The 62,740-nt window shown below is 44.9% G+C and overlaps 2 protein-coding genes across 2 annotated transcripts in view; one reads left to right on the top strand and one right to left on the bottom strand.

Annotated features, from left to right (window-relative positions):
- Nucleotides 1–17,541: 17,541 nt before the first annotated feature.
- fgf1b (fibroblast growth factor 1b) lies at nt 17,542–22,597 on the bottom strand (the record flags this gene model as incomplete). The annotated part of the gene is made up of 3 exons (XM_083646976.1): nt 17,542–17,781; nt 18,402–18,505; nt 22,423–22,597. 3 exons carry the CDS (start codon nt 22,595–22,597, stop codon nt 17,596–17,598), a joined length of 465 nt encoding a protein of 154 aa, XP_083503102.1. The 3' UTR covers nt 17,542–17,595.
- Nucleotides 22,598–58,998: 36,401 nt separating this feature from the next.
- The window catches only part of LOC310785637 (rho GTPase-activating protein 26-like), a gene marked incomplete at its 5' end in the record, with an annotated part of 276,223 nt that continues 272,481 nt past the window's right edge, over nt 58,999–62,740 (top strand). Inside the window, one exon of the mRNA XM_083646781.1 lies at nt 58,999–59,152. Coding sequence (XP_083502907.1) covers nt 58,999–59,152 — 154 coding nt within the window. The remainder of the gene's footprint in view (nt 59,153–62,740) is intronic.

The following is a 62,740-nucleotide window of genomic DNA, read 5'->3' as shown; positions in this document are numbered from 1 at the left end:
TCTATCTGCTCTACCTACAGTCTGTTTCTCTGTCCCATCATCTCTCTTTCTATCTGCTCTACCTACAGTCTGTTTCTCTGTCCCATCATCTCTCTTTCTATCTGCTCTACTTACAGTCTGTTTCTCTGTCCCATCATCTCTCTTTCTATCTGCTCTACCTACAGTCTGTTTCTCTGTCCCATCATCTCTCTTTATATCTGCTCTACCTACAGTCTGTTTCTCTGTCCCATCGTCTCTCTTTCTATCTGCTCTACCTACAGTCTGTTTCTCTGTCCCATCATCTCTCTTTCTATCTGCTCTACCTACAGTCTGTTTCTCTGTCCCATCATCTCTCTTTCTATCTGCTCTACCTACAGTCTGTTTCTCTGTCCCATCATCTCTCTTTCTATCTGCTCTACCTACAGTCTGTTTCTCTGTCCCATCATCTCTCTTTCTATCTGCTCTACTTACAGTCTGTTTCTCTGTCCCATCATCTCTCTTTCTATCTGCTCTACCTACAGTCTGTTTCTCTGTCCCATCATCTCTCTTTCTATCTGCTCTACCTACAGTCTGTTTCTCTGTCCCATCATCTCTCTTTCTATCTGCTCTACTTACAGTCTGTTTCTCTGTCCCATCATCTCTCTTTCTATCTGCTCTACTTACAGTCTGTTTCTCTGTCCCATCATCTCTCTTTCTATCTGCTCTACTTACAGTCTGTTTCTCTGTCCCATCATCTCTCTTTCTATCTGCTCTACTTACAGTCTGTTTCTCTGTCCCATCATCTCTCTTTCTATCTGCTCTACCTACAGTCTGTTTCTCTGTCCCATCATCTCTCTTTCTATCTGCTCTACTTACAGTCTGTTTCTCTGTCCCATCATCTCTCTTTCTATCTGCTCTACCTACAGTCTGTTTCTCTGTCCCATCATCTCTCTTTCTATCTGCTCTACTTACAGTCTGTTTCTCTGTCCCATCATCTCTCTTTCTATCTGCTCTACCTACAGTCTGTTTCTCTGTCCCATCATCTCTCTTTCTATCTGCTCTACCTACAGTCTGTTTCTCTGTCCCATCATCTCTCTTTCTATCTGCTCTACCTACAGTCTGTATGTCTCGCTGTCCCATCATCTCTCTTTCTATCTGCTCTACCTACAGTCTGTTTCTCTGTCCCGTCATCTCTCTTTCTATCTGCTCTACCTACAGTCTGTTTCTCTGTCCCGTCATCTCTCTTTCTATCTGCTCTACCTACAGTCTGTTTCTCTGTCCCATCATCTCTCTTTCTATCTGCTCTACCTACAGTCTGTTTCTCTGTCCCATCATCTCTCTTTCTATCTGCTCTACCTACAGTCTGTTTCTCTGTCCCATCATCTCTCTTTCTATCTGCTCTACTTACAGTCTGTTTCTCTGTCCCATCATCTCTCTTTCTATCTGCTCTACTTACAGTCTGTTTCTCTGTCCCATCATCTCTCTTTCTATCTGCTCTACTTACAGTCTGTTTCTCTGTCCCATCATCTCTCTTTCTATCTGCTCTACTTACAGTCTGTTTCTCTGTCCCATCATCTCTCTTTCTATCTGCTCTACCTACAGTCTGTTTCTCTGTCCCATCATCTCTCTTTCTATCTGCTCTACCTACAGTCTGTTTCTCTGTCCCATCATCTCTCTTTCTATCTGCTCTACTTACAGTCTGTTTCTCTGTCCCATCATCTCTCTTTCTATCTGCTCTACCTACAGTCTGTTTCTCTGTCCCATCATCTCTCTTTCTATCTGCTCTACTTACAGTCTGTTTCTCTGTCCCATCATCTCTCTTTCTATCTGCTCTACCTACAGTCTGTTTCTCTGTCCCATCATCTCTCTTTCTATCTGCTCTACTTACAGTCTGTTTCTCTGTCCCAACATCTCTCTTTCTATCTGCTCTACCTACAGTCTGTTTCTCTGTCCCATCATCTCTCTTTCTATCTGCTCTACTTACAGTCTGTTTCTCTGTCCCAACATCTCTCTTTCTATCTGCTCTACCTACAGTCTGTTTCTCTGTCCCAACATCTCTCTTTCTATCTGCTCTACCTACAGTCTGTTTCTCTGTCCCATCATCTCTCTTTCTATCTGCTCTACCTACAGTCTGTTTCTCTGTCCCATCATCTCTCTTTCTATCTGCTCTACCTACAGTCTGTTTCTCTGTCCCATCATCTCTCTTTCTATCTGCTCTACCTACAGTCTGTTTCTCTGTCCCATCATCTCTCTTTCTATCTGCTCTACCTACAGTCTGTTTCTCTGTCCCAACATCTCTCTTTCTATCTGCTCTACCTACAGTCTGTTTCTCTGTCCCATCATCTCTCTTTCTATCTGCTCTACCTACAGTCTGTTTCTCTGTCCCATCATCTCTCTTTCTATCTGCTCTACTTACAGTCTGTTTCTCTGTCCCAACATCTCTCTTTCTATCTGCTCTACCTACAGTCTGTTTCTCTGTCCCATCATCTCTCTTTCTATCTGCTCTACTTACAGTCTGTTTCTCTGTCCCATCATCTCTCTTTCTATCTGCTCTACCTACAGTCTGTTTCTCTGTCCCATCATCTCTCTTTCTATCTGCTCTACCTACAGTCTGTTTCTCTGTCCCAACATCTCTCTTTCTATCTGCTCTACCTACAGTCTGTTTCTCTGTCCCATCATCTCTCTTTCTATCTGCTCTACCTACAGTCTGTTTCTCTGTCCCGTCATCTCTCTTTCTATCTGCTCTACCTCTGTTTCTCTGTCCCATCATCTCTCTTTCTATCTGCTCTACCTACAGTCTGTTTCTCTGTCCCGTCATCTCTCTTTCTATCTGCTCAACCTACAGTCTGTTTCTCTGTCCCATCATCTCTCTTTCTATCTGCTCTACCTACAGTCTGTATGTCTCGCTGTCCCATCATCTCTCTTTCTATCTGCTCTACTTACAGTCTGTTTCTCTGTCCCATCATCTCTCTTTCTATCTGCTCTACTTACAGTCTGTTTCTCTGTCCCATCATCTCTCTTTCTATCTGCTCTATCTACAGTCTGTTTCTCTGTCCCATCATCTCTCTTTCTATCTGCTCTACCTACAGTCTGTTTCTCTGTCCCATCATCTCTCTTTATATCTGCTCTACCTACAGTCTGTTTCTCTGTCCCATCATCTCTCTTTCTATCTGCTCTATCTACAGTCTGTTTCTCTGTCCCATCATCTCTCTTTCTATCTGCTCTACTTACAGTCTGTTTCTCTGTCCCATCATCTCTCTTTCTATCTGCTCTACTTACAGTCTGTTTCTCTGTCCCATCATCTCTCTTTCTATCTGCTCTACTTACAGTCTGTTTCTCTGTCCCATCATCTCTCTTTCTATCTGCTCTACTTACAGTCTGTTTCTCTGTCCCATCATCTCTCTTTCTATCTGCTCTACTTACAGTCTGTTTCTCTGTCCCATCATCTCTCTTTCTATCTGCTCTACCTACAGTCTGTTTCTCTGTCCCATCATCTCTCTTTCTATCTGCTCTACTTACAGTCTGTTTCTCTGTCCCATCATCTCTCTTTCTATCTGCTCTACCTACAGTCTGTTTCTCTGTCCCATCATCTCTCTTTCTATCTGCTCTACTTACAGTCTGTTTCTCTGTCCCATCATCTCTCTTTCTATCTGCTCTACCTACAGTCTGTTTCTCTGTCCCATCATCTCTCTTTCTATCTGCTCTACTTACAGTCTGTTTCTCTGTCCCATCATCTCTCTTTCTATCTGCTCTACCTACAGTCTGTTTCTCTGTCCCATCATCTCTCTTTCTATCTGCTCTACCTACAGTCTGTTTCTCTGTCCCATCATCTCTCTTTCTATCTGCTCTACCTACAGTCTGTTTCTCTGTCCCATCATCTCTCTTTCTATCTGCTCTACCTACAGTCTGTATGTCTCGCTGTCCCATCATCTCTCTTTCTATCTGCTCTACCTACAGTCTGTTTCTCTGTCCCGTCATCTCTCTTTCTATCTGCTCTACCTACAGTCTGTTTCTCTGTCCCATCATCTCTCTTTCTATCTGCTCTACCTACAGTCTGTTTCTCTGTCCCGTCATCTCTCTTTCTATCTGCTCTACCTCTGTTTCTCTGTCCCATCATCTCTCTTTCTATCTGCTCTACCTCTGTTTCTCTGTCCCATCATCTCTCTTTCTATCTGCTCTATCTCTGTTTCTCTGTCCCATCATCTCTCTTTCTATCTGCTCTACCTCTGTTTCTCTGTCCCATCATCTCTCTTTCTATCTGCTCTACCTCTGTTTCTCTGTCCCATCATCTCTCTTTCTATCTGCTCTACCTACAGTCTGTTTCTCTGTCCCATCATCTCTCTTTCTATCTGCCCTACCTACAGTCTGTATGTCTCGCTGTCCCATCATCTCTCTTTCTATCTGCTCTACCTACAGTCTGTTTCTCTGTCCCATCATCTCTCTTTCTATCTGCTCTACTTACAGTCTGTTTCTCTGTCCCATCATCTCTCTTTCTATCTGCTCTATCTACAGTCTGTTTCTCTGTCCCATCATCTCTCTTTCTATCTGCTCTACTTACAGTCTGTTTCTCTGTCCCATCATCTCTCTTTCTATCTGCTCTACTTACAGTCTGTTTCTCTGTCCCATCATCTCTCTTTCTATCTGCTCTACCTACAGCCTGTTTCTCTGTCCCATCATCTCTCTTTCTATCTGCTCTACCTACAGTCTGTTTCTCTGTCCCATCATCTCTCTTTATATCTGCTCTACCTACAGTCTGTTTTTTCTGTCCCATCATCTCTCTTTCTATCTGCTCTACTTACAGTCTGTTTCTCTGTCCCATCATCTCTCTTTCTATCTGCTCTACCTACAGTCTGTTTCTCTGTCCCATCATCTCTCTTTCTATCTGCTCTACTTACAGTCTGTTTCTCTGTCCCATCATCTCTCTTTCTATCTGCTCTACCTACAGTCTGTTTCTCTGTCCCATCATCTCTCTTTCTATCTGCTCTACTTACAGTCTGTTTCTCTGTCCCATCATCTCTCTTTCTATCTGCTCTACCTACAGCCTGTTTCTCTGTCCCATCATCTCTCTTTCTATCTGCTCTACCTACAGTCATGGCCGTAACTAGCTATGAGGACGGGGAGGTCCGGACCTCCCCTAATATATATATATATATTTTTTTATTTTTATAAAACAATCTGCATGGAAAAGCATGAAAAACACGAGATCGCTTTTATTTTGAAACGAAAGGCAGGTCAGGCAGGAAGTCATCTGACGCCGCGTCCATGGTAACTTGATTCCGAGAGAGCAGCAGCATGGTGGTGAGTGATGACTGTCTGTCTGCCTGGCGAGATAATTGAAGGTGAGCGAGCTGCGAGACAGTGAGCGAGGGAACGACAGACAGTGAGTGACACTGACAGATTTTTAAGCAACAACCAAGAAAGTAAGTGTCTAGTCTGTCTCTTAAGTAATGTTACCTGTGTGACACGTTGGGATGCTACTGGCTAATCATGCATGATGCCAATTGCCAAGCTCCCGAAGTCAGGTATGCAGGTGGCTATATGCATGGTTTCAGTTTCATGACCCAATAAGTAACAAAAAGAGGTGGTGTAAAGTTAAAAACAACATAATATATTTTATTTTATTTTTCAATCGTTCCTATCAGGAATAAATAAATGTCCCTCTGTATGTTTTTTTTATTATCGATGATGACTTTGTGTGTTGTGTACGGCTTGGGTTGTGTACCTGTGTTTGTAGGTGTCATTTTGATATGAATTTGGCTAAAACAGTTTGTGTTTGTTAGTTACAATTATGTTGACAGGAGAGCTGAGCAGGTGGTGACATGAAAGAGAATATACTGAATAATGACATCACAACAGTATAATCCTAATGTTGATTTAAAATGATATATTACTCTAAATATGGCAAAAAAAGGGGGGGGGGAAACTCAAAATTTTTTCCACTTGCTGGACCTCCCCTATTTCGGGACCCTGGTTACGGCCCTGCCTACAGTCTGTTTCTCTGTCCCATCATCTCTCTTTCTATCTGCTCTACCTACAGTCTGTTTCTCTGTCCCATCATCTCTCTTTCTATCTGCTCTACCTACAGTCTGTTTCTCTGTCCCATCATCTCTCTTTCTATCTGCTCTACCTACAGTCTGTTTCTCTGTCCCATCATCTCTCTTTCTATCTGCTCTACCTACAGTCTGTTTCTCTGTCCCATCATCTCTCTTTCTATCTGCTCTACTTACAGTCTGTTTCTCTGTCCCATCATCTCTCTTTCTATCTGCTCTACCTACAGTCTGTTTCTCTGTCCCATCATCTCTCTTTCTATCTGCTCTACCTACAGTCTGTTTCTCTGTCCCATCATCTCTCTTTCTATCTGCTCTACCTACAGTCTGTTTCTCTGTCCCATCATCTCTCTTTCTATCTGCTCTACCTACAGTCTGTATGTCTCGCTGTCCCATCATCTCTCTTTCTATCTGCTCTACCTACAGTCTGTTTCTCTGTCCCGTCATCTCTCTTTCTATCTGCTCTACCTACAGTCTGTTTCTCTGTCCCATCATCTCTCTTTCTATCTGCTCTACCTACAGTCTGTATGTCTCGCTGTCCCATCATCTCTTTCCGTTTCTCATCCTGTTCTGGTGGCCTCATCATGAAAACAGAGATGCTTTGTCAACATTACTGTATGCATGCTATTCCCTTCACTTTTCTCTTCCACACAAGCAAACACACACACACACACACACACACACGCACACACACACACACACACACACACAAACACAAACACACACGCCCGTGCGCACACACACGCACACACACACACACACACACACACAGGAGCGGAAACAGGGGATGCATATCAGTCAGCTGATCCAACTGGAAATGCTGACACTGGCCTCCCCATCTGCTACTGCTCTCTGAGAAGAGGGAGGGGGAGAGAGAGAGAGAGAGAGTCAGACAGACAGACAGACAGAGAGGAGGGAGAGAGAGACTACGGGACAGACAGAGAAAGAGAGAGGGAGGGGATAGAGAGAGAGAGAGAGAGAGAGAGAGAGAGAGAGAGAGAGAGAGAGAGAGAGAGAGAGAGAGAGAAACTAGGGGGACATACAGAGAGAGGGGGAAGCGAGAGAGACAGACAGAGAGAGGGGGAGAGAGAGACTAGGGGGACAGAGAAAGAGAGAGGGGAGAGAGAGAGAGAGAGAGAGACTAAGGGGACAGAGAAAGAGAGAGGGGAGAGAGAGAGAGAGAGAGAGAAAGAGAGAGAGACTAGGGGGACAGAGAAAGAGAGAGGGGAGAGAGAGAGAGAGAAAGAGAGACTAGGGGGACAGAGAAAGAGAGAGGGAGCATTTTGACAACCAAGAGAATTGCCTGGATGCTTGTGGTTGGCCATGCAGCAGTGTTTTCCTAATAGATGATTTGTGCTGGATAGACACATTCTGCAGGGGCTCCAAACATGCAGCGTTCCCTGAGAGGGAGAGGGAAATGGCATTTGTCTTTTGTGTTGCTACAGAGTTTAGCAAGGGGAAAGTGATCACAGACAGAAGACAGATGTCCATGAGGTTGTTTGAAAGTGATCCCAGACAGAAGACTTGTCTCTGGGTTGAGGTGATTGTCCATGAGGTTGTTTGAAAGGGAACTAATGATACAATGAAGCTAGAGTACCTTACAGGAGCAGGCAATCAGCCAAACTGCAAACTTTTTATTTATTTGCCACTGCCAGTCCAATAGGACAAACCACTGCCGGCCCTATAGGACAAAGAACCACTGCCGGCCCTATAGGAAACTTAATGAAAAGACTAGTTGTATTTTGTTGTCAATACCTGACAGTTTCGACTGCTCTGATGAAGATTGCAGGAAGCAGCAGTCAAAACTGTCAGGTATTGACAACAAAATACAACTAGTCTTTTCATATGAACAATATTTAGTTAACTTTAGTTAGACGAAATGAACTTGTTTGGACAGCCCTATAGGACAAAAAAAGAATCGTTGAAGTTACTTGGATTGTAATATAATTATGTTTTTCAAATTGTAATCCCTTACACTACTACTTACTGGGAAAGTAATAAAATAACTAAGTTACTGGCCAGCACTGGATGTAACCCATAGCAACAGATCCACAGCCAACTCCACTGCTAAAAACACATGCAACTGACAGCAGTTTGTGGTATTGGTTTCTACTAGTTAACCACTTAATTCATGATTTATTTTACTATAGGATTGGGCAAAGCTTGAACATCTAATAATGATAAACAAAGACACAACTAGAGCAGTGGTCTGAAACCTTTGTTACTCAGAGTAAAACTTCTGCAGAACTAAAGGCAATGCTGCCATCTTGTGGTCATACTGTGGTCATTTAAGAGTGCAATTTATTCACACACCAACACACAAGTGCACACGCATGCACAAACACACGAATCACAAATGGTGCTGAAATATTCTGTGGTTTGAATGGGTCGAATGGAATTGGGTATGTGTCCAGTTAAACTCTTGTTTACAACATTTTATATGATGTTTATATATTTATCTTTTCATATGGCTGCTTTCAAATCCCTAATAAACACAATAAAACAAGCCAATGGTAAACATGTTGTCTCCCACAGTGATGTTCCTTGGGTCAGTCAGTAAAGAAAAAGTGGAATAAACTGTTTTGGACAAAATTCAAAGTGGTGGGAAAAACTTGTGGGTGGAAATGGGAGTGGCCTATATGGAAAAATGTGACTTGGCCCAAAGAATCCAGCAATTGAGGAATTGTGTTCCTGATCTACTGAGTTATTAATGGTCTTTTAAAATGGAGAATTACAGATTGCAGAATGGTCATCGGACAAACGGTGTAGGAGGAGATGATAAAAATGTGACAGGCCACAGGCTATAGCAACATTTCAAATGCCAAGAAACTCTTGGCATTTTAAATGTTGCTATAGCACCCCCCTATAGGCAAAATTACACAAATTTTGTTATAGCTCAGAATACATACCTACATCTTATGACAATTTTTGTGAAATAGGCCCCACTCATGAAACTTTGGAAATTGATATGAAAACAGTGTGGACTACCCAAAAACTGCTAGTTTAGTGCAAGACAATCCACACATGCTGTGTGTCGTGATTTGGTGCAGATTGGACATCATTTTTTGTAGTAGCAAACAAAAATGTTTTGGACAAAATAAAAAATGAAGGAAAATCTTGTGGGCGTAAATGGCTGGGGCCTATATGGATCTATGCAGAATGAACCGAGGAATCGAGGGGAAATGGAATTTTGATTGTTGCACATACAGTTCAGAGGTTATAGGCCAAAATGTAAAGTTGCTAGAGTGCCACCATGTGGTCAACATGTCTGGCCTTGCCTTATGGCTCATTTCCACCACATATAACAGCACAGTAGCCTACAGCTCTACTCGACCTGGTCTTACTCGTCCCTACTTGATATAGATTCTGTTTCCATAGCAAGTTTACTCGCCTCCGCCCACACCAGGGGCCTGTACTACGTAGCTAGATTAATGCCTTATCCGAGTAAGTTTGAGTTTGAACCTGGTTTAGCCATACTACAAAGCAAGTTAACTTCTAATCACCATGGCAACTCACGCTGCAAAGCTAACCTGGTCCCGACCAGGTTAGCTTCAGAGGATAAGATCAAAATCCATGACAGACCCATATAATCGGCTCTCTGGAGTCACTCACCATTCATATAAGATCGCCATATGAAAAATAGATTGCAGTCAACTGAGAATAGAACAAGGAAAACATTCGTGGCTCTGTAGGCTACATAATTAAATTAAGCCTACTTACCACTTTATGTCTTAACAGCTCAACGATGCGTGGAGAAATATGATCACTATTAATCACCGCGGCGCATATCATGAACGGAGTCTCAAATGGAGTGAGGGTGATATTCTCCTACATGCCAGAAAAGCCTATAATTTAGATATGGGATAAATATGGGATAGCCCCAATACTAAATATGCAGGCTACTCTTGCATGTTTCAGCTGGAACTGTGTCCTGTAGGCTGTATGCCAATATATGAGCAAAAATAGGCTAGTTTTTATCAATGAAAACTATGCCCGCATCGTCTCAATTCAGTTCAGCAGTTTTCTCTTTTATATTAGGCTATTAGGCTTTATACTAGGCTATTTTATATATGAATTATTCGATCAGTGCAACCACACACATAATGAGTGATAGAGATCATTATTCATTGAGCATGCGTTTCTAAATCTATGGTCTAAATAGGCTTACAGATTGTGGAAATGTATAGACTGAGATTACACATTTACATTTGTTGCTGCTGTAGGAGACAGAAATCGCTGATCAAAGTAAATCAAATGACTGATGTGAATACAAGCTGCTGCTTTAGACAGCCCTTCAGCAGACTATATCCAACGCAGGTTTTCATTCTGACATTAAATCGCGGATACATTAAAGGTCCCAATTTGTGCAGCTGTAACCTCTTAAAAACGTGTGTCTCTGGTCCATAAAACATGATTCTGGATTAATTTGTCGAAAATATAGCAACCCCGTTTGTTGTGACGGAGTTGTCACTTCCTCATCTCGTTGCGTCCCAAGAATGGTCTGTTTCTATAATATATTCAGAACTAACAGTTCCCATTGGCCGCTGAGGGAGAGCCCGCCCCAGGCTCCCAGTGGCCAATCAGATTAGCGTCTGTGGACCAGCACGCTAGGTTGTGTCCACAACTAACGCTATTGCTAACTTAACGTTGCTACGCTAAAGAGGACATCTCAAAATGCCTAGACTTACCGAATGCACCTCCGCAGTTGCTGGATCACGTACAGTTGGCGTCGCTCTAGCTAGAAGTGTTAATTTTGTGGCTATAGACAAAATGGTGCAGGTAGCTTGTGTGAGAGAGACCCGCGCAGTATGCGTGAGGAAGCTTGTGACGTCCCGATACCCCGTCTGGGAAACAGAGCGTTTGGGGGTGTGGCTTGAAGGAGACTGCAGGGGGAAGCTGGATAGGGACAAATCCAACTGTGGCAGTTCTGAGGTTGTGACCACTCATTACAGGGAGGGCTGACAGCAGTATATATGCATTTACAAGTAAAAACAGCTTTTGCATGGAATGGGACCTTTAAATATCCGCTAAAACTCTGATCACACTGCTCTTTCATTGAACGAGGAAATGGGTGTGGAAATGGGTGTGGGCGTGGATCAACTCAGCTGTTCATAATGTGATTGGCTAGCGCACCTCTTTCGCGTGGACGCGCGCCTGTGCACGAGCGAAAAACGTGCGCGTGCACAGGCAGATCCCAGATAAATCCAGCTTCAGTTATCGAGTAGAAAACCAGCGTCGTAGTATCGTTAAACTAGATAGCTTTGATCGTGTTCAGTCAAACCAGATCAAAGTGACAGATCGCGGGTCTGTTAAGATAGCTTCGTAGTATAGGGTACTGGTCATCATAGCGACCGCATATCTGCCCTCCGCCCATAGCCGAAGTAGGCTATAACGTATAACGTTAAAATTAAATCCATACACAGAACTTTTAAACTGTTTATGAAATACTGGTGCCTCTAAATGACCTACAGTGTACATGGGCACATGTGGCAATCGGCCAGGAGAATGGATATCACTTTGTTGTTACTCAAACTCACATGCATGCACTGCGCAGGGGACGGGAGTTGTGCTACAGGGAGAAAGGAAGCCTCTACCCCGGCGGCCTCTCACCAGGCAAGACTGCGGCTTTACTAAACCCCCGCCTGCGGCCTAGCGGAGCCAACTACAAAGGGGTTCCCGAGGAGCAGACTTTTTCTCTCTCAAAACAATTGAAAACCACCGCATGTTAAAGCTGAGCAAGGAGATCGATTGTATTTCACCAGAGCCGACGGCAGCAACACAAAAGACTGATGGAAATAACATTAACAGAACAGAAGAGAAGGTAAGCCCCACTAAACTGGTATCCAGCATTGACAGTAGATACAGTCAATACGATTCTGCCTGACCAATCAGTCGTCTGCAGTGTTTCACGTCACGGTATGGTACCGGGTTCACAGCGCTGCACCTCAACAAAGCAGGGACCAAAACTAGCACGACTCAACCCCGACTCAACCCGGGCTGTCCACGTTTTTGATTGGTGGAATGAGACAAAAAAGCGAGACGAGCTGGGCGGGGCCGCGCTGATACCAGCGGTGGAAATCAGAATCAGAATCAGAATTAGAAAGACTTTAATGATCCCCGGGGGGAAATTGGGACAAGTTACAGTTGCTCGCACTCAGGCATGAATATCCACATAACACAACATAACCCAGTATCACACAGTATCTCCCTAAATGTAAAAACAGTCAATACAGTAAAATGCAATAAGATGCAATAAAATAAAATAGAATAAAATAGAATAAAATAGAATAAAATAGAATAAAATAGAATAAAATAGAATAAAATAGAATAAAATAGAATAAAATAAAATAGGGTCAATGGGATAGTAAAAGTAAGAATTGTAGAATAGCATTCAGTAAGTAGTTACAGTTACAATCTATGTACAGTACGTGTCAAATTGCAGTTATTGCACACTGGAATTAAATTAAATCAAATTGCACATTACGTGTGACATAACTAAGGCACAGCTATCCTATCGGCTGACTCAGTCTCAGAGAGACTGATTGTCTCCGAGGTGTTCTTCTTAGTGAGGCGTTAAAGAGTCCAATGGCCACAGGCAGGAATGATTTCCTGAGCCTCTCTGTGGTGCATCTGGGTGGGATCAGCCTCTCACTGAACGTGCTCCTGTGTTTGACCAGCACGCCGTGGAGTGGGTGAGGGGGTCGAGGGATGGTTTGACGATGGGCCGGAGCTGCTCCAGGAAGAGTTTCTCCAGGGTCTTCATGATGTGGGACGTCAAAGCTACCGGCCTGTAGTCGTTGGAGCCACTGGGTCGTGGCTTTTTAGGCACAGGGACGATGCAGGACGTTTTCCACATCACGGGGAGCACTCTGGGGCTGACGCCATCAGGGCCTGCTGCTATTCTTGTGTGTAGCCTCAGTAGCTGATTCCTCACCTGGGCCGCTGTGATGGTCATCGTGGGTGGGGGTGGGGGGGGGGGGTGGCATCGTCAATCAGAAAGCCACTTGGGGGGGAGAGGGGGGGGGGGGGTAGCCTCGTCACTGGGTGTCGGGGTGTTGCCTGGGGGATGGGGGGGTGGGGGTGAGACATCCTGTGAGCCATCGAGAGGGGGGAGGGGGAGCCGTGTGGTGGAGGCTGTTTGCAAGCTGCTATCAGGTGAGTCGGGGGGGGGAGGGGCCACCGGGCCAACTGCATCAAATCTATTGAAGAACAGATTAAATTCATTGGCCTGATCGACCCCCCCCCCCAGGAAATGGGCCATTAGTGCTGCCCATGGGCTATCTCATCAGGGCCATTCTGTGTGGAATTTGTATGTTCTCCCCATCCCCATGTTCCCCTGGGGTTTCCTCCAGATAAGAACCCCCCACTCAAAAACGTGCAAAACAAAGTTGATCTGGACTGGGACTTTACATTGGGACATTTGGGACATTACAGTGTGAAGGATGAATGGACAGACAGACCAAGACCAGTGCATAGTCTCCCCCCTTGGTCTCCGACCGGTGGAAGACAGAAACAACAACAATAACAACAACAACAAATTATAGTTAATTGTTGTTTCTTTATTCTACACAATTATTTGCAGAACATTGAATACTGTCCAGAAAACACATGTTCCTTTTATATATATATATACAGTATATATATATATATATGTATGTATATATATATATATATATATATACCGTAAATCCTCTAATAGTGGCCTCTATTCCATTAAAGGCCTCTACTCTAATATAGGACGGGGGCACGGCCTGCACGGACAAATAAAGGCCCCTCTCCCAATACAGACCGGGTCAAAAAAAACAAAAAACGAAGGAGCTAAAACTACGGTGAATACGGTACTGTAAATTTCCCATAACACAACGCATCTACCGTGTGACGTAACCGGACGTAACGCAGACAAACCAGAGAAATAAAAACAAACATGGCACCGACCAGACGAACCAGATGAAAGTTTGACGTTAAATTTAAAGAGAGCGTTGTGCAATATGCAGCAGAAAATTCGGGACAGCAAGCTGCAAGGCACTTTGACATCGACCCGAAGAGAATCCGATACTGGAAAAAGCAGAAGAATGAACTGCGTTTAGCTGCTGACAAGAAAAGAGCGCGGCTAGCTGGTGGTGGGCGGAAGAAAGTTAGCTTAGAGCTAGAAGCTACACTTTCAGAGTGGATCTACTCAATGCGGGACAAACACAACCGAGTCTCGAGGAAAATTATACAAAACAAAGCGAAGGAGATATACTCTTCAGTGGGTGATGGAGACAAGGAGTTTGTTGCTAGCAAGGGCTGGCTCGACAAATTTCTGAAACGTAACAAGCTCTCACTTCGGCGTTGCACCACCATGGCACAGAAGGACCCAGATCTCCTCACTGAGAAACTCGTTTCGTTTGTGGATTTCTTTGGCAAGGCTGTCAGCTCTAAAGGGATTTTGGAGGACATCATTGCAATGGACGAGACTGCGGTTTGGTTTGATATGGTGTCCCCCACTACTATCGATAAACAGGGTGCAAAGAGTGTGGCTCTCAAAACCACAGGACACGAGAAAAGCCATCTTACCGTTGTCCTCGCTGCCAAGGCTGACGGTCGGTACCAAACTCAAGCCATACATCGTCTTCAAGGGGGCGATACGTGAAGTGAAGGCAATGCATCAACAGGTCCCCCGTGCTGTGATTGCCACTTCTGTGAATGGTTGGATGAATGACACCCTCACCACACACTGGCTACTGAATGTTGTGGGGAAATTCAATTTCACCCCGAGGGTCCTGGTGTGGGATTCATACCTCTGTCACATCAGTGTTGCCACCAAGGCTGAACTGAGAGGTGGCTACAACATCACAACAGCGGTGATCCCGGGAGGCTGCACTAAGTACATCCAAGCCCCTGATGTGATGTGGAATCAGCCCTTCAAGCAGAGCCTGCATGATGCCTACGACCAGTGGATGACCGGGGATGCAGATACAGTAAGCAGTACACAGCTGGAGGTGGAAACCTAAAAGCGCTTGGCCGGCGCCTGCTTGTGGACTGGGTGATCGCCGCCTGGGACAAGCTGGACAAGGATCTGATCAAAAAGTCCTTCCAAGTTTGTGGACAGTCTGTGAAAACTGACGGGAGTGAAGACAACCTCATCCACTGCTTCAAGCAGTGACAGCCCTGCACCGCTGGACGGGAGGCTCTCGCCCAGCTGCGTCAGCGGGACCAGGAGAACAGACAGGCAGCCGAGGATGAGGAAGATGAAGAGGAACTGGTCAACAATGAACTTGTTGTTCTGGATGATGTTGATGATGATGAGGACGCTGAGGATACCGACATACTAGATGAGGAGGAGGAGGATACTGAGTGAGTGAGTGAGTGACCACCTGTAATTGCACTGTCTGTTAATTTTTTTAAGGTAAGCTGCAATATCTTTGTATTACCGTATATTTATTTTGGTAGGCTATTTTTCGTTTGGACTTTGTGTGCACTTTGACCGCTATAAACTGGCTGGCTACCGTATTACGGTAATGTTTATTCCTACCTCAGGGTATTTTATTTATGTTTTGATATGGTACCGTATGTTATCATATTTGCAGCTGAATCTGATTGTTATTAACCTTGGCAGTGCCTTACACTGTTACACTGTTTACATAGAGTAGTTACCTTAGCTCAGAGTTGCGTTATGTTTTCTGTGTGTGAATATGAATGGGTGAATGTGCTGTGAATGTGATGATGTTATCTATAGTATTGTTATGGTCGTTATATGCTGTACACTGACTGTTTACATGGAGGAGGCCTCTCTGATTTGCTTTGTTGCCACAGGGCGTATTTTCACTGTGAGGTCATTGTGAAGCTGAATCTGTTCTTATTGACTGCTGAAAACTGGCCAGTCTACCAGTTGTTTTGTTTTTACGTGACATTGGGCACATTTACCAAGTACGGTATATTATACTTTGTTAATACCTGTGGTATTCCAATCTACTGATAGGATTGTTATTACAATAACTTACCACAACTGTGAAGTTACCGTCATTTATTTGCGTTGTTTCGTTTTATGCAATATTTTGCAATAAAAGTCATGAGTACGTCCATGAGAGTTTAATTTTAAGAAATAAAGGCCTCTACTCTAATATAGGCCTCGCTCCAACAAAGGCCCGGGGCTCTCTGCGGCTCAGTAAATAAAGGCCCCGGTCACTATTAGAGGATTTACGGTATATATATATATATATATATATATATATATATATATATATATATATATATATATATATATATACATATATATTTGCTGCCTTCCATGGACTCTTATTTATGATGTCATATACATGTATATACACTTTATACAATATGTATTACTTTGTCAAAAGGTGACCACTTAACCTTTTTCTTCCTTATATACTGTATCAATGTTGTATGTATAAATCTCCATAATCATACAATAACATTGTGGCAATCAATAAAAGTTAAAAATATATTATCCATAAAACTTTATCAATAAATATTCGCATTAACAAATCTAAACTACATTAATAATTGTACAGTAATATTTCTTTCAGCATAAAATTGAATAAGTTTGGAAAGAGTCTGTAAGGTTGTGCTGCCATTTTGCAAAGGAAGAGAAAGATAAATGTCACTGAATGTATTATGTGACATTAACCCTAACCCTATCTGCCTTGGAGAGCAGCTGAGCTGGGCACATGCATGTATACCTGCAATATAGTACTGTATATAGTATATTTATAAAACGGCCCTCTCAAATCAAGCAATCTGATATCACAGCTGGGGGAGCAAATAACGAATCACTCCGCCTCTGAGCAAACAAAGGGTAGCTAGCTAGCTAGCCTGGCAAACAGAGTGACTCTAGTAGCTAGCGAACCGCTAGCTAGCTAACGGCAATAATGTTTTATAAAGCCTAACTGTCTGTGTGTTCCCTGGCTTTACGATACCAGTCTCATGGAATATCAGTTTCGGGACCGCAATAAAAAGGAGCTGACTTGGAAGTGAGCGAGGAAGTAGGACTAAAGTGGTAAGTTCTGAAAATATGTTTTATTCCAGCATCGGTTGTACTGTACTACAAACCAAGTTAACGCTACACCAACGTTAGCTAACGTTAACATTAGCTAAATAGAGCTCTAACTGATTTAAAAAAAGGATAAGGCAGTGGCTCTCAAAGTGGGGCCCAGGGACCCCCAGGGGTCCTTGAGGGGTTTCCAGTGGCTCCCCAGCAAAAAGGGTAATACTTTAGATTCACTATACTTCCATCTATAACTAACACAATGACAGAATGTATGACTATTTTGGTCATGGGTTTCATACACCTTCTGTAATAAAAAATCTGATCAGATGGGGGACCCTGGGACATATTCTTATCAAATGGGGGTCCGTGGTCTACTTTGTGTCAGTTTAGGGGTCCTTGATGTGAAAAAGTTTGAAAACCACTGGGTTAAGTTGTTTATATGCTATGACTTTGGGTTGCAGCCAACAGCGACATATCAAATCTTTTAGATTGGCCTTTCTCATATCAAGCATCAACTTTAAAGAGAATACTTAGGTGTCCAACATAACATTGCACTATTAATATACATGTAAAGCACTTGCTTCCGGGTGGCCTGTTGCTCTACATGTTGCCTATAGGCCTTGGTAGGAAATAGACGGCCTTCTGACCCTGGTGGGTCTTTGGTCCTGCTTTGGGTTGGCCGCTCCTCGTCAGTCCGACGTACCAGCTGTACTTCTGAGAGCGATAGGAGTTGTAGTGGTTTTCCTCATACTTCTCCAGGAAGTAACACTCATCATTCAGTGCTTGCTGAGAAAAGAAAAGAAAAAAGAAAAGATGTAATGTAAATAGGAATAAGAATCTATGATAAATCTGTAATTCTTTAACGCTTACATTGCTCATCTCTTGATGGATTTCCCAGATGACAGACTATTACTCATCATTCTCATGATTTATAGGTTATTAGTAAAAACTTTAGCTAAAAAAGAAAAGAAAAACCTTTGCTCATCGGATACCTAGTAATTTTCCACTGATGCATAGCTTTGTGGAAAATAACATCGGGACCTTGGTAAAATAACCTGTAATAGGAATGAATAAGTTACTGAGTATTATGTGTTTTCGGAATGCAGCTTTGATTACAAAAATGATTTCAATAGAAGCAGCCTCATTTCACCATGATACTGCATATTAAAAAAAAAATTAATTTAAATTAACTCATAGTGCAAAGTGATGGATCATTCCAGCCTTAATAATGTTAGTATTTGTTTGCAGGCAAATGGGTTAAAATGGCCAATAACTTCAAAGTTTTACTTTCATGACATCATGAAATCATCATACAGACATAGGTGTCTTTTTCTCCTCTTCCCCCCACACCCTAAATGGGCAGATATCCCAACCCTTCAAACACGCATAGCAATGTGAAAACTCACTGATCCGTAGAGGCGTCCATCTTCATCCATGGCCAGGTACCTGCCTGTCTGCTCTCCCCTGATGACCACCACTCCTGCACTCACAGCTTTCAGCCGCAGCACGTCTACACACACACAGACAGACAGACAGACACACACACACACACACACACACACACACACACACACACACACACACACACACACACACACACACACACACACACAGAGCTGTTCAACATGTTGTTTTCAATCAGCTACCAGGGAGGGAGTGGAATGTCCACTCACCTAAACATCAGTGTAACCATCGTTTTTACTTGTGGAATAGAATTAAGGCACCTTTTCAGTGTCAACAAGTCAATACAAGCTTTATCATCTAAACATATTATATTATAGATGGATGGTGGAGTTATTATAGGATTACACATAGCTGGGTTAACAGCCTTGCTCAAGCAGACTTTAACAGTTTGTTGAAGTAATTATTGAATTCCCCCACAGATTTCAGCCAGCAGCTTTCACACGTCCCTCGACCGCTTTCCCGCCAGGCCAGATAACTTCTCACTAACTTAAAGTCCCTGGAAACCAAAATCCACAAAAACCTTCTAACTATTAAATTTAGGGTCTTATGTGAGTAATTGTGTGCCTCAGAAAAGAGAGAGAATTACTTTCAAACCTAACCCCAAAAATCGACACTTTTCTACAAGGTCTGGATTTCCATTTCCTCATTGAAGAGAGCGGAGCACGCAGTGCTAAAATGCATGATCTTATCACGTCATAAGATTTAATCGAATCACACACACGCATGCACGCAGGCGCGTACACACACACACACACACACACTCCATCTCTCTTTCCTTCTCGGAGAGAGGGTCTCCTCCGAGCAGGTCTCCGAGAGAGAGAGAGAGAGAGAGGAAAAGACCTGCTGCAGACGGGACACGCCCACACAGTCCACGGGAGAAAATACACTCTAAAATCTAATTGATTCTCATTACTTTTGCCATGACTGTCAAACCTAAATTTATATACGGTACTTTGCGACGTTCATCATCGTTCAAATTTGGCCGGTGGCTTATTAACATAGGTTCATGTGATGTGATGAACTCAAAATGCTAAATAATAAAAAAATATTTCTGGTTTCCAGGGACTTTAAGCATACTTCTTATCGTTTGTCGTTTATAGGGATGCACACTATAGACCGATTTTAGTCATTTTTTAATAATCGGTTCAATGGGCAAAGTAAAGGTTAAAATATCAGTGATCAATGGATCAATATCAGTTATCAGTTATGAATGGCCAACATGTTAAAATGGGACGTCCATGTTGATTATCTGTGTGCCAAACTGGCACAACATTTGCACTTCCTACGTAGGCTCAGACTTTTTGGAGTGTGCACCAAAATCATGTCAACATTTTACAATGCTATGCTGGAAAGCCTGATCAGATATGGTATGGCGGCATGGTTGGGGTCTCTTACAGTCAAGCTCAAATCTAGAATTTTAAAAATGGTGAACACAGCCATGAAAGTGATCAGCAAGAAAGAATCACTGACGCTCCAGTCCATCTTTGAGAAAAAGGTCATCAGCCTGGCACATAGAGCTCTGACTGACCCTTCTCACATTTTATTTTCAGAATATGTGTTGTTACCTTCTGGCAGAAGATTCAGAGCCAGCAGATACAGGAGCAACCGCTATAAGCTCTCCTTCCTCCCTACCTCGATTGCACTTCTGAACAAACAGCCTGCTCTTCCCCCAGGTTGTAGCAACCCATAGTATGTAGGTGGAGGCACTCTAAGTAGGAACGGCAATCATAGCCTCATGTTTTACCTTCTTATCTTATTTCTTTTACTTTTCATTTAATCTTATTTTAATGTTTTATTCTTCTACTCTTTTACTCTTTCATCCAATATCTCGCTGCTGGTTTTTATTGTTGATTTTATATTCTCTTTTACCTACGGGTATGTATGATTTGTATGATGAACAAATTGTGCAATAGGGCTTGTGCAATTTCATGTCTCAGTTGGCATCTCCCCACTGTGTCTTAGTGCAATGCTGTGTCTGTTCTGTTTGTGTTTACTTGTGTTTTTGTAATCCCGGATGTGGCTATGTGCACTTTTTGCCCAAGACAAATTTCCCTTCTGGGACAATAAAGTTTATCTCATCTCATCTCATTATCAGTATTGGACAAAATTGTCATATTGAGAGGAAACAATGCTGTAAATGTATGATTTATTGCTTTTTCCAAATGTTTTGTAAATAAAGAAAGACATTACTTTTTCAAATTCACTGTGTTTACATGTTTTTCATTATGTACAAAATGTGATTATCATATAAACTTGCTTTTAGACAGATCATATCAACATTGTTAAATATTGGTTATCAGCAATATAAGAGTAATGTTAATATGGTTATCGGTATTGGTCAAAATGTTCATATATCGGTGCATCCCTAATCATTTATTTTAAAGCAGCTACGAGCAAGATTTTCGATTGTTATTAAACAGTATAATTATAATATTGATGCATCACATCTTACCTATAATAGTAGCTGAGACCAAAGCCGTGTGAATCGGAGATTGCTCTCTTGATGATTATAGAGTCTGTGTCTGTCTACTAACCTTGCGTCACCAGGCTCTCTTTCTCTATCTGTCTACCGGCGGGCCGGATAAACCCGGAAGTGAAACGAAATGGTTTACGGCAGCTGCCTGCCTTCAACCGTTTCGCTCTGCCTAGCAACAGACCATAAACACGGAGAACGTCATGCAGGGGCTTGCTACTCTCGCGAACATCTCTCGTTATATTCTAACAGTTTGGGGCAGTTTACACGAGTACGGTTTCCTATGGTGACAGGGAATTGTATCGTTAGTGCCTCCCTTTTAGACGGCGACGGCGAATTCGCGCTTAGGAAACGACACATTTTGAAACCACCCTACAGAGTGAAATTCTTGGTGACGCTCCCCGCTGATCGCTCCATGTAATCGCTTTGAGACGGCTCATTTCAGAAACTCTGACGTGCCTGCACACCCGGAAAAGTCACACGGCAGACGTGCTGTGTATTTCTGATACCGTTTTGACTAATCCTGGCTTCCTCTGACGTTAATAGATCAATAAAATGTTTTCCAGTTATTCCTAGGCTGCAAACTTGTTTTAACATGCAAATCGGAGTTGTTTCTGACGAGAATAAAGTAAAGTTAACGCTACGTTATGTCAGACTGTTCTCATCCCCCATGCCAAAGCCCCCGCCTCGGCCATGAGAGGCTCAGAGCACTGCTGCTGCTCCTGCGCGCGCCCCCGCAGCCCGGAGCGTGGGGCTCGTGCATGAGCCCCTCGTGCGACGAGCAACGCCCCGTTGACCATCACACTGCCACCTAGCGACCTGGCATGTACATTACGGCGTTTTAAAAATTCGACAGCGCTCATGTAAACAGGGAGAAGGTGTGAAGGAAAAGGTGTGAAGGAAACGCTATTGTGTCGTTTATTCCAGAAACTGTCCTTGTGTAAAGGGCCCCTTTGTTTGGAAGTAATTTTGTTATTTTGTGGTTATGGCCGAAGTTGCTGCCGCAAACCGTTTCATTTCACTTCCTGATCTGCCCCAGCCGCAGACAGACTAATCGTCAAGACAACACTGGCCGATTCACTCGGGGTTCAAGCGAGACTACTCTGCGTTGGTCTCGTCTACTATTAGAGGTAAGATGTGATGCATTGATATTAAATTTAGACTGTTTAATAACAATCGAAAATCTTGCTCGTAGCTGCTTTAACAACAACAGTGTTAATGATCAGTAAAGGTAAAAAGTTCAATTAATGTAGGAAAAGTCAAAATAATAACAGATAATGTAAGTTATCTGTTAAGGATAAATTACAGCATTTGCTTAGTTGCAAATGTTGCATAATAGGCTATTCATTGTATAATTACTATCTCTCCTGTCTTGCATTTTTATATGAACTCAGATAATAAACACATAATGAATGTATTCAAATTCTGAAATGCAACATTACCCTCCTCAAAGAAAAACACCCAATAAAAAAGTAGCCTTGTTTCCTCACCATAGGGGTCATTGTCCTGCCTGCCTCCGCTCACCGTCCCGTCCGGGGCGATCGTCAGGTGATGCCCAGCGTTCTGGCAGTAGAGCCTGGTGAGGGAGGGGCGCTCCTGGCGGGACAGGTCCAGCGACGCCCCCGGGCCCAGGGGTGACAGCAGGGTCACCTCTCTCTCAGACATCCTGCACACAGGGGGAGGCTGTGCCGAGCAATGCCCCTGTGGCTGCAACAACAACATGGAGAGATCCATTCACTGCTAATGTCACCTGGTGTGTGTGTGAGAAACCAGAGAAAACAGGAAGGGGAGGGTAGCACCGCCTTTGTGATTTGATTACGGGAATAGCTCCCTCCCTCCCTCTGTCTCTCTCTGTCTGTCTCTCTCTCTCTCAGCCTTTTAAGGCACTCTGTCTGGCACATGAATGGACCCTTTTCACGGGGGCCATTTTGTGTCGAAAAGGCAGAATAAACAGGTGCAAGCAAAACACTAATGAGGGTTTCCAAATTCCAATCGTGGAAGTTTGAAACCCTCATTAGTGTTTTGCTTGCACCTGTGTTTACCCTGCCTTTTCGACACAAAATGGCCCCCGTGACAATTGGGTCTATTGATGCAACCTGCCAGCCGGGGGGGATCAGATCTGGTTGGAGGCCAAACCAGCACATGACCGAACTTGCTCCCTCACTGAGCATGAGATTATTTTCTCGTCAAATGTCTTCCAGATGGGACTGATGTCATTTTCACCTGATATCAAAGCAGGCCAGACAACCACATAAACAGCATGTGGGATGCGCAGACGGACAGAGCAAATTAGTTGTAAGAGCAGCCTAAGGGCCTGTGTCCACCTAGCGTCTTTTCATCAGCTCCGGCGTCTATTTTCAATTGTTTCCAATGGGGGGAGAGCATATGCGAGCGCACACGGACATGTAGAGAAAGTGCGCAGCGCCTATTTTCGGCGTTTTTGTGCACCCGACTCCCAGCGCTTCAAGCTGAAAATATTTTAACTTTTCAGAAAGACGCTGGTGTCGGCTGCTCCTTTTCTGGTAACTAATCATATGGAAAAACTATCGCAACAGAGACAGAACGGCTCAATTGTGGGAGCAGATCGGCTAGACACTTAATATTTCTGGTGAGTGTTGTGCTTACTGCTTTTAATAGCGTAGCCTACCTGTGTTATTAGCTTGCTAGCTGTCAGCTATCAAGCTGAACTAACGTTACTTGCAGACTGCTTCCCAGCGTTTAACGTCGGTAAAAGACGCTAGGTGGACACAGGCCCTAAAGCGTAACATGAAACGATTGAACACATCACCTGTAATGTTACAATCCACATCATTATCGATTATAGACTGAAGCGGAAAATTGGCAATAGACCCTTTTCACAGCAGCCATTTTTAGGTATTGAAACAGGGCCAACACAGGTGTAACCAATAACATGAATGATGGTTCCATTCCATTTAGGTGTTTCAGTGCCAGGACCCTCATTAATGTTATTGGTCAGACCTGTGTTTGTTTTGACACTCAAAACGGCTCCGGTGAAAAGGGTCTATTGTGTCCCCTTAAAAGACATGAAAACATTTAAAAACAAGAGCAATCCACCTTACAATATTTAAGTTACAGCTGCTAGCCTTACATGCCCTAGCGGGGTATAAGCAGTGGGCATTTCAGCCTGCCTATTTTTGACGCCTATGCGGAAATTGCCTTCTTTCAAATGGCCAGTGGGGGTCGCAGCTTGTGTAGCACTCCCGGGAACATCACCATTCAACTCTATGGGAAACGAGCCAACTTCTCTCTCGGTCTACGTCTTAAATAAACACTTTCCAAATTAGTGTATGGTCTGAAAAAACAATTTCAAGTCTTTTTCATGCTCTAACGCGTTCCGTTTTCCAAATGCTAGCCCCATTTTGAGGAAAATTGACGACAAACATGGGATAATAAGAACAGTAATACTTCTGACCGGTAGAGGCAGCAATGTGCCGCAAGGCATCAGGTACAAGTAATAGTTGAGCAAATTATCAGAAAATAGCGTTACTTTATGATATTTTAATAATGTTAGTAGACACACGTAACTATATAGATACCATACATCTAACGTCCATAACATGGCGGACCATTTAACATTATTTATACCGTTAGATAAAGCCTTAAGCCTTCTCTGTATTCAGACCAATGGATTCAGCACAGAAAACGGAGTACGTTATAAGGTTTTAAATAGATCACGTTATAAACAACTAACCAACGCTGGGGGTCCGTATGGAAACAGTGTTACTCGAAATGGTTAAAAGTTAAATCAATTTGGTCATTCAGTGCCGTTTTACTGCAATGTAAAGTAAGTAGCGTTAGCGGCTACATTAGCCAAAGTAGCTGACTACCCATAATGCATTACGGCGATAAGGGAGACAGAGCAAATTCGGAAACTCCCCCGGCAGCCGCTAGGGGCAGCCGCCCCTTCTCCTCGTACTTCCGTGTAGAATTCATTCATTCAACCAATCAAACGAAATCAAACAATATCTGGAAGTGAGCTTCATTTTGCTGTGTCAAAGTCAATGAGCTATGTTGGTCCATTTATATATACATGTAGGTCAATGGGTATAAGGCATTATCTAGATTGCAGCATTACGGACACCGGCTGGCGTGTGTTTTGCCTTTATTTCCCACTTCCTTTCTATAAAAAAAGCAGTCTTTCCACAGCCTGTGCTGAATTTACAGCAGGGTGTGTTTGATCTCACTATCATGGTGCACCGATTGCATGCAGCGAGCAAACAATGCAGTCACATGGATACGACGGCACAGTGATCAAATCATCAAATCCAGCGCACCTGGGAAGCAAAACATGTCATGAAATACTCAAACTCCCAAGGTTCCTGTCGGCACTAGGAACCTTCTCCTCTCCTAAATACGGCACAGGCTGTGGAAAGACTGCTTTTAAACAGGTGTTTCATGCAGCAGTATCATTTTTACCGCCCCGGCTAAATTACTGGCTTCCGTAGGAGGAGTATTATATCTTCGGATCTGCAATCGGACGTCGGAGACGGGTAGGAGAGCGTTTTGAACAGCGGTTGCCCCCTATTGCCTTATGGAAGTCCGTGTGATGCTAGTACGAGGGAACTAGCATCACATATGGGGCTATGCTTGGACACTCCAAAGCACGTCCAGTTTTGGCTACAACCAAAAGGTGAGCTAAGCTGCTACATCAATCATCTTATAGATATAAATCAACACTCCAGTCCTTGTTCCTTCTTTTCCTAATGGTAATACTTAGTGTTGTAATTAGGATCCATTAGAAATCGTACATGCACTTGCTTATACTAGCGTGCCAGAATAGTATTGGCGATTCAGAGTATCATAGGTAAAGGCATAGATGCTAGCTGTTAAAGAGACAGACCATAATACATATGATAGTTTACAGACCCTGTTGCGACCACAAATATAACACTTGTCAATCGAAGGTCACTGGCGCCGGAACAAGGGGGACATGGGGACATTTTGTCCCCCATAAAATTTGGTCCCCCTAATTTTTTTTTTTTTTAATCTGAGGGGGCAACTGCCCCTGACGCTTAGAGCACACTTTACACTGTTTACACAGCCTGTGATGCTTGTTAAAGCCGTGATCGTTGTGGGATTATTACACCTGAGAGACAGACAGACCCGGACTCTGTACTGCACTCACTGTCATTGGCTGCTGCTATAATCGTATACGGTTATTGTTTTTTTATTTTTGTGTTGAGATGACAAGTTTTGCACTGTGTTTCGAAGTGATAATAATAATAATAATAATAATAATAATAATAATAATAATAATAAATTCAGTGTTTCTGCCTGTGTTGCTGTCTGTTGTAGTGTAATTGTAAAATTACCTAAAGGGAGAGCAGGTCACCAAGTGAGTGAGAAAAGGAGAAAATACTGAATAATTACATCACTACAGTATAATCCTAATGTTAATTTAAAATGAGATATTCCTCTAAATATGGCTAAAACGTCCATAAAAACGCAAATTTTTCGTGCCAGCACCCGTTAATTTTTTTTTTTTTTATTAAAAAAATAATAATAATAATAATAAGAAGAATAATACTAATAATAAGAATAAGAATGTCCCCCTTATTGCAAACTCGTTCCGGCGCCACTGTCGAAGGTCTGTCATTCAAACAAACCTCCTGTGGCCAAAAAATTCAAGTCTTTCCGCTCTAGCAATCCAACACTAGTATCCAGCCAGCACTCTCTGCCTGTCTGCTTCCCCCAAAAAGCTCATCCAAGAAAAATCTAGTTCATTTTAGTGGCAGGATGTCAGCATAATCTCTACTAACCTGGAGGGAGAGAGCCAGTGTGGTACCTGTCATAATCTCTATTAACCTGGAGAGGAGAGAGCCCAGTGTGGTACCTGTCATAATCTCTACTAACCTGGAGGGAGAGAGCCCAGTGTGGTACCTGTCATAATATCTATTAACCTGGAGAGGAGAGAGCCCAGTGTGGTACCTGTCATAATCTCTATTAACCTGGAGAGAAGAGAGCCCAGTGTGGTACCTGTCATAATCTCTACTAACCTGGAGGGAGAGAGCCCAGTGTGGTACCTGTCATAATCTCTATTAACCTGGAGAGGAGAGAGCCCAGTGTGGTACCTGTCATAATCTCTACTAACCTGGAGAGGAGAGAGCCCAGTGTGGTACCTGTCATAATCTCTATTAACCTGGAGAGGAGAGAGCCCAGTGTGGTACCTGTCATAATCTCTATTAACCTGGAGAGGAGAGAGCCCAGTGTGGTACCTGTCATAATCTCTATTAACCTGGAGAGGAGAGAGCCCAGTGTGGTACCTGTCATAATCTCTATTAACCTGGAGAGGAGAGAGCCCAGTGTGGTACCTGTCATAATCTCTACTAACCTGGAGAGGAGAGAGCCCAGTGTGGTACCTGTCATAATCTCTATTAACCTGGAGAGGAGAGAGCCCAGTGTGGTACCTGTCATAATCACTACTAACCTGGAGAGGAGAGAGCCCAGTGAGGTACCTGTCATAATCTCTACTAACCTGGAGAGGAGAGAGCCCAGTGTGGTACCTGTCATAATCTCTACTAACCTGGAGAGGAGAGAGCCAGTGTGGTACCTGTCATAATCTCTACTAACCTGGAGGGAGAGAGCCAGTGTGGTACCTGTCATAATCTCTACTAACTGGGAGGGAGAGAGCCCAGTGTGGAACCTGTCATAATCTCTACTAACCTGGAGGGAGAGAGCCAGTGTGGTACCTGTCATAATCTCTACTAACCTGGAGGGAGAGAGCCCAGTGTGGTACCTGTCATAATCTCTACTAAGCTGGAGGGGAGAGAGCCCAGTGTGGTACCTGTCATAATCTCTACTAACCTGGAGGGGAGAGAGCCAGTGTGGTACCTGTCATAATCTCTACTAACCCAGAGGGAGAGAGCCCAGTGTGGTACCTGTCATAATCTCTACTAACCTGGAGGGAGAGAGCCCAGTGTGGTACCTGTCATAATCTCTACTAACCTGGAGGGGAGAGAGCCAGTGTGGTACCTGTCATAATCTCTACTAACCCAGAGGGAGAGAGCCAGTGTGGTACCTGTCATAATCTCTACTAACCTGGAGGGGAGAGAGCCCAGTGTGGTACCTGTCATAATCTCTACTAACCTGGAGAGGAGAGAGCCCAGTGAGGTATCTGTCATGAAAGCCTGGGTCCTGTCAGTGGGAAGGGAGCAGCCAGCAGAGTACAGCTCTGCTCTCTGTTATCATTAGCATCTACAGTAATATAGCCGCAATAGAGCCAGCTGAGCCAGGCTGGCCCACATCTGGAATGTCTTGGAAAAACATCAGACACACAGAAAGAGGAAGAGGGGAAAGGCGAGAGAGGGGGAGAGGCAGGCAGAGAGAGAGAAAGAGAGAGAGAGACAGAGAGAGAGAGAGGGGGAGAGGCAGGCAGAGAGAAAGAAAGAGAGAGACAGAGAGAGAGAGAGGGAGGGAGATAAAATGCACAGAGAGACATGAGAGAGAGGGGGGGGGGGGGGGGGTAAAGCCACAGGCGGAATGTGAGGCCTCCCCACACACAGCCTGATTGTGCAGGACCAGCTGTATTACTGAATATGAAGGGTGATGTGCCAGACCAGTCCACAGACCAGTCCACAGACCAGTCCACAGGGACCTTCAGACAGACCTGCTGCTGCCAATGATGTCCTACGTCCTATACAGAGCGTGGGTGTGTGGGAGTCGAGATTGGAGTGTGTGTGTGTGTGTGTGTGTGTGTGTGTGTGTGTGTGTGTGTGTGTGTGTGTGTGTGTGTGTGTGTGTGTGTGTGTGTTGGATGGGAGGGCGTATTTCAAGTAAAGTTCTGCAGGGATTGAAACTGGGGCCAATGTTGACTTTTGTTTTCTAGATGAAACATCATGAGGTTGATATGAATGTGGGGGGAAAGGTGTTAGTGGAGGTTTGTTTGGCTACCCTCCCCATTCTTTCTCTTGCTCTCTTGCTCACTCTCTCTCTTTCACTCACACACACACACACACACACACACACACACACACACACCTACACGCACACACGCGGCATCAAGAGGCATGTTCATTTTGGCAAAAACCAGACCACTTAATTAATATTCTACTGGTTTGTCAGTTAGTATTTGTATCTGTCATTAGGGCAGTGGTTCCCTAGCCTGGTAAACCAGCCGGTCACGTGAACTCACATTTCATTGGTAGAAGGAAATAAAATGTGAGTTCATGTGACCGGCTGGTTTACCAGCTAGTGGTTCCCCGTAAACTGACACAAATTAGACGCACGGACCCCCATTTGATAAGATTTTGCCCCAGACGTCGTGCATCTGATCAGATTTTTGCTTTTAGATGTTTTATTACAGAAAGCGTATGAAACCCTTGACCAAACTAGTGATTCATTCTGTCATTGTGTCACATTATAGATGGAATTATAGTGAAAATATATTATTTCCCTTTTTGCTGGAGAGTCCCTGGAACGCTCTCAAGGACTCCTGGGGTCCCGCAGACCCCAGTTTGAGAACCACTTACTGGATCAGCAAAGGACGCACAGTTCACTGAATAACCAATCAGACTCCCCCAACCCAACAAGTTCTCACTCCGAGCGCGTAGCATATTGACGCTTTGTCCCGTCCCTTGTGCGTCACTTGTTACTAACATGGTACCCTTGAGTGACCCATGAAATGACTTGGGCTTTCCGACTAAACTCCAATGTAAACCCATGGAAGTCATCTTTGACGCTCATGGCAACTGCTCCCCCATTAGCCTAACTGCTCCCCCATTAGTCAACTGCTCCCCCATTAGGGTCTGGGGGGAGGTTAGGTTTAGGCGTGGGGGGTGGGAGAGGTTAGGTTTAGGCTTCATTCACACCGACGACCCAAGCCTTGCCTATGCCTTGCCTTTACCCACGCTTTTAAATAGGCGTCCGTTTTAGTCAACGAGGCTGTGTACACCGGGCGCCTGAGCGTGAACCCTGCGTGTACCCACGCCTTGCCTGTGCCTTGCCGATTTTCTCGAATAGGCGAGAGTTCTATTTTCACGCCGACAAGGCGCGTGCAGGCAGGCTTTTCTGTCAAGCCATGAAAGAAAAACGCGACAATATCCGTGGGAACTGGCAAAGTCAACTGAATTTCAAAATAAAATGAAGTTTCTACAACAGTATTGAGTAGAGAGAGAGAGCGAGAGAGAGATTGACGGGTGGCTATCACGTGGGGCTTTCTCCCTGTCGGCAAACAAATCTTCATGAGAGAGAATAGCGACCAAAGAAGCAAGATGGACAATGTTGTTGTGCCAGCACATATTCTTGCAAGATCACCCCTCTAAAATGTCCGACTATAGTCAGACCTGGTTATACATATCCAGCATCAATAGAACATTAAATATATCAGATTTATTTTACCTAGAGGCTACCCATGACAATTCTGGACAACACGTGAAAAAATACAGTCGGGAGAGAGGAGAGGCGCTTGTGACTCGGCTCCAGGTTCGGCGTGCAAAAGGCGTGCGGTGTGATCGCAAAAGCGTGTAACAGGTTCACGCCCAGCTCGGCGTAGGCGTGGGTTGAGGCAAGGCAAGGCGTAGCTTGTCTGTGTGAACTAAGCGTTAGGGTTAGGGTCTGGGGGAGGTTAGGTTTAGGCATGGGGGGTGGGAGTGGTTAGGTTTAGGGTTAGGGTCTGGGGGAGGTTAGGTTTAGGCGTGGGGGGTGGGAGAGGTTAGGTTTAGGGTTACGGTCTGGGGGAGGTTTAGGCGTGGGGGCTGGGAGAGGTTAGCTCCTCCCCCCAGACCCTAATGGGGGAGCAGTTGACTAATGGGGGAGCAGTTGCCATGAGCGTCAAAGATGACTTCCATGGGTTTACAGTGGAGTTTAGTCGGAAAGCCCAAGTCGTTTCATGGGTCGCTCAAGGGTACCGTGTTAGTAACAAGCGACGCACAAGGGACGTGACAAAGCGTCAATATGCTACGCGCTCGGAGTGAGAATGGGTTGCCCAACCGCAGTCAGCGTCACCTACCTGTGAAAAGGTCATGTGACAGTGTCCCAGGTGAGCCAGCATGTCCTCCTCTTCTTCCTCTCTCTAACAGGGCTTTGGGTGAAACTGGCTCAAAGCTCCTCTGCAGCTCGTCTGTCCCTACGGCACTCTGTGGACTACCGAGTGTGTAAGTCGCTATTTGTACTCCATCCCTCCTGTGCCCCTTCTATCAGCGTCAGAGGATCCATTTCAACAGCCCAACGTCACAGCTAAATTTACCATGCCAGAGGAGAGAGAGAGGGGGGAGAGAGAGGGAGAGAGAGACTGGGACAGGGGTGACGCAAAGTGTACCGGCCCATCCAGCTGAATCCTGGAAATGACAGTGCTGCCCGTGTGTCTGCACACTAGGGGTGGGAATCACCAGATGCCCACGATACGATACTAAAACGATACTTCAGTCACGATACGATAGTATTGCGATATCGCAATATTGAATATTGCGATACTTCGATATTTTGCGATTTCTTACTTTTTCAACTGTATACTGCAATATTTTGCTTTTTTTAATACTTTGTCAACATCTGGTTTATATAAGAACAATTTTTCAGTCTGTACATCTGACTTCAACCATTTTATTGCAGCAACATTGTCAAGTAGACAGACCAACAACTTTCATAAAGTCATGTCATAGTTGCATGCACCTGACAAACTGAACTGTTTGTTACAGTCTACTTACAGTCCACCTTAACTGGATGTGTGTGTGGACTACTGTACTTAGGTAGTTTTTGAACAATGCAACTTCACTTACACAAAACATCTTGTTTTAACTGTAGTAACTGGGGAATTTGTAAATTACTGTTATGACAAAACTGTTACTGTTAAAACAAAATGAAAATATGCTACCGTTTGTTTAGTGCTGGCCTTGGAACTAAAGTTTATAGTAGCCCGGTGGCCTGGCATGGCCTGCAAAAATGTTTTTTTTTTTTTTTTTTTCCCAATATCGATACTTGGCGTCCAAATATCGATACAATATCGTCAGGCAAAATATCGCGATACTATGGTGTATCGATTTCTTCCCCCACCCCTACTGCACACTGGTACATTCTTTTAGGGGTCGTCGTCCTCCTGCATGGAGAGTCTCCATGCACTGTGAGCAACACTGTGAGACACTTGGAGACACTGTGAGCAACACAATATAAACATTTATATTAAAAACACACAAAGAGGAGGATGATTTCAACTCCCAGAATAACTCTGCTTCATAATGTCAAGGCATTTCTCGTCATTTGCCCTTTGAGACAACATTTCAGAGGTTGACCCGCCACGGCACTTTGGAAATCTCAAAACGACCAAATCAGTCACTTTAGAGCAGGGGTCAGCAACCTCTGGTACGCGAAGGGTTAACCAGTGGCATGGCAGCACACTAGCAATAAGTGTGCAATTGAGACGTGGTCGGAGCTTCGGTTTTGAAACCGAACATTACAAAAGACCCCACTGATTCATAACTGGTCTGTTATAGCAGTCTGGCGCACTTAGTGACAAGCAAGACAACAGTAAAACTGACAGGTTTTTGTATTAAGTTTGGTGTCTGTGGGCGTAACCATTTTGCGTAACCCATAGGAGAGTGAGCCGATCAGCCAAGCAGCATTTTGGTAAACAAACCGCATTTCCGGGTGGAAACTGCAATGGGACCCTATGGAGCTAGCTTTGAGTGCTCCCTCTAGCCCCAGCTGTGCGGTGTACATATAAAAAAAAACTGCGACAGTTCACACAACTTTAACACGGCATGCATATTATACATCATACCCTTGAGCAACTTCTGCTCTCACTCAGAATGTCAAAATATAAGCGATGTCATGTAAAGTTTTTGAGATATTAACGTTTGTTTGACACAACTATTAACTGCCGTGGTTCCGGGTGTTTTGAGGTGATTTATTGTTGTTGTGACGTCACGCTGAATCCTCGTATAGCAACGACATGCAGAAGGTGTCCCCGAAAATGCATTCAACATTAAGCACAGCAACTATTTCCATCAAATATCCACCTCTACTGGACAGCCAACCTGGCTGCAAACCAATTCCCCGTAAGGGACCATAAAGATACCTTGACCTTGAAATTCAGGGGGAAATGTCAGTTGAATGTAGTCTGGATACCAGGCTGAGAGGAGTGAACATGAATCACTCAAACTGCAAGGCTGAATACGTTGAAATAAAGAAAGTGAATGTGACAGACCTGCCACTCCAGAACTACAACTTTATGACTGGAATCTGAACGAGAGTGAGCAGTGAGCAACGTTGAGACAGATTCTGCATAACTACGCCTTTAAAATAAAGATGTTGGCGTGGCACATCATCACTCACATCCACACATCAACTAACAAGGACTAGTGCTGGCCTACAATAAAGGAAGGCAGAGGACAGATATTACTGAGTGACATGTTAACATGAATCATATTCACTTTAACTACTACAGTAAATAGCCTACCTCGATGAGGTTAGGGGCGACGGGTGACTCCTGGCTGGTTTCTCGTGTCCCTCTTGCGTGGGATCCCATGTATAATATCTCTTACAAGCACAAATGCCTTATGTGGCTAGTAGCACCACAGTGTAATTCGAATATATATGTATTTATTGTTGGTGTTTTTTTTCTTTTCCTTTTTTTTCCCCTTTTCCTGTGTCTGAGCCTGTTCGTCTGTTCTGTTTGTATATTGTAAAAAAAATAAAAAAATAAAATATATTAAAAAAACAACTACTACAGTAAATGTCTAGGAATAAACCCTTTTCGCGGCGGGCATTTTGTGTTGAAAAGGCAGGGTAAACACAGGTGCAAGCAAAACACTAATGAGGGTTTCCAAGGTGGAAAGGGTCTGATTTTATTGCGTGAGGTGATACTGCCTCACAGACATAGTGACAGAGATCATTTCATAGTACAAGCTGAATCACACGGGGCAAAGTTGATGAGGCACAGACGTCTATGTCATGAGGGTTTTCTGAGTACCCGTAAGTGGAAGCGCTGGGTGTAGTAGGCTATTTTAGGACTTTTTTGGTGAGTTAAAACATGGTGGCAGGGCCGCGGGAAGTACGGGTGCTGCAGCACCCCCTAGTGGCGAGGTTTTTTTCTTATTTTTTTTTACAAAATTTGTAATTTAAAATATTTTGCAGTGCACTATGTTCCTTTCTTGTTTGGGAATGTTTCGGGAAATGATTGCATTATTGATATACTGAAAATATAGCCTATTTAAATAGAATTATCAACAATAACAATCAAGGAAGTTACATGCTTGTAGGCTAGAGAAGAAGAAGAAGCGTGCATGCGCGCACATGTTGTGTTGAACCAACCAACAACCAATACAAATTGTTTAATCTGGCAATAAAGAAACGTGAACTTGACCTGCTATTTTAATAGTCTACTCAAAAATGCACCTCCCACTATACAGCAAAGAGAGGAGTCAATGTTTCTTGTTATAATCATTGCCATTCAGATCAGAATAATTAGTCTAGTCATTAAGTTTGCTGATAATATTTCTATCATGTTAAGTCTGTGTCATGTTAACTGGTGTATTCAGAGCAAATAGGGAGATGTAGAGCATTATCATCATGCTATATATCTCCCTCTTTGCTCTGAATGAGTGAGAAAAGGAGAAAATACTGAATAATTACATCACAACAGTATCCTAATGTTAATTTAAAATGAGATATTCCTCTAAATATGGCTAAAGAATGTCCAAAAAAAGTCAATTCTTTTTTGGCGGGCCCCTTGCGAGAGTCCCTTCCTCCCAGCACCCCCTGCTTAAAGTGACTTCCAGCGGCCCTGCATGGTGGTGATGTTATATGTTAGTTAGAATACAGCCTGCATGGCTTCCAATTTTGAAACATGAGGAATGTACTGTTGCACTCTCGGTTTCTATTTTTGAACTGCCAGGCAAGCCATGAAGGTATGGAGGAGGTAAGTGTTGTGCGCGCACACACGCACACGTGCACACACACACACACACACACACACACGTGCACGCACACACACACACACACACACACACACACACCCTCTCACACTCACACGCCACAATAAACAGTAGTGTGCAGACTGAATGAATTCTTCACAGAAGTTGGCCTGTCTCTGCCTCCTTCTGGATCTTTTAGGCTCTTCACTTCAAACTGTGGCCCCTGTATTATTCATTTTACATCACTCACCTATTTTACATCACTCACCTATTTTATATCACTTTCAGCCAATCAGCATTGGATCCAGTCAAATCCAAATCCACTCGGGAGAACAGCAAAAACACATTTTCCGCTGAGAAACTGTACTGTTGCGCACCCTCAAGACCACATTTTGATGGTCTCGGTCTCGTCTCGGACTCGCCCTCCATCGGTCTCGGTCTCGGGCAAGCCGGACTCTGGATTTTATTTCAAGACCAGCCGAGACCACAACTGCTGGGACATCATTACTTGCCTGTTTATATATTTTTTTACTGTGATTGGGTGTAAAATTCCCAACTTCAATCGCAACCTTGCGGGTTGAAAGCTTCTAACGCTGTAGCCACTCCCCTCACGTTCATGCACAAAGGAAGACAATACAGGTCAAAGGTGGCTCGAGAGATGTCGTCCATCATAATTTAGCAGCAGGAAGGTTCCTAAATAATGATTTATTTTGTTGTTAGCAGAGCAATGGTGTAAAGGTTAAATGGTCATGTCGCGTGGTCTTGAAAATGGTCTCGCATTTGTCAGGTCTTCTTGGTCTCGCCCCCCCTCGGTCTTGGCTCGGTCTCGCCTCAGTTTAGGTGGTCTCGACACACACACACACACACACACACACACACACACACACACACACACACACACACACAATAGCTGCAATGCTTCCATCAACCAGGAGATGGGAGAATAGGTCAGCTATCAAAGCAAGAACGATGTGAATTTCAAAGTACTGTTATAACCTTATATACAGCACAATACCACCACACCAAACCAAACATACAGAAATGTATCTCTTTCATTTAAATTGAGAAAAGTGGATTTCTTAACAATTCAAATAGCAAAACCTTTTAAGAAAGATGGGATGATGGTAACCACATCTCCTAGTCACTTCAAACTACAGGAGGATGGCTGGATTAACATACACAGACCGCTATGGAAGAAAAAAAACATGCCACAATGTACGCACATTCAGTGTTGGGGGTAACTGATTATAAAAGTAATATATTACATGTAATATATTACTTTTAGCAATCACTCAGTAATATAACTTGTTACCAATAGGATTTCAGTAATATTATAACAGTTACTTTGTCAAGTAAAGCAAGTTACAAATTGAGTTACTTTTTTTTTTTTTTTTATCAAAGCACATACCGTATTTAACACATTGACTGCCAGCCCTTTTTTCAATGCTGTAGGTAGGTTCTGCCAGGGGGGGTTTTGAGGATTCTGGCTCATTTTACAAGAGCCGAGGATTCTTTTCTGTTAGGACTTCGTGAACACCAATCATCTAAAAAGAACTAATAGAATGTGTGCTTTCTCTGTCTAAAAGAGTTAGTTTGTAGAGTTAGTAGTTATGTAGATATTAGCCGTTGAATACAGCATGGTTTCAGCGTCTGAGAAGGAAAGCTGAGAAAAACGCAGTTTTGTGAAATTCAATCAAACAGGCAGAACAGTCACTTTAACCATTTATTTTTGGCATCAGTGAGACATCAGACATCTGAACAATAGTTGTTTTCAATAATGGAGGAATAATACAATAATAAAATAAATAAATGTCAAAATAAATACAAAACAAGAGCAGACCACAGGTAACTCAGCTTTTTTTTTTTTACATGTTTTTTTTTTTTTTATAGGTTTTTTCGGTTCGTGATCAAACCGGTTTGGGCTCGTACACCGAATCCAGAACTGCTCCAAAATGTAATGGGTACTTCCTTGGCCCATGTTACACCCATCCACAAAGTTACATGAAAATCGGCAGGTGCTTTTTATGTATTCCTGCTAGCTAGCAAACAATCAAACAAAGAGCATCAAAAACAGGCAGTTTTTTTTTTTTTTTACGACCCATGCCTACTTGTGCCACCGAGCACGGTTCTTCTCTGAGTGGTACACCTCATAGCAGCCAGCCCTGTGTAATGGGACATTACACACGACACAACGGTAGCGTGTCTCGCTTCTAACACCAATCTCTGTACAAACTCTACACCTCCTCGTTGGGCCAGCTTTTTTGAGTGAGGCTGGATACATGGCCATTACATGGCCCGCTAGATCGACATCCAGCCTGCTTGGAGGGTCCAGGTATGGTGCCCGGCCCGGCCTGGTTGCAGGTTGGTCACTGCCCTCCCCCCCACCCCCCACCTCCTCCCCGCCACCCCCCACCTCCCCCACCCCAGCCCCCACCTCCTCCTCCACCCCAGCCCCCACCTCCTCCTCCACCACAGGTCTGGTCCATGCACCGACAACACTCAGGATGAAAGCCATCAAAGTTCTACACTTTCTCTGTGGGTGTTTAGCTTTGTACAGAACAAAGGCGTTATAAAAAGACATTTGAAACATGTACATGACAAACTTGAATGGCCACCTGGATGTCTTCCTGGCAAAGGGATAGTAGGCAATGTTCTGGTCCAATCTGTCTACCCCATTCATGTACTTGTTGTAGTCTACAACGCACTTGGGTTTTGCGTGTGGGACCCTCTCTCTGCTGCCTTTCTGCCTGACCTGCACTGTCTCCATCGTGTCGTCGTGCAGAGTGGAAACCATTTTGATGATGCGCTTGTCTCGCCAGGCCAGAACCATGGTGCCACCATTGTGGCGCATGACGGTTTCCCCCAGCTTCACGGTGTGGTTGGTAACCTTTGTAGCAGGTGGCTCGCCCCTGTTCCTCCTCAGAGTGCCACAGACATGGGTCTGACACTCCAGCAGCTGTGCACACATTGAAACAGAGTTATAGTAGTTGTCCATGTATAGGTGGTAACCCTGCCCTGCCAAGTCCCCGAGGAGGAACTCCACTGTCTCGCCTAGGGTGGACCGCTCACCACAGTACGGCTTCATACTGTAGCAGTAACCTGTCTGGGAGTCACAGAGTATGTAGGACTTTATCCCATACTTTATGGGTTTCTGTGGGTTGTACACTTTGAAGGCCAACCGCCCACGCCACAGGAGCATCCCCTCATCAATACTGATGTTTTGACTTGGTGTGAACATGGCTCTGAACTTTTCTAACAGGTCGTTCAAAACTGGCCGGACCTTGAACAACTTGTCTGCACCATCAACATCAAAATTGTTACTGAAATGGAGGAATCGTGTTAGCAGTTGAAAGCGGTTGCGAGACATGGTTTTGTTGAAGTGGGGAGTAGCAGTCAGTTCATTTGTGGACCAGTACATGGCCAGTTCAGGCTTCTTGACGATCCCAGTGAGGAAATATAGTCCTAAGAAGCTCTTGAGTTCTGCCACTGTAGTGTCCTTCCACCTCCCAAGCCTTGAATGTGGCAGAGCCTCACTGACCTGACTGATGCACTGGTGTGCATACAAGTTAGTTTGGACTACAATGGCCTGGAGCAGCTCATCGTCCAGGAAGAGCTGGAAGAACTCCACTGGTTGAGCAGCACCACCACTATGAGGACCCGGTTCTGCTGTGAAGGGGATGTGGGTTGGCTCCCAATCAACGTCACACCACTCAGGACCTGCAGGCCGAGGACGTGTCCCACTTCCAGCTCCATCTGCAAATTATAGAAATACATAATTATCATAAAATAGTGTTTTTTATATGTGTGGTACTGAATTCTGGAGTTCTAGAATTTCTGGAATTCTGGCTGGAACCTGTGATGTGAAAATAAACCTGATTCTGAAGTGTGCTCTTACCCATTTTCCTGGCACCAGAGGCTGTGGCACCAGTACCGCTACAGCTGGCTGCTACAGGCTCATCTTCAGAGTCTGAAATAAAGTAAAATGAATTGACTGACTGCTGGCTTTTGTACAGTCATAGTAATTACATTTACACAAGTTACACAAGTCATCTCAAACATCGTCTTACCACTGCTCTGTGGACCTTCGCTCCTGGATGGGGCCCACTCATCTTCAGAGTCCTCCGCGTCTGGGGAAGACGTGAGGTCACTCGACTCGGACTCAGTGAGCCCAGCAGCCGCAGCCGCGACATGCAGAGGCTCACCCCGTTCATCATCCGAGACCTCGGAATCGGTCTCCGGCACAAGCTCATTTCGTACAGAAAAGAAATCCAGCAGTGATCTCTGATCTGCCGATCGCTTGCGTTTAGCCGCCGAAGACCGCTTGCGTTTGCCCGGCATGGCACAAACACGCCACCCACTCCCAACTAAACTGAAATAAAACAACTACTGCTACTAAACTGAACTGAAATAAGGCTAATCTACCGGCTACCAACTCGATCAAACTGAACTAACGCTAAATACTAAAATGAACTGACGCTGACGCTATGCTAACACAAACTGAGCTAACGCTAATGCTAGATGAGCTAAGCTAACTACAGTAACTACGCGCTAACTAACTATCTACACTAAAGATCTACTATAAAGACTATACTAAACACTACTACTGTACTAACAACTACAAACTAAATCAACTACGCTAACCAACTCGCTCTAAATCTGACGCTAAATTGCTGAAATTCTCTATGTATAAATCGCTATGTAATGCTGTCTGTCTCTATCTATTACCAACCTACTTTCAACCCACGCCGATCAAAGGAGCCCGCCTTCCTTATATAGAAATCTTTGTTAGAGTACTTCCGGGGCAGCGGGAGAGGTCGGATCCACATTCACCTATTGCCCAAGGGCCTCACCTAGTGGAAACCACTGAAAAAACAGTTTGACGAGTCAACTCGTCGTTGGCAGTGAACGGTTGGATTGTGTTTGACGAGTCAACTCGTCATTGGCAGTGAACGTGTTAAATAAAGATACAATAATTTCCTGATTAAATTGTGTTTTTATGCAAATAACCACTAGAGATGCCAATAACAAAGGAAAAGGATACATCTTGGACGGTTTACTACACTGACTTCAAGACGGTTTAATTTCTTTTTCGGGATGGTTCCAGGGTGGCGATGTCATTCTGCTACTGCAGTTATTTTGGTGAAAGTAATGCAAAAGTAATGCAATAAGTAACAAGTTACTCTACACATGTCTTATGTCTCTCTTTGGGTGTGTCCTTTGGGGTGTATTTTAATGTAAAAGTCGCCTGTGGACAGGTGATGAAAATTAGCGTTCCGCTATAAACACTTAACACTGTGTATCTGGTTGTTGTGTGTGTTTTGTATGTTACATCTCCAATGCTCTGTGATGTCATGAAATAAACTTAGCCTTAACCTTAACAGACAGTAATATTGTAAAGCAACGTATTACTAATTGAAAAAAATTCTGCTCTCCAGCCAAATGCTACAGCTTTTGTATCGCTGCTGGTCCGAAGGCTAATCCTCCTGCAGTGGAAGTCAGCTAAACCTCCGTCATTCAAACAATGGGTTAAGGAAGTGCTTTCTATGATCCCATTAGAGAAGTTGAGGCACAATCGAAGCAACTCACGAGATAAATATGTCAAAACCTGGGCCCCTTTCATAGAATTTGTTGAAAGTATATCCCTCTCTTGATAAAATCTTTTCTCATACCATGACACAATTGTATACAGGAGCCAAAGCCAGTTGGATTCAATAATGTTGTAAGTCTAACGTTCAAACACCTAAAGTAATGTACTGTACATGTATGAATGTATACCTGCTGTAACCAGACCCCCCCCCCCCCCCCCCTCTTTTTGTATTCACCCCACCAAGGCCTTGGGGTGGGAGGGGGGGAGGGGGGGATTCTATACCTGTAAACTGAAAAATGATAAAGTCTTGAAAAAAAAAAAAGTAACGTATTACTTTCAAATGAAAGTAACTATGTATTATTACATTTTGAAAGTAACTTGCCCAACACTGCGCACATTACATCAAATCTCTTTACCCCCTTTGTCCAATCATACAAAGTCACAGTAAATGCCTTGTGTAACTTTCCAGCGCGTGAATTCCAATATATTGTAAAGGACTCGAATGACTCTGAGGCGTTATCGTCAAGCTCTTTATTACCAGCGAACTGAACAACCACTGTAGGTCGTGGTGACACCAAAACAACACACAGAACACACACCAAAACCCCGCTAGCTCTCTCTTAGCCTCGTAGCTCTCCTCACTCACCACCCGTCTCTTCCAGCCTCACGCGCCAACTCCCCCGAGCTGTTCCCCTCTCGCCCATCTCTCCCCTCCCCCCAGCCAATAACAGGTGATCCCCTCTCTCTCCCCTCAGCCAATAACAGGTGATCCCCTCTCTCTCCCCTCCCCCCAGCCAATAACAGGTGATCCCCTCTCTCTCTCCCCTCCCCCCAGCCAATAACAGGTGATCCCCTCTCTCCCCTCCCCCCAGCCAATAACAGGTGATCCCCCTCTCTCCCCTCCCCCCAGCCAATAACAGGTGATCCCCTCTCTCCCCTCAGCCAATAACAGGTGATCCTCTCTCCCCTCCCCCCAGCCAATAACAGGTGATCCCATCTCTCTCCTCCCCCCAGCCAATAACAGGTGATCCCCTCTCTCCCCAGCCAATAACAGGTGATCCCCTCTCTCCCCTCCCCCCAGCCAATAACAGGTGATCCTCTCTCTCCTCCCCCCAGCCAATAACAGGTGATCCCCTCTCTCCCCAGCCAATAACAGGTGATCCCCTCTCTCCCCTCCCCCCAGCCAATAACAGGTGATCCCCTCTCTCTCCTCCCCCCAGCCAATAACAGGGGATCCCCTCTCTCCTCCCCTCAGCCAATAACAGGGGATCCCCTCTCTCCTCCCCCCAGCCAATAACAGGTGATCCCATCTCTCCCCTCCCCCCAGCCAATAACAGGTGATCCCCTCTCTCTCCCCTCAGCCAATAACAGGTGATCCCCTCTCTCTCTCTCCCTCCACCCACTGGCTGTATGCTGCCTTCACAGAACCCCGTAAATCCCCACAGACATGTCAAACCCCACAGGTAACCCACATGCACAGGACAGTCACAAATACAGTAGCACACAAATCCAGCCCGCTACAACATATTTAAAAATAGATCTTGCAGAGTTCATATCCCAACCTTCTTATTTTATCATCTGGTTTGCAAGTATCAATCAGAAGGACATAAATAGGCTTTCTGGGCATTGCCAGCACATGCTCCAAAATCATTGAATTGCCTCAGAGAGTTAATGAGAGGCCCAGGCAAAGATGCAAAGTCACTCATAGTGTACAACACAATGAAGTCAACCTCCAACGTTCACATCAGATCACATGGTAGCTTTGTGGTACCCAGTGCACAGCAAATCCAGGAAAAAACAGCTTTGTACCAGAAGCAAGCACATTTTAAATGGGAATCATGCCTTTTCCATAAGTGAATAACTACGGTAATATAATTTCAACTACATTTCACGGTTGACCTGCACTCTGCACCTTAATACCAAAAACATCTGGAAACCTCTTGTCCGATAGCCCTTTTGTGGTTTTTATGTCTTGTTTGATTGTGTGTCTTAAATTATGTTTTTAAATTGCCCCATGTGGGACAAATAAAACTATTGCATTATATTGAACAGAGTTGCACTGAACCTGGTTCGAACCAACCTTTATAGGCTGTTATCCTACTGTCAGACCATAAAAGAGTCTAAAAAAGTGTATGCTACTTGGTTTGTCAAAACTCAATCACGTGGTTTCCATAACTGGATAATTGGAAACCATTATGTCAGATATGCTGACCTGCCTGGACCCTGTCCCTTTTGTCATGTGGGGCGTTTTTCATGTTGTAGACCAGCCATGAAAAGGGGTCTATACAGAGGCAAAGTGGAACGTCACTTCCGGCTTCAGCACTGTACCAGAGATTTTCAGCCTCCATTTATTTTCCCATAGACATTTCGTAAAATGCTCAAAATAGTTTTACTCCGTCGAACCAAACTGTTCAGCTAACGCTATAAATCGGGAGAGACCATAGAACATTTCACTCTGACCAAAACTTAGAAAAACAGAAAAAATATTTTCTTTAAACCTGCATTTCTTTTACCTTTTGGTCCCAGTGGAATGTTCTGCGATCTCCGTTTCTAAATCTGTACCGTTTAGTTTGAACCAGTAAAACTTTGTATACGCATTTTACGAAATGTGCATGGGAAAATAAATGGCGGATGAAAATCTCTGGTACAGTGCTGAAGCAGGAAGTTACTTTGCCTCTATATACAGGAGTCTTGTATACAAAAATGTTTACTTGTGTTGTCCCATAAAGTAATAATGCTGGACAGACCTATAGCCTACATGTCAAAACAGTTCAGCTTTGATTTCAACTTCAATATTTCTAAACTCAGCTATATCAGGACAATCCAAAAAGCTATGAAGGTATCAAATTCTCCAACATTACATATCCTACAAGGATGCCCTGTGTCATTATGGCAGGTGTTAGTATACGTCTCTGCAAGCTTATGTCAAGACAAACTCCAGCACATTTATTATTCTCATAAACAAGACATTTTATTTCCATTGCACATCATTGTGCTTGTCAATGATTGTGCAAGTCAATATCTACAGTAAGGGCATTACAGAGTGGAGTCATACCAAGACCATGCTGCATGCAGGGAAGACAGACAACCTAGACTTCCCAGTCTAGAGTTGAGTTTAATATGCGTTTACAAGTGTGGCAAGGTGGCTGTGTAAATGAACCAGAAGACATAAATGACCCGACTACGCCACCTGGGGAATTTCACCCCAGGAACTAAGATGGAAACCTAGGCTAAATGAAATACAAGTCTCATAGGCTACACAAGTTCAACACCAAAACAAGACAGAGACGTGGTTCCAAAAGTAAATGTATTGAATAAATGACTGGAAGTGTCTGGAGGAAATAGGTTAGCAGATTGAAAATCCCATGTTTATAAGTGTTTAGCAATATGTTTATTACAATAGTTTAGTTAACAGTAAATTAATTATTTTTAATAACACTTCCAATGCTTGAAACCAGACAACTATAAAAAAAGGGAGGGGGAATGTGGGCAAAGACCAGCAGTGGGGAGGCAGCCTACATAAGGGTGTGTTCCAGGAGTGCCACAACTTACCCACCACTCGTGTGCTCACAGCAAATGGCAATCACTGCAAACAGGTGAAATATACGGTGTCCCAGTGCACTTAACACTACAAGCCGGTGAAGGGGACCACACTAGAGTGCCTAGCCTCCACCGCCGCCAGCCAATGCTCCACTAATGGCTCAATTCCACCACATTTAACAGCCCTGCACAGCTCGTCCCCACTCGGCTCTAATCGTTTCGGCTCGATGGACGTTTTGCTTCCACCGCGGATCATCTGCCCCCACCCACCCCCGCATATCTGTCCTTCGCTTATAGCCGAAGTAGGCTATAACATAACGTTACAATTAAATCCATCCACAGAACTTTTAAACTGTTTATGAAATACTGGTGCCTCTAAATGACCTACAGTGTACATGGGCGAATGTGACAATCGGCCAGGAGAATGGATATCACTTTGTAGTTAGTCAAACTCAGGCATGTGCTGCGCTGCGCGCGGACGGAAGAGGCGCAACAGAGTGAAGCCTGCCCTGTACCCCGCGGCCTCTCACCAGGCAAGACCGCGGCTTCACCAAACACCCGCTGCGGCCTAGCGCAGCGCTGCAGCTCAACTAACTACAGGAGCTTGCTGAGCAGCGGACTTTTTTCACTCTGAAAACAATTGAAACCACCGCCACGACTTTATTTCACCAGAGGCGAAGGCAGCAACACAAAGACTGATGGAAATAACATAACAGAAGAGAATGTAAGCCCACTAAACTGGTATGCAGCGCATTGACAGTCAGTAGATAGAGTAAACACGATTCTGCCTGGCCAATCAGTCGTCTACAATGTTTTCACGTCACCGTATGAACCCGGGTTCACAGAATAGAACCTCGACCAAGCAGGTACGAAAAGTAGCACGACTCGACCCCAATACAACCCGGGCTGGGACAGTTTAAACCGGTGGGATGAGACAATTTATCGAGTCGAGCGGAGCGGGATCGCGCTACTACCTGCGGTGGAAATGAGCCATAAGGGGGGATAATCAATTAAAAGAAGCAGCAATAAAAAGACAAGTACAAAAGTCAAAGCCAGTTGGTTGAATCTAAAACCAATTACCCAATACAAGTGGGACTCAGGTGATGGTAAAAACTAACAAGGCTAAAACAGTCAATCAAAACTATATAAGGCAAAACAGCAGCTGATTAAGACCTAAAACACAAAAACACATATTGGCAAGGTCTACCACGTCACAATTACCTCAGGTATATATTATACCCTACTTACCCCCAACACTAGTGACCATTACCTTGACAAAGTGTATTGTCTAGGATTCGGTTACAATCCACAGCACAAAGACGGGAACTAAAAGATCACAAGGGTCAGTTGCAGTGCCAGTACACTTCACATGTACAGTGAACATTGAATACCACAGTTGTCAAACATACCTCAAGGAAGATACATCAAGTCAGACATGACAGCAGACACCAGCATGACCACGTAGACAAACACAGGAGGCTGTGACATAAAGAGTCAGTCACTGGATAAACACCAAAGCATGGAAAACCTCATGATTTCATCACCTACCTCAAAGTAACAGCAGTGAAACCCACACAGCACGGCAACCAGGCAGAGAGAGAGACGGCCATCATACCACAGGTTGCTTAAATACCCTCACTAATTAGGGGGGTTGGGCTAGGGAGGAGTCAAGATTCAAGATTCAAGATTTTTATTGTCACTCCATGGTACAAGTATCACGTGTGAAATTCTTGTGCTGTGGACTCCGTTTACAACATAGTACAAATATAACAGGGCGTATGAGTGCAAAAACAACAAGAGACACAACAAGCAATAAGGCAGTATAGTGATAAGACAAGTCAGAGACAGTGGCATATTCACTGCACATAGGTGCACATGTCGTGTGCATACTTTAGACGTGCTTAAACATTTTAAATTCAGCGTATTTGACATACAGGTGCAGATAGCATATTCCTTATTAAACATACAATTAAACTCTGCATTTTAAATTCGGCATATTTGACATACAGGTGCAAATAGCATATTCCTTATTAAACATACAATTAAACATTAGACATACGTAATGGTAGCAGCTACAGTACGGTACAGTACGGCTACTACACTATTTGTGTATGTTAAGGAGTCTCGTGGCCTGCGGGAAGAAACTGTTCCTCAAGCGATTTGTGCGTGCTTTCGGAACCCTGCATCTTCTCCCTAAGGGTAACAGGGAGAACAGGCTGTTGTGGGGATGGTTTGTGTCTTTGATGATCTTCAGGGACCTCCTGAGGCACCGCTGTTTATACAGTTCATGCAGATCTGGCAACTCACATCCTGTTACGTGCTGGGCCGCGCGTCTCACTCTCCGTAGCGCCCTGCGGTCCATGGTGGTACAGTTCCCGTACCAGGTGGTGAAGCCGCCAGTCAGCAGGCTTTCAATGGTGCCTCTGTAGAAGTCCCTGAAGATTTCTTTCCTTAGCCCAAATTTCTTCAGGCGCTTGAGTCCGTGTATTCGCTGTTGGGCCTTTTTGACAACAGTGGCGGTGTGGCCGGCCCAAGTCAGGTCCTGGTGGATATTGACTCCCAGGTACTTGAAGTTGATGGTGATTGGGGGGTGTGCGCCCCCCCCCCCCCTCCTGTAGTCTACAATGATCTCCTTGGTCTTGGAGACGTTCAGAGAGAGGTGGTTGTCCTGGCACCATTGTTCCAGGGCCCCCACCTCCTCTCTGTAGGCCGTCTCGTCGCTCCCCGAGATCAGCCCCACGACTGCTGTGTCATCTGCAAACTTCACGATGGTGTTAGAGGTTTGAGTCGCCATGCAGTCGTGGGTGTAGAGGTCGTACCAGAAGGGGCTGGAGACGCACCCCTGGGGCGCTCCTATGCTGATGGTCAGTGGGGAGGAGGTGAGGTTGCCCACCCTCACCACCTGGCGGCGGTCTGTCAGGAAATCCAGGATCCAGTCGCACATTGCTGTGTTAAGTCCCAGGTCCTTGAGCTTGCATACCAGCCTGGAGGGTACTATGGTGTTGAATGCTGAGCTGTAGTCCATGAACAGCATTCTTACGTAGGTGTCCTTCCCCTCCAGGTGGGACAGGGCGGTGTGGAGCACGTGTGCTACTGCATCCGCTGTGCTCCTGTTGGGGCGGTATGCGTATTGTAGCAGGTCGTGGTCCGGGGGGAGTGTGGGGCGGATCTTTGATATGACCAGCTTTTCAAAGCACTTGCTGGCTATTGGCGTGAGGGCTATTGGGCGCCAGTCGTTGAGGCTGGTCACTTTCTGCTGCTTGGGAATGGGGATGATTGTCGCTGCTTTGAAGCAGGAGGGAACTCGTCGGAGGGAGAGAGACTGGTTGAAAATGTCTGTGTATACGCCTGCCAGCTGGGCCCGGGGCCCGGGGATGCCGTCCGGGCCGGCCGCCTTGTGAGGGTTGATACGCAGGAACGACCGGCGCACCTCCTCCTCAGTGATGGTGAGAGGGCGGTCTGGGTCTGTGGGGGGTGGGAGGTGGGGGGGGTTGGTGGTTAGGTGGGGATGGGAGGGGGTGGGGGTGCTGAGGGGTGGGGGGGAGTGGGGGGGGAGGGGAGGTGGGGGGGGGGAGGTGGCGGGGAGAGGAGGGCAGTGGGGGGGGGGGGGGAGAGGAGGAGGGGTGGTGGGGGGGGGAGTCAACCTTGAGTCCTACAGGGGTGCGTTCAAGACAAGAGGGAATGTCTCCCAATATGAACACAAGTGTTCCCACTACACAAGTACAAGTACAAAGACAGAAGTGGGGGAGTTTGAGAGGGGCAGAAGGGGAGAGTAGGAGAGGGAGGAATGAAATAGCTGGATATGAGCACAGGCCCCGTTCTACGAGGGTGCAAAAGCATGCATTGCACCCTTATTTTAATTGTCTGCATACTCAGTTGAAAAGTAAAAAAGTTTTTTTTTTTTTTTTATAAATGCTGCAGCTGCACACTTACTGTTTAAACTTGAATTGTAATTGTTGTTTTTCTTTGTTCTTTGATGTGAATTTATGGCTTTTTTGCACCTATATGTAACCTTTTAAGGTTGAGATAATTGTATTATCATTATATGGTCCAAATATTTCAGTAAAGCACTTGAAACACTTGAAATATTCTTGCTTGGGTGGTATCATTCTACTTGAAATGATGGTAAAATGCATTATTTTTAGATAAAAAATAACGTAAAATTTTTCGGCCGGGCATCTGCATCTTCCTATCTAGGATGCATCCCTAGTCATCTTGTTCTGGAACCGGCCCTGTATGAGCAAAGGAGGAGCAATAGAGAGGAGAGTGAGGAGAGAAAGAGCGATGTGACTGGCACGTCTAGAATGTGAAGTACACTACATTGACATGTATTGCAAATAGCCAAACATCTGTCATCATGTGATTGTTTTGGTTCGTATGGGGAGGAATGGAAATGTGCATATTTACGATTTATTTATTTTGAGTGTTGAGTGAATAATTAAAGTCAAAGTAAAATGTATTACCATTAACACTATTATCACTACTAGTAGTATAGAGTGCTACTGCAACTGCTATTAGTCTAGTCTAGTCTTGGTTATATAGCCCTTTATCATATATCATCATACATGTCATATACTATATTTGCATAGCCTAAATACAGTATACATATTAGGTCATATACATACTCCTGATAGATTCTTTACTACAACATACATACTATACATCATATTCTACGTCATGTAACATAATCTATAAACTAATAGCACTACAATCCAGCACATTAGGTCCAGTATGTAGGGCACTGGGACACGGCCATATAGAATGAATAGTGCAGTGATTGAATGGATATACTGTAGCGCTCCAGGCTGACAATGAAAGGTTGATGCAACTCCCCCTCGGCGCCCGGAAACACAAGTAGTATATACCTTTCAATAATGTAGGAAGGGATTAACATCTCAGGACGGTTTCAGGCTGACACTCCTCTCTCAGGACGGTTTCAGGCCAACACATCTCTCTCAGGATGGTTTCAGGTCGACAACATCTCTCTCAGGACGGTTTCAGGCCAACAACATCTCTCTCAGGACGGTTTCAGGCCAACACATCTTTCTCAGGACGGTTTCAGGCCAACAACATCTCTCTCAGGACGGTTTCAGGCCAACACATCTCTCTCAGGACGGTTTCAGGCCAACAACATCTCTCTCAGGACGGTTTCAGGCCAACACATCTCTCTCAGGACGGTTTCAGGCCAACACATCTCTCTCAGGACGGTTTCAGGCCAACAACATCTCTCTCAGGACGGTTTCAGGCCAACACATCTCTCTCAGGACGGTTTCAGGCCAACAACATCTCTCTCAGGATGGTTTCAGGCCAACAACATCTCTCTCAGGACGGTTTCAGGCCAACAACATCTCTCTCAGGATGGTTTCAGGCCAACACATCTCTCTCAGGATGGTGTCAGGCCGACACATCTCTCAGGATGGTTTCAGGCCGACTACATCTCTCTCAGGACGGTTTCAGGCCGACTACATCTCTCTCAGGACGGTTTCAGGCCGACAACATCTCTCTCAGGACGGTTTCAGGCCGACTACATCTCTCTCAGGACGGTTTCAGGCCAACACATCTCTCTCAGGATGGTTTCAGGCCGACAACATCTCTCTCAGGATGGTTTCAGGTCGACAACATCTCTCTCAGGACGGTTTCAGGCCAACACATCTCTCTCAGGATGGTTTCAGGCCGACTACATCTCTCTCAGGATGGTTTCAGGTCGACAACATCTCTCTCAGGACGGTTTCAGGCCAACACATCTCTCTCAGGATGGTTTCAGGCCGACAACATCTCTCTCAGGATGGTTTCAGGTCGACAACATCTCTCTCAGGACGGTTTCAGGCCAACACATCTCTCTCAGGATGGTTTCAGGCCAACACATCTCTCTCAGGACGGTTTCAGGCCGACAACATCTCTCTCAGGACGGTTTCAGGCCGACAACATCTCTCTCAGGACGGTTTCAGGCCGACAACATCTCTCTCAGGATGGTTTCAGGCCAACATACTGTATCTCTCTCAGGATGGTTTCAGGCCGACAACATCTCTCAGGATGGTTTCAGGTCGACAACATCTCTCAGGACGGTTTCAGGCCGACAACATCTCTCTCAGGACGGTTTCAGGCCGACAACATCTCTCTCAGGATGGTTTCAGGCCAACATATCTCTCTCAGGATGGTTTCAGGCCGACAACATCTCTCTCAGGATGGTTTCAGGCCAACAACATCTCTCTCAGGACGGTTTCAGGCCAACAACATCTCTCTCAGGATGGTTTCAGGCCAACACATCTCTCTCAGGATGGTGTCAGGCCGACACATCTCTCAGGATGGTTTCAGGCCGACTACATCTCTCTCAGGACGGTTTCAGGCCGACTACATCTCTCTCAGGACGGTTTCAGGCCGACAACATCTCTCTCAGGACGGTTTCAGGCCGACTACATCTCTCTCAGGACGGTTTCAGGCCAACACATCTCTCTCAGGATGGTTTCAGGCCGACAACATCTCTCTCAGGATGGTTTCAGGTCGACAACATCTCTCTCAGGACGGTTTCAGGCCAACACATCTCTCTCAGGATGGTTTCAGGCCGACTACATCTCTCTCAGGATGGTTTCAGGTCGACAACATCTCTCTCAGGACGGTTTCAGGCCAACACATCTCTCTCAGGATGGTTTCAGGCCGACAACATCTCTCTCAGGATGGTTTCAGGTCGACAACATCTCTCTCAGGAAGGTTTCAGGCCAACACATCTCTCTCAGGATGGTTTCAGGCCAACACATCTCTCTCAGGACGGTTTCAGGCCGACAACATCTCTCTCAGGACGGTTTCAGGCCGACAACATCTCTCTCAGGACGGTTTCAGGCCGACAACATCTCTCTCAGGATGGTTTCAGGCCAACATACTGTATCTCTCTCAGGACGGTTTCAGGCCGACAACATCTCTCTCAGGACGGTTTCAGGCCGACAACATCTCTCTCAGGACGGTTTCAGGCCAACACATCTCTCTCAGGATGGTTTCAGGCCGACAACATCTCTCAGGATGGTTTCAGGTCGACAACATCTCTCAGGACGGTTTCAGGCCGACAACATCTCTCTCAGGATGGTTTCAGGCCGACATATCTCTCTCAGGATGGTTTCAGGCCGACAACATCTCTCTCAGGACGGTTTCAGGCCGACAACATCTCTCTCAGGACGGTTTCAGGCCAACATATCTCTCTCAGGATGGTGTCAGGCCGACACATCTCTCAGGACGGTTTCAGGCCAACAACATCTCTCTCAGGACGGTTTCAGGCCGACAACATCTCTCAGGATGGTTTCAGGTCGACAACATCTCTCAGGACGGTTTCAGGCCGACAACATCTCTCTCAGGACGGTTTCAGGCCGACAACATCTCTCTCAGGATGGTTTCAGGCCAACATATCTCTCTCAGGATGGTTTCAGGCCGACAACATCTCTCTCAGGACGGTTTCAGGCCGACAACATCTCTCTCAGGACGGTTTCAGGCCAACATATCTCTCTCAGGATGGTGTCAGGCCGACACATCTCTCAGGACGGTTTCAGGCCGACAACATCTCTCTCAGGACGGTTTCAGGCCGACAACATCTCTCTCAGGATGGTTTCAGGCCAACATATCTCTCTCAGGATGGTTTCAGGCCAACACATCTCTCTCAGGACGGTTTCAGGCCAACACATCTCTCTCAGGATGGTTTCATGCCGACAACATCTCTCTCAGGTTGGTTTCATGCCGTCTCAGGACGGTTTCAGGCCGACAACATCTCTCTCAGGATGGTTTCAGGCCGACAACATCTCTCTCAGGATGGTTTCATGCCGACAACATCTCTCTCAGGTTGGTTTCATGCCATCTCAGGACGGTTTCAGGCCGACAACATCTCTCTCAGGACGGTTTCAGGCCAACAACATCTCTCTCAGGATGGTTTCACGCCGACAACACGCAGACAAACACCTAGATATCCACAAAAACACCTAAGCCCCTTCTAAACATGCAGTGGAATCCGGATTATTACCAGCTCCTAGCCAGTTGGCCTGCATGTTTAGAAACAATTAGCTGGCTTATGCGCACTCCCACGAGATCTCCAGGAGGGTCTAAAAAGTTGTCTCGAGTTGGATGCAGCCAAGTATTGTGAGGCAGCCAGTGTGACTGTGAGCGTCCAAGCTAACACAGCTGCGGAGAGGAGCTGACTGACTGACAGCCTATGTCGAGACATAGGCCTAGCCTAACTTTTGTGGGGAGAAATAAATTGAAAATTAGTCAGATATGACTTGAATGCCACTTGTAAAATAAATCACCCACAGTGATTGACGACGGTGCGACCACTATTTTGACTGGGCGGCTTTTGGCCCATGTAACAAAGGCAAGCGCTCATTTTTGGCACATTGCCACCCCTCATTATTGCCTGAATGGTCGGAATGGATCCTCCGTTAAAACGGCATGTTTTTGAATGGAGTTTGGTTCCAGATTCGCTAAAGCAGTTTCCATATCACATTTCTTGTTATCGATACACGCTACCGCACCCCCTCCCCCCGCCCACTGGCAGAGAGAATACGGACCATTTCCAGCTGTTTCTAAACACAGACTCCTCATGTCTAGAAAGGTAAAACCGGAAAATATCCTGCTCTGGCTAGCCGGACATGATACAGACTTCATGTTTAGAAGAGGCTCTATAGTATCGCAAAAGTCAGTTTGGCAACCAAGGACTTGAGTTACATAAAACTTCTAGTTCCCTCCCCTCTTTTCCATCTTCTCCCTCCATTAACATCTATGAATGTCACCACTGAAGTTTAATGTGCCAGAAACAACCAATTGTCTATACATGTTTTCTGATATCAGGGGAACTTTTCTGCCTCTTGAACCAAGCCCACCATTTGCTAACACAACATGGCGACCCAGGCACAACACACAACATGCAGCAAGATGAGAAGAATGAAACTATGATGTCCTGTATCCTAAATTACGTTCTATATGTCACAGTGGCAGATGGAGAAATGAGCGTGCGAGTGGATGCTGTGCTCCGCTGTGACAGAGGAAGTAGCACACGTGTGGGTGTCAGACTGACACTGTCAGTTATGATATGAGTCAGTGATATGCAGGGATGTATTAGCGAATGGGCCTACCGGGCCCAGGTCCAGGGGTCCAAGAGCTCAGGGGGCCCATAACCCAGAGCCTCTTCACATGGCCACCCAAGCCTGGGACCAGGCCTTGTATGACCTGATCCCTTACACCACTGATATGCTATTCAAAATAGTTGTCCAAGTCTAGATAAAAGAGTCTAGATAAAAACCCACATATCTTGTCTCCATACTTTGTATCTCTCTTCCACTCTTTTCCGCATTATCTCATGATTAAAGTCCTAGATTCCCACATTGCCCTGCTGTAAATTGCCTATGTACATACATACATTTTTGAAACATGTGGTGCAAAAGAAAAGGTGAGAGGAAGTCTCAAGTAAGTCCCAAGTCATTTGGTCCGAGTCTCAAGCAAGTCCCAAGTCATTTTGTTTTGGGCAAGTCAAGTCACAGGTTTTGTCAAGTCAAGTCAAGTCGAGTCCTTAGTTAAGGCAAGTCAAGTCCCAAGTCAAGTCACTTTTTTTCCACACGCCCAAATACTGCAGTGTTACCTTTCTTTATAAAGAAAAAAGACATGGTATTAATACCTGTCTAATAGTGGTGATATTATTGGCCAATTTACAGTATCTAACCCGTTCAAAAAGTATGACGAATTTAATTTGTGTTCTAATCATTGATATTCAGTGAAATAAATGTAATCAAACAAAAGTCAAATAACTTTATAAACGCTTATTTATTTCTGAACTGCTTCTCAGTAAAAAAAGAAAAAATCTGCCACGTCAGTTTTAAACAGTGAATTAGTGACAGGCTGACATACTACAATGTAATCAAACAAAAACAAGAGTATTTACCTCTTCTCAATCAAAACATATTAATATAAACAAGACTGGAAACCTAGCATATACTGTATATGCCAGTGCAGAAAAGCATTGTTGAACCTGTTGACACACACACACACGCACGCGCACACACACACACACGCACACACGCACACACGCACACACGCACACACGCACACACGCACACACACACACACACACACACACACACACACACACACACACACACACACACACACACACACACACACACACACACACACACACACACACACACACAGCTGACAACATGTTCCTCTCCCCCCGCCAACCCAGGGCTGACACATACATTTGCATAATGTCCCATGATGCATTGTGGTTGACAATGAAGCAACCAAATGAAGCTAAATAAGTGGTAGATAGTAATATTTATTTTTACCCAATTTTTACCACAAGTTGTAATATTTTAATGTTGGCCAAAATAAAAATAAAAAATTGACTATATGAATTAACACCCTAAGTCTAAAGCACATTTTTAGGCGGGGTATACTGCATATACATCTCACAACTAGAACGAGTTGTAAGGATGATTGGGAACTTTGGAGACCGTGTTGCGCAAGCTTGTGCATAATATTTTAAGATCTCTTGGCGATCGAACCGATAGTCTACGGGCCTGCGCTGGCCAAAAGTATTTAATAAATATTTCCTCTCAATCACTGTTAAACAGTGAAACACTGACAGCCAGACTACAACATCAAACGACAAACGTTGTTAGAAAGGAGATAATTTGCTAAATGAGTTGTGACACTTTGGGGTCTCTTCTTCTTCCTCTATCTGCTTTACATCATCCTCAGGATATTACGACACACACTGCCTGCAGGCAGGCATGCCTGCACGCACAGATATAACATGGACACACACGCACGCACGCACGCACGCACGCACGCACGCACGCACGCACGCACGCACGCACGCACGCACGCACGCACACACACACACACACACACACACACACACACACACACACACACACACACACACACACACACACTCAGTCTCAAGAGTCTCCATATCGTAGTTTCAGTTGGCTAGGTCTCACCCTGGCACACAACCAGGCAGTAAGACAAATCAACCCAGAAACTGTGTCTAAATGTGTCTTAATGGTCACCTTCTATACTGACAAGGCATTCCACAGGAAGTGTTAAATAAGATTGCTTTATGTAGGGGAGAGCAGGGCATGTGGTCACACTGTTCACTCATTGCTGTATTTCTCACTAGTGCCTTACTACTGAGAAACTGTATTTTGCGGGAACACTTTATAATAACTGTAAGCTACTAAGTAAATAGGCTACTTAGTTATTCAATATACTGATGCGGACATTGCTTTCTTTACCTTGAGTCGCTTTTAGTTCAACACCAGCTTTTTCAACTGGGGGGATGTGTGGAGATGTTACAGTGGCCCAACACTATATCTTTTACAAAATCTTCCATAGGTTTATGGGCAATTAGAGGGTTATTGTGCTTTTGGCCTTAATTGAGTGTACCTGCACTGTAAATCCTGTGTTAGATACAGGTGAGTTTATTTCTTGTTATTGTGCTGTTGGCGTTGAGTGCTCAGGTGGCTGTGCTGTAAATCCTGTTGAGATGCAGGTGAGTGTATGTCTTAGTTATTATTCTGGCCTTAATTGTGCCTGTGAGGGGGGCCCTTTATGCATCCAGGTCCAGGGGCCTGTCATGTCATAATCTGCCTATGGTGATATGCATGCAAAATTTAAATGAACAAAATAAAGGTGTTAACATCTTACTGATAAGGCAGCAGTGATGCAAAAGACACACGTATACAAATAGTAATGCATGTACACACAAACATGCACACGCTTGTGTGCACATGCACATACACACACACACACACACACACACACACACACACACACAGGACACACACACACACACACACACACACACACACACACACACACACACACACACACACACACACACACACACACACACACACACACACACACACACACACACCATAACCTGTTTTTGTTCATTTGTTAATGATGAGTTTATTTTAGCATCAAAGATTTTGGCCATATATTATCTTTTAGATTTTGACTTGCAGGCTAATAGTAGAAGCAAAGCAAATTTTTTATATTCAAAATTCAGATAATTTAGATGTGGTGATGTAGATGTCTGTATTTACAAACATTACAAATGCAAAGGAATGTGAAACTCTAAAATGTTTGTAAAGGAAAAAAGACAAAACATTTCAAAGTAAAAAAAAATCCCATCCAATAAGTCACTAAGATAAATAAGTAAATGAATAAATAAAGAAATGAATAAATGAATAAATGTTTAACAAACTGTATGTTGGAGCAACAGTCTTTCAGCAGAGGGGGCCAGAGGGCAGCCTAATCCCAGACTGGGGCTTTAATCCCGGTTGGGCAGACAGAAATTCCCTGCTCTGGATGAAATGACATCAGCTCTGCTCCCACTAACGAGGCCAGCATGACTCTGGCTTGCTACACACAAAGATCGTCTCTTCTGCAGAGGATCAAACACGAGAGAGAGAGAGAGAGAGAGAGAGAGGGAGAGGGAGAGGGAGAGGGAGAGAGAGAGAGAGAGAGAGAGAGAGAGAGGGAGAGAAGAGAAGAGAAGAGAAGAGAAGAGAAGAGAAGAGAAGAGAAGAGAAGAGAAGAGAGAAGGCTCATCTTCCAGTGGTGACAACTTTCCCCGGTTTGCGGTTCATATTTATGAAAAAGCCTACATGATATGAATGCAGCATTAAACATTATAGGCTATGTAGGCTACTAGCCATGCTCTTTTAGGCTCGCCCGTCCTGCTCGCCCTGCAGCTCGCCGAGCTGGCCCTGCAGCTCGCATTTACAGCTCGGCCGCTGCGCGGCCTTGCCCGCACCTCGGCTGCTGTGTGGCCTTGCCTGCCCCTATTGGCACAATGTCTCCCTCTCTCTCTCTCCCTTAGTCTCTCTCCCCCTCTCTCTCCCTCAGTCTCTCCCCCCTCTCTCCTTCTCCTCTCTCTCCCTCAGTCTCCCTCTCCTCTCTCCCTCTCCCTCAGTCTCTCTCCCAATCTCCTCTCTCTCCCTCTCCCTCAGTCTCTCGTGAGCCTCACACTGATGACATCACTGATGACATCATCACTGATGATATTTACTGTGTGTGTCTGTCTCTTGTGTGTGTGTGTGTGTGTGTGTGTGTGTCTCTCTTGTGTGGGTGTGTATGTGTGCATCGCTGATGATGACACAATGCCTCTGACATCACTGATGATGTCACAATTTATGACATCACTGATGACATCATCACTGGGACTTTTTGTGTGTGTGTGTGTGTGTGTGTGTGTGTAAGAGAGAGTGAATTTATGACATCACTGATGATGTCATCAGTGGGACAGACAGAGAAATAAACAAACAAACAGAACCCCAGCTCTCGTTATAATAATAACTAGGGATCTTGCGTGCTACATGCGCTCGATTCCTAGGCTCGCTCGCGGAGCTGGACCTGCAGCTCGCCAAGCTGGCCCTGCAGCTCGCATTCGCAGCCGACGGCCCCGCATTCGCAGCTCGGCTGCTGTGTGGCCAATGAGACCAGCATCACTGATGATGTCAGATTTATGACATCACTGATGATGTCACAGTGGGATTTATGACATCACTGATTATGTCACAGTGGGATTTATGACATCACAGTGGGACAGAGAAACAGAGAAACAAACAGACAGACAGAGCCCTAGTTCCCATTTATATACTTGTAACGGCACAGGCGAGGCTGGTTTCGAACCCGTGAAAAGGGCCTATCTGGTTCAGACTCAACACGAAATAGTTTATTTATTTATTTGAATTGTAACATTTTCATGTAGTTTGATCCAAATAAACAGCCACTTTTACTGTAACATTAATCGGGGATGTAGTGAAGCCTCCTAGATTCAGTTCCCCCTATCAATCAATCAATCAATCAATCAATCAATCAATCAATCAATCAATCAAAGAAAAATACATGTGTAGCCTAGTGTCCTCTAGAGAGAGAGTGAGACCAAAATGCGAGACTCATTAGCCAATGAACAGCCAGGAATGGGTCTCGCGCTACTTTTGCATGCTAAAATAAAGCTGGTAATGTACAATTTGATTCAAGGGGGGGAAAACCCTTTTAGAGTACAACACAAACTGTCTATTTTGCTGCAACTCGACAGTGCTGCTTAATCCAGGACCTTACTTCCTGGAACTCTTGAGAGTAAAAAACTGGTCCATTGGAGTGAATGGAGATGTCGGGACTCTTCTATCTATACGACTCTGGTGTAGCCTATCTACAACCCCCCCCCCCCCCCCCCCCCCCGCAATGATGTTTGTTGCACCCGGAAACAGGGTGCGAGTGAGCCCTCGCCGCTTTTTCCATCCTCTCTGTCACGAGCCTCTCTCCACCCCGCCCCGCCCACCCGCCTCCGTTCTCTCTTGCCATTGGCCCCAGAGAGCCGTCAATCAGCGGATTATCTGTCTCGGGGTAGGTTGACGACGACGGACGGCAGGCAGCGCCGAGAGCGAAGCGAAGCGAGGGGCTGGAGCCTGGACTCTGTCTGGAGAGAAAAGCAGTGCGTTTCAAACCGCCCAGGAGCCAACAAGACACCGCGTTTACCAGCCCCCTTCCTTCCCAGCCCGCCTCCCTCTACCATCTCTCTCTCTCCGGTCCAGAGTGACTCCGTCAAGAGGAACGCAGCACCGGTTCACCTGAACAAGTGGAGTCGCCTTACTTTTTTTTTAACCTCCAAAACGCTTATTTCTCATGTGACTTTTGGTTTTTGTTTTGCTAAAGGTTGAATACATCGGGCTGCACTCAAGCTGCTGCCATCAACAAGAATAAGAAGAAACAAGACCTTGTTTTTGTGTCAGCTTGACAGCGGATAACAGTTGGGGAGGTCATTGTGTTTGTGAGGTTATGTACAGTAGCTAGAGCCAGCAGCAGTAGCCAGGAGGCATCTCTCTGGACATAACCCGCCCCGTGTTTACATCTCGTCATTGGATCCTTCATCATTTCCAGCGACAGCATCAGGCTAGTAGTAGTTGAGGTCAGGGGTTTCCTCCCTCCTCCTCCTCCTCCTCCTCCTCCTCCTCCGCGTGTTGGGTGCTTGCTGGGCCGGCTGTTAGGGGTGTTAGAGGGGTGGTGGGTGGGTGGTGTGGGTGAAGATGGGCCTGCCTGCCCTGGAGTTCAGTGACTGCTACCTGGACAGCCCCATGTTCAGAGACAGGCTCAAGTCCCACGAGCTGGAGCTGGACAAGACCAACAAGTTCATCAAGGAGCTCATCAAAGACGGCAAGGCGCTCATCCAGAGTCTCAACAGTAAGGAACAGTGCGTGTGTGTGTGTGTGTGTGTGTGTGTGTGTGTGTGTGTGTGTGTGTGTGTGTGAGAGAGAGAGAGAGAGAGAGAGATCTGTTGGATTTTACTGATTCACTAATGACATCCATCCACCCAAAAAGCTGTTTTGCTTCCTGTGGTTTTAAGAACTTGATTTACAGCAGTTGGTCTTTCAACAAAGTGTGTGTGTGTGAGAGAGAGCGAGAGAGAGAGAGATTGAGTACATGTGTGTGTTGTGATAAGGACATTATAACAGCAGTTGAGAAGCGAGGCGGGGGATGAGTGAGTGGTGCCTGGTGTCCTCAGAAGCTGTCAGCACATTGGATCCCATCTAGAGGAAAGAGAGAGAGGGTGTGTGTGTTTAACTCACTGATGAGCTTGTGTGTGTGTGTGTGTGTGTGTGTGTGTGTGTGTGTGTGTGTGTGTGTGTGTGTGTGTGTTTCAGGCTGTGATGATTTCAAGTAACAAGGTGGATTTTAGTCACTGCATCCTGACGATCACAAAACAAACCCATCTTGCCACGCTCCAATCTATTGGTTCCTTTGAATCTGAACCGCCAGTGGTTTGCAGTTGCACCAATCAGCTTTCTATGAGGCACCTATACAGGCAGGCTTTGGTGTGACACCTGCGAGAAGCGAGCCCGTGTTAGACGTGATAGACAGATGGTTCATCCAATCACCTGCCGGGTATTTTTTTGATGGTGCCTGCTGTTTGAAACAGTTTCCTGAGCAACTCATTGCCAGATGGTTATGTGAAAACAATCCATCTAGCAGCATCAGGTTAGCTCAAACCTACATTTCTGATAAATGACTCCATGCTTTGTAAAACGACACTATTATGATTATGATTCAGAAAAGTAATACAACTTTGTACACCACCATATTCTTACTTCTCCATCTTATTTTGGTGTCATATCAAAAGCTTGGACAGGCAAGTAAAACTAAATAAATAGTACAAGTAAAACTGTGCAAAAAGGATGGAATGCAGGTACTGGAGACGTTTCGTTACTACTACGTGGTACTACTGTGTTATTTCGGTCCCCATAGACGGGTTTCTGTCCAACGTCATCACATAGATGCGCGTGCATCACCGGGGTAGAAAGCAGCTCCACACATTAGACTGTAGCTCCACACTCTCGTTTGAGTTGACTGCTGCCTCGCCTGGAAAGCAGACGAGAGCAGCCGAGCGCAGTCAGGCGAGGCATCAACAAGTCGAACACCCCCGACAGCACACTCACTGCTGCTTTTCTTCTTCTACAGTTTTGTTTAACAGTGGTTTGTAAACAAATTAAAACATGCATTAGCGCCACCCCCACACTCACTGCTCAAATGACCCAGCCCTTCAGATTACTTATTTTATTGTTAATGTAGGCATTACAGGTGGTAGTTATGTCAAATGTAGAGTGACAGCTTGGAATAGATACAAAACTGAAGTTTCTACACTTCACTGCGGGTTTGTGATGCACCTGTGTTGAACCAATGGGCGCTCAGCTTGATGCGTTTCTCGTCATCCTCTGTCATCCGCAGTCGGGCGCAGTTGGTCGGGAGAAACTGCGGCGCCTCGCTCCAAATCTGCACCCGCCTCGCTCTGACGAGAGTCACGTGACTCACGCAGTCGGGCAGGCGGAGCAAGTCGGACAACTTTTCTAACCATCATGCAACTGCATGGGCAAGCAAGGCGCTGGTCGAATCTGCGCAGAACTTGCTCATCTCAAACGAGCAGAGATCACGTCAGACAGAGACAGACATGAGTCTACAATTGCTTTTACCCCTGTGATGCGCGCACACCCACTAATGTTTGTATACAAGAAACCCGTCTATTGGTAGGTATTTTCCAGACAGCTCAGTAGCAGTCCAGGATACGATAAACTGTGGAACATCCGCGACAGAGCGACAGAGCAGTACCTGAACTTTCCACTCCTGTCCTGTAGCATCTCCTCTGCTTCTGATGGATGCTTTGTCAAACAAAGTGGCATGCCACTGGTGCCAGTGAATGAATGGGCCACAAAGCTCTGTCAGCTGACATGAAGCTATCAGGACAATTCTGCTATTGTCCATTAGTCAGATCTGGAAGTCACACATCATGACCTGATTTACTGAGCTTGGAATGAGGGAGAGAGATGACTAGATATCGTATATTAGATACAGGACCATAGTATCGTGATGTGGCGTAAATGTTGTCTTTTCCTGGTTTTAAAGGCTGCATTACAGTAAAGTGATGCCATTTTCTGAACTTACCAGACTGTTCTAGCTGTTCTGTTATTTGCCTTTCCCCACTTAGTCATTATATGCACCTTACTGATGATTATTTATCCACAATTTTTCACAAAATCATTGTGTATATATTTTGAGAAAGCGCCTGAAAATTTCGGCCACTTCATGGGGGGGGGGGGGTAATATGTATGTATGTATCTATGTATATACCGTATATATATATATATATATATATATATATATACATACTGTGCACACACACACACACACACACACACACACACACACACACACACACACACACACACACACACATTAGCGTATTGCCGCTCAGCATACAAATACAGAGATATTACTTTTGTTCCATATCACCCAGCCCTATATGTCATGTATGCTATTGTAAGGAAAAGGAGCATACAGCAACTTTCTGTTTTAGTAAAAGCATCATAACTAGGCTACTTACACAGTGTTGTTGGCTGCTGCTGCCATGAGATGGGAGTGCCAAAATCACTCAGTTGGAACGGGTCTATTTTTGCGAGCGTTTGAATTTCTAACATGATTTCAAAGCTCTGAAAACGTACTGTGTAAATGTGTCTGACACACCTTTCAGTGCACCTCCATGTCAGAAGCATGAGTGCTCTCTTGCTCTGGAGGCAGCCCGAGCCCGGCCGCCTCTCCCCGCCAAGTCCCGGAGGTTGACTTAATTGCTGATTGCTGCGGGAAGACATTGCTCAGAGCCTCCCGACAGCTCTCACATGTGTTGTTGCTGTAACCGCTACATGCATGTTAGCGCTAGAGAGGGGAACAGCCACCATGTGCCATACTGCTCATATCCTATACTGTGTTACTGTGGACTCACTGAGGCGTGAAGGGGAGAGAAAAAGAACGAGGTGGTTGTGAACTGCTGTACCATAATTATTCTCACTAAAGAGTTATGAGTAAAACCCAGAACGTCTTGGACTTTCATTCACTGACACACATCCCACCGCTTGCATTCCTACCAGTTCTCTCGAGGAACCTATAAAGAGGGAAAATACATTTTGGCATTAGGGCCAGACTTTGGGGCAATTTTACCTTTTATTTTTTATTTTATTAGCAGGGACAGAGCATATTTATTAACATTTACAATATATGATGGAGCCAGATTTCTTAAATTAGGTAATTGCCCTAATGACATCAGTGATGTCATCAATGATGTCATACCATCACTGATGAGGTCATCAGTGATGTCATACAGGCATTGAAAAGATGCCTGTGTAAAGTGTAAAGTGAAAAGATCATGGAGTGCAAAAACATCCTGGCTGGCAGCTGCATTATTATCTGTCAAAGACATCTTTATCTGGGGGTGTGGTGGTGCAG

Source organism: Poromitra crassiceps (genome assembly GCF_964638095.1).
Source record: "Poromitra crassiceps genome assembly, chromosome: 1".
In the NCBI taxonomy this organism is placed as follows: Eukaryota; Metazoa; Chordata; class Actinopteri; order Beryciformes; family Melamphaidae; genus Poromitra; species Poromitra crassiceps.
Note: the sequence above shows the minus strand (reverse complement) of the source record. Positions and strands in the feature narration are given on the sequence as shown.